Source organism: Ovis aries, chromosome 2, assembly GCF_016772045.2.
Source record: "Ovis aries strain OAR_USU_Benz2616 breed Rambouillet chromosome 2, ARS-UI_Ramb_v3.0, whole genome shotgun sequence".
In the NCBI taxonomy this organism is placed as follows: Eukaryota; Metazoa; Chordata; class Mammalia; order Artiodactyla; family Bovidae; genus Ovis; species Ovis aries.
The window spans coordinates 235,695,784-235,757,031 of NC_056055.1; the positions used below are offsets into that span (position 1 = coordinate 235,695,784).

Sequence of the window (61,248 nt, forward strand, 5' to 3'; positions counted from 1 at the left end):
CTACCCACTCCAGTATCCTGGCCTGGAGAACTCCATGGACTGTATAGTCCATGGGGTTGCAAAGAGTCGGACACAACTGAGCGACTCTCACTTTCACTGTCCAGGGGCTAATTGCGACAAGAAGTTACAAATAGCCGGCACAGTGTCAGGCCCACAGAGGATGAGCGGGTCCCTCTAGGTCACCCCCACCCTGCCTGCTATGCTCGTTGTGTCTGGCTTGGCAGGAGCCCAGTTCAGCAGGATCCAGGTGGCATAGAGCCCACCTTGGGGTGGGGTAGGGTCGAGAGAAAATCCAGTATCCCAGATGGTGGGAACACACTTATCCCCTGACTGCCAGTGTGCCCCATGCCTGCCAATTATCCCAGGCCCTCCCCAAGGGACTTTCCCCCACACTCTGGAGTGGCTGCCAGGGCTCTTAGCCCCTAAGGCCTGCAGCATTGGGGGGTGTGTGGGATTAAACCTCAGAGAGAATTTACCAAGGGAGTGCCTGGGCTGCCTCCTGTCAACCTGGGGGGACTGTGTCTGAACGCAGCCTTGATCAGGAGGTGACAGGACTGATAGGTAAGCCAGACAGGTCTCTAATGCACCAGAGAAGTGGAGGAGGTCGCGTCCTGGGGTTGGGTGTGTGTGGTTAATTATATACCTGCGTGCCCTGGGCAAGTGTGTATGTCTGTGTGTCAGTGACTGTGTGTGGATGTAGTTTTTTCTGTATGTGCGTCTGTGTGTGTGTGTATGTTTACAGGGACAAGGATGGCAGAAAAGGAACCTGGTCTTCCAAATAAGGAGAGGAGGTGCTACGGAGAAGTGGATCCGGACTGTTTCTTTACCGGAATCACATGTGCACACTGTCTTGGTCACATGCTGGCTCCAGCCGCCTCCTTTGCTGCAATGATTTTAGCAGATAAGAACTCCGGTTGATATGGGGAAGGTGAGGGGGGCACTGGGAAGGCTTCAAGGCCAGGGCCCCATTTTGTGTCATCTCCATGACCCAGAACTAGAACAGCCCACACCCCAGAGTAAGTCTGAAAGGGGCTCATATTCACACAGATGACACCTCCCCGCATCTGGCACTTTGTCTTTATTGTCTCACGTGACTCACATCAGCTGTCTTAGGTTGAGATCATTATTTCCATTTTACAGAAAAGAAAACTGAGGCTCAGAGAGCATAAGTGACTTGGCCAAGGTCGCACAACCAGTGAGGAACAGAGGCAGGAGTCTAGATCTGTGTGATCCCAGGGTCTGAACTCCTTCTGGTTCATCACATGGGGAACTATTAAACACTTGTTTTACTGGGCAAGCATTGATTGAAGATCTCAGAGTGGAAGCTCTTTGAGGGTGGGGTCTATGCTTGTCCTTTCACCATTCATTGCCTCAACATTTATTATCTCCTATGTATCGTGCCCTGCTTATTTAACTTCTATGCAGAGTACATCATGAGAAACATGGGGCTGGAAGAAGCACAAGCTGGAATCAAGATTGCCGGGAGAAATATCAATAACCTCAGATGTGCAGATGACACCACCTTTATGGCAGAAAGTGAAGAGGAACTAAAAGCCTCTTGATGAAAGTGAAAGAGGAGAGTGAAAAAGTTGGCTTAAACCTCAACATTCAGAAAACGAAGATCATGGCATCTGGTCCCATCACTTCATGGCAAATAGATGGGGAAACAGTGGCTGACTTTATTTTGGGGGGCTCCAAAATCACTGCAGATGGTGACTGCAGCCATGAAATTAAAAGACTCTTACTCCTTGGAAGGAAAGTTATGACCAACCTAGATAGCATATTAAAAAGCAGAGACATTACTTTGCCAACAAAGGTCTGTCTAGTCAAGGCTATGGTTTTTCCAGTGGTCATGTATGGATGTGAGAGCTGGACTGTGAAGAAAGCTGAGCACCAAAGAACTGATGCTTCTGAACTGTGGTGTTGCAGAAGACTCTTGAGAGTCCCTTGGACTGCAAGGAGATCCAACCAGTCCATTCTGAAGGAGATCAATCCTGGGTGTTCTTTGGAAGGACTGATGCTAAAGCTGAAACTCCAGTACTTTGGCCACCTCATGTGAAGAGTTGACTCATTGGAAAAGACTCTGATGCTGGGAGGGATTGGGGGCAGGAGGAGAAGGGGGCGACAGAGGATGAGATGGCTGGATGGCATCACCGACTCGATGGACATGAGTTTGAGTGAGCTCTGGGAGTTGGTGATGGACAGGGAGGCGTGGCGAGCTGCAATTCATGGGGTCGCAAAGAGTCAGACACAACTGAGCGACTGAACTGAACTGATTTGTGCCAGGATATCCAATGGTGAATGGATGGACAAGGTCCCTGCCTTTATAGGACTCATAATCCAGTGGGGAAAACAGATGACATGTGGGGAAACAGACAACATATTTTCAGAGTAATGAGTGCTAGGAAGGAAATGCAGCAAGGCAATGGTATCAAGCGAATGGAGTAGGGTAGATGGGCCAGGAGGTGGGGGGTGGGGGTTAGGGGAGGGGACCTGCTTTAGAAGTGTCATCACGGAGGCCTCCAGGAGGAGGTGATAATAGAACTGTGATCTTCCTGATGAGGAGTCAGCGTGGGAAGTGCTGGGAAGAGGAGAGTTTGGAGTTTTCCAAGAGCAGCAAGGAGACCTGTGTCACCTGAGCTTTCTGTGGGGGTGAGGTAGTGGCTGTGGAGAGGCTTAAGGGCCAGGTCATGCAGGGCCTGGAAGGTCATGGTGCTCAGGGATGTGGGAAGCCACTGGAGGCTTTAAGAAGGGGTCCCTTGATTTACATGTTAAGAAGATGGCTCAAGGACTTCCTTGGAGGCCCAGTGGTTAAAACGCCATGCTTCCAAAGGATGCATGGGTTTAATCCCTGGTTGGGGAACATGGCCAAAAAAAAAAAAAAAAAATGGTGGTTCGGTGAGCTCCAGAAGAATGAGGAGTAGAAGTGGAAATCTGGAAATTAAATAAGAGAGAGTTCAGGTATCAGATATTGGCAACTTGGACCCTGGTGTTGGCAGTGGGGATGTGAAGAGTGAATAAATAGATCTGAGATGTTCTGGGAGGTAGAAGCAATAGGACTTGCTGATGGTCTGTATCTTGATATCTGAAGTGAAAGTCTTAGTTGTTCAGTTGTCTCTGACTCTGCAGCCCCGTGGACTGTATGTAGCCCGCCAGGCTCCTCTGTCCATGGATTCCCTAGGCAAGAATACTAGAGTGTGTAGCCATTCCCTTCTCCAGGGGATCTTCCTAACCCAGGGATCGAAGCTGGGTCTCCTGCACTGCAAGCAGATTCTTTACCATCGCCACCAGGGAATAATCCCATCTTGGTACCTACTACATAGTAAACATGCAGTAAATATTTGTTGAATGAGTGAAGGCATCTTCTTCATGCCAGGCTCTTGTCCACATCCTCCAGTATAAGACATGTGTGAAGATCCCCCAGGACCCTAACATTCTTCTCCATCCTCTGCCCCAGGGGCTAGAGGCCAGAGAATGCAACCCCAAGGATTGTACACAAACCAGACACTGACCTTCTGGAAAGATTTAGTTGTGCTGAATAAGTTGCTTCAGTTGTGTCTGACTCTTTGTGTCCCCATGGACTGTAGCCTGCCACGCTCCTCTGTCCATAGGATTCTCCAGGCAAGAATACTGGGGTGGATTGCCATTTCCTCCTCCAGGGGGTCTTCCCAACCCAGGGATCGAACCTGCATGTCTTCTATCTCCTGCATTGGCAGATGAGTTCTTTACCACTAGCACCACCTGGGATTTAGCTAGACAGCAACTAATCCTCCCTTTTCTCCCTAACTTATAGCACCAAGAAAATGACAAACATTCAGCTTGGGTTGCCCCAGGATCCTAACTCTTTTGGCATCTGCAGCAGGAGAGATGGGAGCTAGATATGCAGGACATCTTGCAGGCAGAGAGGGTTGGCCCGTCCCATCTTTTCCAGGATACCCCGCCAGGATCCGTAACAGCCAGAACACTGAGGTATTTGTCACGTGACCTCTGGGACAGATCCTGGTAGAAGACTGTCATATAGAAGTGGGTGTCTTTGGGGACATGTTATGAGCTCCTGATAGGTGTCTGAGGTGGGCGTGGGTGTCTGGAAAGAGACTTTGGTATCCAGAATTCTGGATTGCTGTAGGTGCCTGGCTGGGTGGCAGTGAAGGGCAGAGGCTGAGGGAGGGTTGCTCCTAGGTCCCACCAGCTAGAAGGAAACCTGGCCAGGCTCTGGGCCAAATAAATCATTGGGAAGGGAAGAAGAACATTTTCTCATCTGTTTAAAGGGCAACGAAGCATAGCGGTGGTGGGCCCAGAGGGAGGCAGGGCTGAGACCAAGCACACAAGGCTGGGGTTGTTCCCCCCTCTACCCTCTGTCCCCTCCTGTGCTGTCCCACTAAGGACTGTGCTGTCTTTTGCCTGGGCCACTGGTGATGTTTACTGTTAACAAGGATACAAATTAATTGGTAATCAAAACTATTTTAAAAAGGCCCTCTTCAGGGGCAAAGCTCTTGCTAATCCATGTGTTTAATCCGAGCTCATTTATACCATTTCACAGATAAGGAAACAGAGGCTCAGAAAGCTGAAGGATTTTCTCAAGGGCCTCCAGCGTGGCACTATTAGAGCAGGCAGACTGCTAGATGCCCTTGTGGGATCAGCCCCCTCTATCCCATCAGAGGTCCCAGAAGGGGCCCCCATAGGGCTGAAGGGCTGTAGTCATGGTCCTTGTCAAGTCTGTGGGGTGGGCACCCATGGGAGATGTCTCTTCACCCTCCACAAACCCTCTGTGCTCAAGCTCTGGCCGATACCCCTTACCTGGCCCAGGTTCTGAGCCAGGTTCCCTGCAGGCCCTCCTGGGGCTAAGACTTGTTGTTCCCACCCCTGCCAGGGCTATTAGAGAAGTAATTTCTCTTCAACCAGCTGGATTTGAATATGGAAACGATTTGTAATTACTCCAAGTCCTCCTGGGTGGCATTATCACCAGCGTGAGTGTAGAAGGGCAGGGGCTCCCGGAAAAGGAGGTGGAAGCCCCAGTGCAGAGAGGCACCTTGAGAGAGCCTTCTGGAGGTTCCACCTAACTCAGCCTGCTTCTGCACAACACCTGGGAGGTCCTGCTCTCTCCACCCTGCTCTCAAAGGCCCTCCTGCCTTGCTGGTTTCCCCACCCTGCCCCAGTGAACCCCCCAAGTATAGGGTACCATCTCTGTCAGTCCCTCTCTCTGTCTGACCACCTGTCTCTCCTACGGCATATGTTTTGGTGGCTGTAAGAATGGGGTCAAGAACTCTGAGGGCTACGAAGGCACAGAGAAATAGACAAAAGCCTGCTGTCTCTCAGGAGCCAGGCCTCCCAATCCCCTGCACCCAGCTGCATCCTAGGGGAAGGGGGAGGGCCTCAGGGATCCAGCTGCATCACATCTGCAAGAGCCCTTCCCTGGGTTTCTCTGGGCTCTGGGGCTTTAGTATACTAATACTGTGAATATTCATAGAGAGGAAGGCAGGCTCTGGGTAGGAGTGAAGGGGCTGGAGCTGTGAAGGACAGGGGCCTTACCTCGTCGTGGGCATCCCGTGTCCTGAGCACTCTCCTTACCTTTGCCCATCTCCTTAGGACCTCAACTCCAGCCACCCCACTGCCCCTCTCAGTGCCCAAGTAAGGAGGCCCAGGATCACCCACTGCCCTTGGGATGGCTCTCAACACACCGTGCAGATGGCAAGGCCCGCTTGGGCATAGCTTTCCTCTCTGCAGCTGAACCTCCAAACCTAGAGACCTGGGGTGTGCTTGAGGGTGCCCAGTAAGAACCCAGGAGCCCTGCCTGCTGGTGCTAGGCCCAAGGCACAGGCCTCCTTGGGCTCTCGCTGGGAAAGGAAAGGTGCCAGCCCTCCTGCCGGCTTCATCCAACCTCATAAATTCCTTTAAGGTGACAGGTGAGATTCCTTCATCACCCCTTATTACCTCCTTCTATTAAAGTTGATAATCTCTCACAAACACTCATAACAAATGTCACGGAGACTGCTGGAGAGGCGAGAGACGGGGGGAGGGAACAGGGGGCTTTTTCTCTGGTACTGTCCCCTGGGAAGAAGTGGTCTTATCCTGCCCCATATCCAGGAGACACAAATTCAAGGTGCTCCCGCAGAGAAGTGGAGTTGGGATTGGGTGGACTGGGGACTTCCTTGCTCTCCAGGTTTGGCCTCCTCCTGGTCAGACAATCTTCAAAAAGTAGAGTTCCTGAAACCATCCCACCCTCACTGCAAAGCTGCCCCCTGCTGGCTACTCCTCTGACCAGAGCCCTCCGATTAACCTACTTGTCTTTGGCGGAAGTGGTGTGTCCCTGGTCTGCCCACCTTCCTGATGGCAACAAGCGCAGGCCACAAACTGCCCCACCAGGGCCCCAAGTGATGGGCATCTCCCTGAGTGCCATCTTTACCGTGTGGGCTCTGGCCCCACCCAACTGTTCCTGGGTGCATTGCCAGGATGGGGAGGGGGCGGGCCTGTAGGTTTCTGCTGCTTTTACACAAACAGATGCAACATGGGGGCGCCCCTGGCACAGGGAAAGGCACTTGAGGGAATAGACAGGCACTCAGGAAAACATGTAGCACACCGCACACGTGTAGCATCCCCGTGCCTAGGGACATGCAACACGGCCCAGTTTACACAAGAGTATGCACCAAACCGAGCACACTGCAGTGAACATGTGTGGCTCCTACATACAAGTGATGCGCAGCATTCAGCACATACGTGGCACTTGGAAGCTTGCACATATATAGCATCCTTACCCACAGGAACAAGCAACATGCATGCAGGACCTGAGCACACGTTAACGCACCGTGCCTGTGTGTGGCGGTTGCATGCAGAGTCAGGCAACATTGCAGGGCACACATAGGGCACCTGTATGCATAAGCATATGCAAAGTTCAGCGCACACGAGTGGCACCTGCATGCACAGGGATATGCAATTTGCAGTGCACACGGGGAAATGGGGGTGGTAACGCTTCAGCCCTCAGGGTCCCAGAGACTCTGGTTGCGCGAGATGCCTCGGGCCCGGGGTATCTCCGGAGTGGTGTCGCGGATCGCCTCATCCTGCGATCCAGGAGGCCGAGGGAGGGGCGGGGGCTTACCCGGGGCTTCTCCCGCGCCGGCGCCTGGGGCCCAGGGCGGGGAGGGGGAGGGTGCGCTTGGCTCGGCTGGCGCTGCTCCCCCTTTAACAGGAGGCGGCGCGCGTCGCCCCCACCCCCCTCACCCCCCTCCCGCCCCTTCTCCCGCGGCTCCTCGCGCCCAGCCCGGCGCGCGCCCCCTCCCGGGCCCGGCCCGCGCAGGCGCCGCGTCCCGCCTCGGCCGTCACTCGGCCCGGCGCGCGCTGCGGGCAGCGGCCGGAGCGGCCGGAGGAACCTGGTTTGGCCGCGGCGGCGCTCGGAGACCGAGGAGGATGCGGCGCCGGTTTTTAGAGCCCTGGGCTGCGGCCGCCGCCCGCGAATAGGAGGCGGCGCGCGGCGCGGGCGGTGCTCAGGGCGGGGGAGCGGGGAGCCGGGGGGTGGGGGGCGGCGTGGCGAGGAGGCGGCGGCAGGAGCCCGCGCCCGGCCCGGCGCCCGCCCGCCCCGCGCGGCTCCGCGGCGCCTTTTCTGCACCCGCCGCTCCGCGGAGCGGGAGCCTCGGCCCTCCGCGCGGCTGCAGCGAGCTGCCCCGCGCCCGGCCAAGCCCCCGCCTTAGGGATGGCAAACTTGCGCCCCGTGGCCGCCTCCGCCAGCGCCGGCCCCCGCTCCTGCTGCTGACGGCGCCCAGGTGAGTGCTCGGCCCCAGACCGCGACCGGGCCCGCACCGAGCCCTCCCGGCGCGGTCCCGATTTCCTCACCGGCCCGGACTAGGGGCGCTCCCCCAACCCACCTCTGCTGAATTCTCCCCCTCCCGAACTGAGTTCGTTCAGCATCTATTTACCCGCTCGCATCTCTTTGGGAACTTACAAGCCTGGGGCCGAGGTCCCCTTCATCTCTGGTGAGTCCCTTTTCTGTCCCCCTCCTCCTTACCCATCTCTGCCAAAGCCCCTCGCCCTCGTCCCCCAGCTCTGACCCAGACCTCCCCCATCGTTGCCTGGAGTCTTTTCCCAATCTGAGCCTCGATCCGGGGTTGCGCCCCCACCCTTCAATAGAATCCCTCTCTCCAACCTGCAACTCGACTGTGTCTCCCCCGTTAATCTCCCCTCCTCGTCTGGGGCTGAAGCCTGCTCCTCCTCTCCACTTCATCTCTGCACAGAGTCCTTCCCGTCCCCCGTCCATGTCTGCCCAGAGTTACTGCCTTTCCCGGCGCCGGTAACCCGACCATGCTTCCCCCTCTTATTTCTGCCCTGATTGCCCCCTCCCCCATATCTGCCCGGGCGTCCCGCTATCCCTCACCAATCTCTGCTGCAAGTCCCCTCCCCCTCAGCCTGGACTTGGGGCCGTGTCCCCCATGTCCCCCTCTGAGCCCCCTCCTCTCCAGCCTGGGATCTCGACTGGCCCCGCATCCCTGCCTCCCTTGTCCATCTTTGGTCAGAGTCTCTCTGTCCATCCCCCATTCCTCTCCTTCCACCCCCAGGGCATAGAGCTGGGCACCAAACGCACCCTCCCGCAGCCCCGGGGTCTGGCACAATGGCGGGGGTGGGGGTGCGGGTTGTAGGCTCTGAAGTTGGCGGCCACTCCCGCAGTCAGCTGGGTCCGAGGGAAGTCCTCCGCGCCACGGCCAGTGCGGAGCGGGCGAAGGGTCTGGTGCCCGTGGGGGGAGGGGCTCCCGGGCCAAGAGATGCTGCCCGCTTGCCCGCCTCGCCAGCTGCCGGCCGGGCCCCTGGGCGTCCTCTGGCGCCCCCTGCCCGCAGTCCTGGCCCCGCCGCCCCTTTTCCTCCCGCGGGCAACCCTAGGTTTCCGCAGCCCGAGCATCAGCGGTGGCTGCGGGACTGGCACTGGGAAGTCCCTGAGGAGAGGAGGTTGGTGGGCGAGGCCGGGTGCTCCCTCGTGCTAGCAGTGCGGGAACAGTCCTAGCTGTCTGGCCATATGCTCTAGGGATGGGGTGTGGGGTGGGCAGGAGGGCTTATCCCAGGAGCCCTGTGAGCCCCCAGGTACAGACCAGCAGGACTGGACCCTGGATTTGAGGTGGTCTGGTTGGGATTGTTTGGGCTTGGGCAGGTGTCCCCGGGGAGCCTCTGTCTGTCTACCCCATGGCAGTACCCACTAGGTGGCAGGGGAGGTGTGCCAAAGGTGGGCTCTGTCTTGGGCCTGAGGTAGGCAGTGGGGGGAATCCACTTGGCCTTGCCTGGGACAGAGAGGGACCTAGGGAGCATCCCTGGAGCTGCCACAGGGGTGAGGGTCAGTGTGGACCCTGCAGGGTGTGCCCTAGTTGGGGGAGAGGGGCTTGAGGGAGGGTCTTCCCTGGACCAAGATTGACAGATTTCTCCCCTCTTCTTCTCTTGTCTGTCTTCCCCTCCCCTTTTCTTTCCCCCTCCCCCATCACTCTTCAGAAGGAGCTAGGTCCAGTCTAGGGTGGGTGTGTGTGGCAGGCATTTCTCTAATCCACAGTGAGGTCCCAGCTAGTCCCTGCCCTCTTCTCTCTCTCCCAACCTCCAGGAAATGGAGCTGAGTAAGTAATTAGAAACTCAGCTTTTGGTTGGGTGGGTGACCTGGGTAAGCTATGTAACCTTTTTGAGTCTCAGTTGGCCCTCCATAAAATGGGTCAGTGATAACTGCCTCATATATCTAATGGTATCTAATGGTATTAGGTAGATTTGTATAGAGTCTAGCACCTAATAATGCTTGACAATGATAGGTGTGTTGGGCTATTTCCTCTTCAAGGCCAAGGTCAAGCCCCTCTCCACTCCGCACCACTCCTAATCCCAGAGGAGAAAGGCAGGACAAGTTCTGTGACACTGTTCCAGCCTCCAGGATAATAAAGCCAGAAAACAGCTCCAGGGCCCACCATGATGGGTCCAGGGAGTCAGTGACCATTAGTCTCTCCTACTCCTCACCCATCCTTCAACATCCCTGCTAGACTCCTGTGTGATCAGAGGGGCATCGGTGAAAAGCCAAGGCCTCCGAAATACTGGCTCAAGTGCAGAGGCTAGGGAGGTGGAGGAACCCCAGCCAAGGTCCCCCAAGGTAGGCTGCCTCTTAGTGGGGGCCCACACGGGGAATCAGTCCCAGAGGAGCAAATGGGGGCACAGAAGAGCCACTACCTCCCCCAGAGGGAGGAGAGATGAAATCAGGAACTTTCCAGGGCAGATAGTGCTCCAGGTCAGAGTTAGGGGGCAGCTTGGCTAGAGGGCCCCCAAGAGCTGGAAGAGACCTGGCTTTGGCGGGCAAGGCGCAGAGAGAAGGCTCGAACCCATGACGTTCTGCTGGGCCGGAAGCCCTCTGGGCAGCGTGGCTGGGTCTGGGGCCCACCGGGGAATCGTAGCTTCCCGCCTGCCGGGGCAACCCTGACATTGGGGAACAAAAGCTTTCGGTTCCTGTAGCAACGGCGGCTCCAGCTGCTGCAAAGTTCCGGGAGGCGGGCGGAGGGCGGCTGAGTCACCGACCCCTCCCCCGCCGCCTCCACGGCACCGCCACCCCCCGCCCGGGGGGCTAGGGGACCTCATCCTAGAGGTGTGCGGGAGGGCCCTGGAGCCCCCGCGTTCTCACACTCTGCCCGCCGAAGAGGGAGGGGCGGCACCGGGGAGGGTCGCCCCTCCCCTGAGTCTGGCCCGTCGGCTCTCGAGGCTGGATGGAGGGTGTGTGCCCTTCCGGGTGCCAGAGCTCCGCGAGAGGGGTCCTTGAAGACCCAGCCCCCGGCCGGGGCCAGGGCGGGGTACCTCGAGGCGCTGCGTGGGGGTCCCCGCCCGCGTGTCGGCCTGGGCTTGGCCGCGCAGCGAGCGCCGGGGAGGCGGAGGGTGAGTGACAGGCAGGCGAATTGGAGCTGCCAGGTGGATAAACGCGACGGATGTGCGCGCGGACGCGCCCCCTCCCCCATCCGCCGCCCCTCCCCCGCCCGCGGCCCGGGGCAGCCGGCTCCCACCACCCAGCGCCCCTGCTTCCAGCCATCGGGAGGCTAGGGGTCGATCCCAGGGATCCCGAAGACCCAGCTCTTTGCCCTGAGGTGCCCCTCCCCGCCGCGCTACCCACCATGCCCCCTCCCGCTCCAGTCTGGTCTTGGTCCTTCCAGCTGCTGGAAAAGCCTCAGATTCCCTCGCTGGTGCAGAAGGGACGCCCAGGCCTGTGGGGTCAGGGAGGAAGCGGGCCTGAGTGTGCTTGGAGAGAGGATGGGATTCTCACGTTTAGGGTGGCAGCAGGGAGCTGGTGGCTGGAGGAGGGGGTCCCTGAAAATGAGATGACTCCAACCAGCTCCTCACCCCTCTCAGCCCAGAGAGGTCTTGAGGGAGGTCTTGAGGGTCTTTAGCTTATCCCCTTGGTCAACCTCCGGACCCGGGAAGTTCTTCCTCAGAGCTGACCTCCATACTCCTCCTGTCCGCCTCTGTGCTTGGAAGGTTTGGTGGTCTTCCTGGACTTGCAGGTGGCAAAGCTACCCTGAGATTTAACCCAAAGAGCCTTCAGAGGCAGCAACTCTACTCTCAGCAGGAAAGAGGAGAGACTGAGGTTCTGAGAAGGGGGGTAAAGGGGAAAAAGATGGTGTGAAGGGTCTCCCCCACAGACTGGCTCCAAGTTGGGAACCCCAGGGCAGGGATTGGGTCTCTGCTCCACAGAGGGAGAAACTGAGGCTCAGGGAGGCTACTCACAGCTGGTGACCATCTGAGCTGCCTGTGAGACAGGGGTCCTTCTAGGTCCCTTCCCAGGGGAGGCAATCTCTGACCCAGCTTAGAACTGGGCTCCTGGCCTTGTTTTGTGGGTGGGGAGTGATATAAAGAGGGACCCCTAAAAGGTCTTACGTCACTGCAGGAACAACAGGAGTCGTACACACCCGGGGTGAAATACCAGAATTGATGTGAGGGGAGGTGTCTGAAGGAGACTGACTGGAGTAGGGGGCTTGGGCAGGGTTTAGAGGTGGCTCAGTTCTGGAGAAGCCGGGCTGTGGCTCTGAAGGATAAGAGACGTAGTGCTTTTTAGCAAGTTGGAGCTTATGGAGTCTGCGGGAGCCGGGGAGTCTCAGGAGGGGGGACTGGAGGCCTGAGCCGCTGTTGCAGGAACACCAAGGAAGGAGCAGCAGGTCAGATCCTGCGTGCTACTTAGCTGTCATAGGCTGAGCTTCAAAGAACCAAACACCTGTGTGTGTGTTCACAGTAGAGAGTACATTTGCATCTCTATGCATGTGTATGAGTGTCTGGCTCTTGACAGCCTTGTACATGTGAGTGTGTGCACCTCGTGTGCATTGAGTTCACTCATCTGGGGTTTACGCTGATTTCTGTGCATGTGTTATCTTTTCACATGCAGAATGCCTGGCTAGACATGTGTCTGTGCATCCATGCTTTTGTGTGTATGTCTGCAGGGCACAGGGATGTTGGTGAGTTTGTGCGTGGAGATTCCCTGATCTGCTCTCAGTGGGGGAGACAAGGCCAGTTATAATGAGCCCCCTCCTCCCCTCTACTGAACAGTAGCCATGGCCTGAATTTTGCAGCCTGCTTAAAAATAACTGGGGGCAGCGGGGGGATTGGATGTCACTCACCGTCAGTCGCTGGCTTTTGCTGGGGCCTGGTGCTGCAGCAGGCTGGCTGGGCTGGACGGTTGATTTGGGACAGGCACAATGTGGAGCAAGAAGGCCAGGGGCCTGGTCCCTTTTCTAGCTCTGGGGGCAGGTGGAGTAGAGGCGCAGCCTATCCTGGCTTCTGCTGAATAACTCCAGGAGGGTCTTTGGAGGAGGGTTGGGGTGATTCCTCCCCAATCAATGCTCCTGCCTGGAACCTGCTTCCCCTCCTGTCTGTGGCCCAGGATGGGCAAGTGTGTGTCTGTGGTCGGGGCCTGGGGTCTGGCTCAGAGTGGCAGCACATGGGATCTGGGTCAGTGAGGCGTTCCCTGGAGGCTGCACAGGGTTTGAAGTTCTGGGGTTCTAATTCCTGTCCATAGCCCCCCACCCCCTCACTGCCTCTGGCCACTATTTAGACCCCTGAACAGCCACAGCTCCCTGGGGGAGCAGCTGTGTCCTGGGACAACCTAGCCACACCCTGTGAGTTATCCTAGGTTTGTGTAGAGCTTGGGCCTGAAGCCTGAGTAGCAGGGAAGGGGACAGAGCAGAAGGTTATGGGTGGATGTAGGAGAATCCGGGCTGGGGCCTCAGTTCCTGGACTCCAGTCTCAGCCTGGCTTCTTTGGGGGTGATCTTGAACATACTGCCTCCCCTCTCGGAGCCTCATCTTTTCTCCTCTAATGTGGAACAAGCAGACTCTAGGGGCCTATCCAGTGCTGTGAGCTATGCTTTGGGCATGGAGGAGGGAGGCAGTGTGGATCCATTCTGGGGGCAGGGCTGGAAGTGGGTCTCAGGCAGCCCAGGTGAAGCCCTCTGCCATCTGGACAGCTGGGGTGGAGGCCGTGGGCAGTGGCTCTGCCTGACCTGGTAGGTGAGAGACACGTGCAGCGCCCCCACATCCCTTGTCCATAAGGGGGTGACTGCTTTGTGTGTCTGTCAACTCGGGTCCTAGTTACCGTCCCGTGCCTGGAGTCCATTCAGAGCTGCTGGGAGCTCAGCTTAGTGCTTTGGGGGGAGGTGGAAATCAACGAACTCTGGTCTCCCCACCTTGAGCTTGAAGTCTCATGAGATGAGCGAGCTAGCCCTAGGGAGACAGCAGGGGACAGTGGTCTCAACTGGATGACGCAGACTTTCAGGAAAGGGCTCTGGCAGCTAAGAGCAGGGAGACGGCTCGGTGGCCTCCCTGGGCCAGGCCCTAGCAGGCCAGAAGCCAGGCCTTGGAGGATAACCCTTGGAGGGGAAGAGGAGTTAGAGGGGAGCAAGGTACCCATTTTGCAGATGCCTCTCCCACTGGTTTCCAGCAGGAAGTCCACACAGCGGTACTCATGACTTTCATGCCTGCGATGCCCTCCCATGGGCACGGCTCAGGCGGTGCTCAGTCCCTGGCACATGGGCGGTAACTCCTCCCCTTTCTCTCCCACTCAGTAAAGCAGAGTGAGTGAGAATGACATTGTTCCGGGAATAACCTTGATTTGCTCTGATTTATAAAAAAGCAAATCGTTGTCAAACATCGCTACTTTGACAATTACTGCTGGATTGTGTGTGACACGCCTCACAGCCGATCACGACACATTGCGACTCTGAGCAGCGCCGTGCTGGAGAATAATACAAGCTGCGTGGTGGGGCTGGGGCTGGGGCTGGGTCTAAACATCAGCTAAAATGCTGGCGGTGGATGGGACTGATGGAGGAACGGTATAGTCATAGTCACAACTAATGTTTCTTAGGGATGTATGAGATTCCAGACCATCTCCTGTATGCCTTGGTTTAAGAAGTCAGGGAACTGGGGCTCAGAGAGGTCAAGTCTGTTGGCTTAAGATCACACAGGTGGACCTGGGTGACTCAAAAGAACCTAGTCTTTGCCACGAGGCTACAACCTGCAGCAGGCCACAGGGGAGTCAGAGCCCATGCTGGCTGTGCTTGGGGCCACTGACCACTGTCTCTCTCCACAGGGCAAGGGACATAGGATGACCCCAGCCTGTCCCCTCTTACTATCTGTGATTCTGTCCCTGCGCCTGGCCGCCGCCTTCGACCCCGCCCCCAGCGCCTGCTCCGCCCTGGCCTCAGGCGTGCTCTACGGGGCCTTCTCACTGCAGGACCTCTTTCCTACCATCGCCTCGGGCTGCTCCTGGACCCTGGAGAACCCAGACCCGACCAAGTACTCCCTCTACCTGCGCTTCAACCGCCAGGAGCAGGTGTGCACCCACTTCGCCCCTCGCCTGCTGCCCCTGGACCACTACCTGGTCAACTTTACCTGCCTGCGGCCCAGCCCCGAGGAGGCGGAGGCCCAGGCGGGGTCGGAGCTGGGGCGGCCCGAGGAGGAGGAGAAGGAGGAGGAGGAAGCCGCCGGGTTGGAGCTCTGTGGTGGCTCTGGCCCCTTCACCTTCCTGCACTTCGACAAGAACTTCGTGCAGCTGTGCCTGTCGGCCGAGCCCTCTGAGGCCCCGCGCCTGCTGGCGCCCGCGGCCCTGGCCTTCCGCTTCGTCGAGGTCTTGCTCATCAACAACAACAACTCCAGCCAGTTCACCTGTGGGGTCCTCTGCCGCTGGAGTGAAGAGTGCAGCCGCGCGGCCGGCAGGGCCTGTGGCTTCGCCCAGCCGGGCTGCAGCTGCCCCGGTGAGGCGGGGGCCGGCCCTGCCGCCACCACCACGCCTCCGGGTCCGCCTGCTGCCCACACCCTGTCCAATGCCCTGGTGCCCGGGGGCCCTGCCCCACCTGCCGAGGCTGATTTGCACTCGGGGAGCAGCAATGACCTGTTCACCACGGAGATGAGATATGGTGAGTCTGAGCAGGGCCCAGGTGAGGCGGGGGTGTCTGGAGGACTGATGATTCCCATCTCAGCAGATCCTGGGGTGTTCATGTGGTTGTCCACCAGTGTGCCCTCTGGGTTCTGCCTTATCCAAATGTGGGAGTCACCAAAGTGGATTGGGGTGAGGGTCAGACCTCCCTCTGGAGGAGTTTGCAGTCTGGGTGGATGAATGGGGGCACAGATCAAGCAAAGGAGCATGATAAACCCAGGGAGGGGAGCCCCTAGCTGGGCAGTCAGGGAAGGCTTCCTGAAGGAAGGGATACGGGAGCAGAGATGAAAAGGACAAGTGGAAACAAGCCAAGCCAAAGCAGCGGTGAGGGCATTCCAGGCAGAGAGAGGAGCGTGTACAGAGGCTCAAAGCTGGGAATGACCGCAGCAGGCCTTGGCATTGCAGGCGGACAAGGTTGCCTGGAGGCTGGAGTAGGCAGGGTGCAGGGACATCTTCCTGCCCACACGGGTCAGTGAGTTTTGCCTGTGGCCCCAGGGTCAGGGCAGAGGAAGGAGCAGAAGAATGTGAAGAGGCCTAGCTTCTTCGAGGCTGCCTTGGAGGGCTGGCCTGGCTCAGCTCCCAGAATCCCCTGTCTTTCCCCTCTGGGCCCACGTCTTCTGGGACCAAGGCCGCCAGCTTCTGGAGCTTCCTGCTGAGTGGGCAAAAGCTCTCTGAGCCCTTGAGTCCTGCCTGCTGCCCCTCCCACCTCAGCTCCCGCAGCCATAGCCACCTTCTGCCGATTCTCCTTCCTGCAGCTTCAAGGCCCCAAGACCCTCAGCTGGGTCCTATATGTCTGCTGAATGGGTCAGGGACTGGCCAGGGGGCTCAGGACGTGGGGGTGGGAGGGAGGAAGATTTGGGATGTGGTTTCTAGCTCACTAACAAGGAGTTCCCCCACCCCCACCCCTTTCTGGGCCTCAGTTTCCCCATTTGGGATAACAAGTGCTGGTCAACCACTGGGAGGCTTCATGCATGGACAGAAGTCAGAAGGGACCTTCTGGATCAGGCTGAGAATATTGACAGGGAGACGAGGGGTCTTGCATGAGGGCTGCTGGGAGCATTGAAGGAGTAGGACTGTTCCCGTGCCTGCTTTGGAGACAGAGCCCGGAAGTTGGGAGCTGTCTTTGTTACATTGAGTAGATACTGTTTTACTTACATCAGTGTTTTTGGCTGTAAAATGGAAGATAGCCCTGGTTTAATTAGAGATGGTTTATCATGACAATGGCCTCTCCCAGGGCTCTGGGGGAGACGCTTCTCAGCCTCCCCCGTGAGACTTCTGGCATCGTGCCCATCCGTGGCAAGTGCCCAGTGGCCTTGCTCTGGCCTCTCCCCTAGGCCACCTTGGCCTCTCACAGCAGTCGATGAAGCCATCGGAGTGACAGCCAGTCCGTGGGCAGGCTACGAGCCCTGGAGGCTGGCCTGGGATTTAGTGCCTGCAGGAAGAAATTGAATTTCGCTTCTTTGTCGAACATCAGCAGAGAGCGCCAGGCGTATATCAGGAGGCTTATGGCTCCTCCTGCCTGGCCGCCACTGCCTGTCACGGTGTGGGGGCCTCCCCCATTGTGCTCGGCAGAGGGCAGGTTCTTTTGTCTGGCTTTCCCTGTGGTCCATAGGCCCAGTGGTCCGCAGTGGATGGAGAGAGGCTCTGCTCTCCTGGGCGGGCACCATCCGGGCAGGCTGCCATGTGGAGCACAGAGCCAGAAGCAGCCAGCTGGGCTTGGCTGAAGCCGGAAGCAGGAGTTGGTTGGTAGCTGGGGTGTCTTTAGGGGTCAGAGGGGGCCGGTGACGGGAAGGGCACCATTGTTCCCATCATTCTCTGAGCCTCTGCAGGGTCCTCTGGGACTGAGGATGGGTGGAGATTGGATGCTGGTTGTCTCTGGGCATGAAGCCTGATATTTTCTCTGAGTAGGCAACCCTGGGCTTCCAGCTCATGCCCCTTGCCCTGCTTGGCGTGTTGCCAGGCTGCTCCATGGGATGGTCTGCAGGCAGGGCTCTCATAGGGAGTTGTATGGGGGAGGGGTGGTGATGTGGCATCAGCTCTAAGTGGACTCACAGGGCACACTGGTGCCCAGAGCTGGGGTGGCACAGCCCCTTTGTCTCTCTTGGTAGGCAAGATATTCTTCCTCTTCACCACCTCTTCCTTTGGGCTTACCCTCTCTGGGTCAAGAGATGATGGGCACTTGATTCAATTGGTTCCATGGGGCGGGGGGCATCTGAGTTGCCCAGCGGCAACATCAGGACCCAGAGCACTCTGTGCCCAGTGGTGGCATCACCTCGGCCAAACCCTTGGCCTCACCTCCATGCTTCCCCTCACCTCCTCCCCACTGGGCCAGGTGGATACTTGGACCAGCTGCAGGAGAACTGGCTGGCACACATGGGGCTCCCGGCTTGAGGACAAGATCAGTGGGATGGTGGTGAACAGAAAGCATGAGATCCCTGTCCCAGCCCCTCCGCCAGGCACCAGGGCAAGGTGAGCAGTGCTCATTTTCTCTGGGGCCTCCCAGGTAGTTTCAACGCAAGGCCAAGCAGGGTGGAGCTGGGTTGGTACTGGGAGAGTGATGAGGCTGGGAGTGGCATGGCTGGGCCCGCCTCAGAACCGAGTGCATTTGACAAGAGGGTACAGACGCCTGTTAATTTCACGCAAACTGCCTTTGATAGATCTCTTGTTATTTTTGGTGAGTTGAGCCATAAATTTGTGCCATCTTGCTGCCGCAATCTGTTGGGGGGGGCGGGGGGAGGAAGAAAGGGAAGGCAGGCAGGAAGGAGCTCCGCGGAGGACGGGCACGGAGGCTGGCTGAGGCCAGGGCTGGAAGACGGAGGGTAGAGGTGGTACCCACTGCAGAGCCCAGCTTCCGGGAGCTGGGCATCAACCTGCAGTTCTGCCCACTGATCCTCAACTTGAGGTGTGGCTGCTCCAGGAGACATCTGGGAGGAAGTGTCCTTGCACCCCCTTCCCTCCTCTGCCACACAGCCTGCCTCCCTCCAGGGGCGCTGTCCCACCCTTGGCCGCATGCTGCGGGCAGGCCGTTCCCATCATCCAGGCTCCATTCCAGAGGCATGGCCACCAGGTGAGCCTGAAGTCCCCTGAGTGTTGGGCCTGGGGTGGGCAAGAATGGTTTCAGATCCTGCTCTGCCACTGCTGCTGGGTGACTTGGACAAGGCGTGCCCCACTGGAGCCTCAGGACCCCCAGTTCTCTGTGTGTGTCCCTTCCCTGATTCAGCCCCGGTTAGGGCCTAGACTCCTCGTCCTGGCATTCCAGCCTCGCCCCTGATCCAGCTGACACCCGCTTCCTCTCTAGTTCTCTCTCAGCCTTTCAACCCAGGCTCCTACTGGCCCTGGAACCCTCTGCTTTCTGGCTTCTCTGCCTTCGCTTGGGCTGTTTCCCTCACCTGGAATGCCCTTTACCCTGGGTTATCCTTTGCCCCATCCTTCCAAGCACAGCTCAAGCCCTGTCTGCTCCAGGAAGCTGCCCCTCACCTGCCTAACCCAGTCCTAGATTGGCTTTCTCCTCGACAGTCAGGCCCTGCTGTCTTCCTTTGACAAGCCTGGTCTAGTGTCAGGAAGAGGGACCCTACCTGCCTTTTGGGGTATAGACATGGAGGAGGCAGGGCCTCTCTCAGAGAGAGTAAGGGCGAGGCCCAGCACACATGGTACATTTCCTGGAAGATCCTTCCAGCCAGATCTGTGCTGCTAGAAAGCTGTGTGCTCCCTCATGGGATGGGGAGTGGGACTCAGTCCCTCCACCCCCACCCCAGACATCTCAGAGGGGACCGAGCCCCAGTCCATCCATCACACACGTCTTTGAGTCTTCATCAGAATGCAGTTTGTGCCAGGCCTTGGAGTGGCTCTGAGTGAATGAGATCCAAGGTGAACTGGACAAAACTGCCCTCTGGTGGGGGAGAGTGACCACTAGTTCAGTGGGGGTCAAGGCCACCGGCTGAAGTTGCCAAGCCCTAGGTTCAATCCCCGACAGCACCACTGACCAGCTGTGTGATCACGGGCATATTTCCCCATCCCTGTACCATCACCTATAAAATGAGGAGAGTGGAGCTATTGTAAAGAGTGGTGGTGACGATTAAGCAAGAGAATGTGGGTTAATGCTTAGCACAGTGCCTGGCGCATGGTAAACCCCTAATAAATAGGTGTGTGTTGTCAGAACTTAGTGCGATAGGTATAAATATATGTGCTGGATGTCAAGGGAGGAGGAAGAGTGAATGATTAAACCACAAAGGGGTGGGAAGGCTGTCTAAAGAAGGTGATTCTGAGTTGGGTTTTGAGGAGTGAATAGGAATTCACTGGCCTGTGAATTTTTTTCTTTAAATCAAATGGCTTTTTAAATTTAATATAGTAAAAAGAAATATCATCAGGGGAAAAGAAGTATCACTTATCTGAAATAGGAGATAACCAAAGAAAATAAGAGATTCTAGCTTGACGCTCATCCTTTCTCTCGATTTGTTAGAAAAAGAAACCATCAGATACTGGAGATGGTGGTAACGTCTCAGAGTGCACAGACACCTTCTTTCTCATACGTTTGGAAGAATTAAAAGTGACATGAGTCATATAGTTTACCATCTAAACCAGGACATTTTCGAGGTTATAAATGGGGGGAGGGGTACGGTCACTTCCATCAGGGCGGCAGGCCCAAACTGGACTCTCCCCAGCAGATTGGCAAATCATCACTCTGCGGGAAGGAGGCCTGGAAAGGGGCCCAGTGTTATTTTGTGGCACATTTATGCACTTCCCCAAGTCATTGCCCCGGGCAAGGGGAAGGGCTTTCAAGGTAGAGGAAACTGCCCTTGCTGGGGCACGGTGTGTGAACATGCAGGGGACTGGGGGCTATAGTAGACCAGCCTTTACTAGACAGTAGCCCCAGTGGTGGGAGATGGGGGCCGAGGCTCTGACCACTGCCCCCAAACACTGGACCTCATCCTGTTGGTGGAGGGCCTTAAGGAAGCGAGAAGTTAGGCAGCGTGGGGGAAGAGGGATGAGTCAGACGTAGTCCCTGCTCTCCGGGAGCTCCTGACCACGTAGGGGACGTGGCAGAGACCCAGCTAGCTCTGTTGGGAGGCTGGGCAGATAGGCCAACAGCCTGGGGAGGAAGTTGTTGGAGGGGGAACTGGCATTCTGGTGGGGTGTATGTACCCAGTTGCCTTGTACTGCAGAGGTAGGGCCTGGAATTTGTAAGAGCCACCTTCCTCTGCCCTGGCCTTTCCCCCACACCCCCCACCCCCAGATCCTGATACACTGATGAAATGGGGAGCCATGGAGGGACATGACAGAACTGTGTTTCAGGGGGTCAGTTGGTGCCTACTTGGGGCTCTAGGGCCAGTCTCAGGGAGGATGTAGAGAGCCCTGGGAAGGGAGGACTGCTTTGTAGATTGCACTGCTGTCTTGCTGTGGAAGAGATGATTATCGTGGTTATTTTTAACATGTTCATGACAAAGGAGGCTGAGGGGGCTGCACTGTGTAGTTTGGGGGCAGGGTCTGTGGAGCGTGGAGTAGCAGGTGTGTGTGGTCCTCCTCAGATGGCAGAGCACCCGTGCTTACCCCGCCTGCCAGTACTTGGGGTGAGACTAGAGTGGCCCTGTGTGGCTGGGGTGGAGGAGCCCTCAGGAATATCTGGTGCTTGCTGGATGCCTGTCCTGTGTCTGGCCGTTCAGAGCTGGGCCGTTTGTGTGAGAAAGTCAAGGGAGATTGAGATCCTTCCTCAGGGCCTGGGAGAGAGAGGAGCCCAGGATACTCACAGCTACAGCTGGGGAGAAGGGACCTACACGCCCAAACCTCTGTGTAGTCAGTCTAGGGAGGCTTCCTGGAGGAGGTGGCATTTGGAATCTAGAAACTTTCAACAGATTGAGGTAGAGGAAGGGCATTCCAAGAGGTGAGAACACCATTAACAGATGAGTGGAGGGAGGAACATATTTGCATGTTCAAGGGATACCAAGAAGGGGGTGGCAGCTCCTTTTCTTTAAGAGCTTATTATGCTCTAGGTGGCCCATATCTCTCATCATTTAATTCTCACGATGAATTAGGAAGTGTCATCTCTCTGTTCGGTGGGAAATTCAGAGAGGTGAGGCGACTTGCCCAACGGCACTCAGCAAGACTAGGCATGCTTGGGAATCAGCCCTGTGTCTGTCTGGCTCCCAGATCTGTGTCCTTCCCACCGGCCCACTTGGCCTCACAGTGAGTTTGGCTGCCTGGGGGGAGGGGAAAGCAGGCCCTGACAGGTCAGCAGGGCCAGAGCATGCCAGGCTCAGAGGTTTGTGGTGGCTGTAGCAGTGGGAGGCACTGAAGTTTCCTCAGCAGGGGAGTGTGTGTGGCTGGGCTTCCAGAGGGCCGCTTTGGAGGCTACAGACAAGACTCAAAATTGATGCTTTTGAACTGTGCTGTTGGAGAAGACTCTTGAGAGTCCCTTGGACTGCAAGGAGATCTAACCAGGCCATCCTAAAGGAAATCAGTCCTGAATATTCATTGGAAGGAGCTGAAGCTCCAATCCTTTGGCCACCTGATGCCAAGAACTGACTCACTGGAAAAGACCCAGATGCTGGGAAAGATTGAAGGCAGGAGGAGAAGGGGACGACAGAGGATGAGATGGTTGGATGGCATCACTGACTCAATGGACATGAGTTTGAGCAAGCTCCAGAAATTGGTGATGGACAGGGAGGCCTGGTGTGCTGCAGTCCATGGGGCTGCAAAGAGTCGAACACGACTGAGCAACTGAACAGAGGAGACTCAGGCTCGCCTGGGGGAGGGAGGGGTCGATGAGCAAAGGAATGATTAGGAAGAGGTGTAGAAAAAAAGAGAGCGGAGGCAGTGGTGGGTGAGGGAGTGAATGGGGTCCCACGGGAATTAGGAAAGGTGTCTCTGGGGAGGCCCGAGTTGACCTGTATTTTGTCAGAGCCAGCACAGTTCAGTGGAACGTGGCTGTGGGATGAGGCGGGCCGGAGTTCGAATCCCACACGGGCCTCTGCAGAATGAGACCTTGGAGCCTCATTAGTATCTCATTAGTAAAATGGGCAAACGCGCCCTAATGAGGATTAAATGAGCTGGTGCAGAGCGCACAGTGACTGGCACATAGCAGTGGTGTGGTGAATTACCTACTGCGAAGTTATTCAAAACCAATAGGACAGTGGCGAGATTGTTCAGGATTGAGCTGGGAGGTGGGTCTGGCACCTGGGCAGCCAGGTGGGAAAGCTGATCAGTTGTAGGGCGAGGGGCACCCTAGCCCCTGGTCCAGCCAGCTCACGGCACTCACAGTCTGGGGGTGTTCACACCCCTCCCTGGACTGCTCTGTGTCCTCTTGGCCCCGGGTCCTCTCACACCCCGCCCTGGCCTGGGCCCAGAGCCTGCTGGGACCTGCATGTGGCATATGTACAATAAACGTGTGTTTCAGTGGCTGACACCCCTGGTCTTAGCTGCCTTCTTTCCTGGCAGGGAGAACTGGCTTTCTTTGGGGGGGGGGGGCTGTGGTAGGGATGGGGAAGAGAGAGCAGTCAGTGCAGGCCCCGCTGTGTGGCCTTAGGCTTGTCACCTACCCTCTCTGGCCCAACCCAGGAGGCTAGAAGAGGGGCTCAAAAGATGGACCTGGGACATGTTCTGATTTTAAAATGGGGTGGATTCTAGAACCACCAACACCACCTCTGGTTATATGGTGAGGCTGTCCAGCAAATAGGCGGTAAGTGGTTAGTAGAGGATGCAGGCACCATAGGAAGCAGTGTGAGTCCCTGACAAATAAGTCAGGCTGGTCTATCATGTGGCTACGTTTGATGGGCTTGGTGGATGCCAGGTCAGGGATGGGAGGGGGTCACACACAACAGTAATGGCCAAGGCGCTAAAAACAAGCTGGATGAGAGGACTCTCAGCTGGGTTCGCAACAGGTCAAATGGCATTTCCAGAACATTTATTAACAGATGGATGTCAGGCTTGGGGGTGGGCTTGGTGGTGGGGTGCAGGGCAGAGCTGATACTCAGGATTACAAATGACCATTTCCAGTGACCCCCACGGAGTGGGAGGATCTAGGAGCAGTGTGTCCGTTGGTGTTTACTGCTGTCTCTCTGGGCTGGATTCTGTGCTCATGTTCACTGGTGGTCAGGAGGATGGCTCACCCAGCCTTCCTTCAAAGGGCTCACGGGTCGGGGGAAATTCAGTTACCAGATGGAATCATCTGTGATGGGAGCCCATGTACAAGACAGGGCAGCCAGCTCTGCTAGGGGAGTGAGGAATATGACTTCAAAAACAGGAGGTCATTGGATCTGGGTTTTGAAGGTCAAGTAGGAGTTTTCCAGTTGAAGAAGGTAGGAAACAAACAGGTTTGAGAGGAGATGATGATCCTATTTTGGACATATTGAGTTTGGGAACTCCCCCCCATGCCACCCCCCCCCCCATGGGGGACCTGTTCAGGAGGCAGGAAGCTATACAGGAGTGAAGCACAGAGGGCTTCACTCTGTCTTAGGGGAGACAGTGATGTGGGAGCAACCATTTTGAGGGGGTTAATGAAGCCTGGGGGAGCAGGGAAACAGGACAAAGTGTGGACACCTGATGTGGGAAGCAGCAGGAAGACCAACCCGGTCAAGGAGGCAGGGCAGGGTGAGGAGAAAGCCAGATGAGTCAGGGAGGGAGTGTTTCACGGCTGCAGAGTCTGCGGGGCCAAATGTTGCCGAGGAGTCACGTGAGTTGAGGCCTGCAAAGTGTCCTTAGGATTTAGCAACAAGGAGGGCGCTGATGACTCTGTCAAGAACGGTTTCAGCAGAAGAATGTGGTCCGAAGTCAGACTGCAGCAGATTTAAGGTGACATTTGAGGCAGGATGTAAGTGGCAGGTGAGAAACTGGAGTGCCAGCTGCAGACCACTCACTGATGGTGATGAGAAGCCCAGGGCAGTAGCCAGAGAAGCCTGGAGGGTCAAAGGAGGGCTGCCCTCGGAATGGAAGAGGCATAGATCTGCTCCCCGGCTACCACGAGGAGAATGCTGACGAGATGCTGATGGGAGAGACGGCAGGCGGGAGGGATGATAGGCAGCGCGTGGCTGGGGGGCTGGCCTCTGAGAGGACAAGGACTGCAGGAAAGTGGGGAGCTGGAGGGGGGTGGTAAGAAGTCAGGAGGTGTGTGTTGGTTGGGGGACTTCCATGTCAAAGCTTCTGCAGTTTCTCAGTAAAGCAGCTTGCTGCAGAGAGGGAGTAGGTGGAGGTGGGCTTGAGGAGAGAGGTTGAGGTCTGGCTCAGCTGCCGAGGTTGGGGACGGGGGAGGCAGGGAGCCCTGCATGCCCAGTGGATGTGCGGCCCTGAATCTGTCGTGGTGCCAGTTGGCACAACTGTGGATTTCTTCAGCAGCCTGGGGGTGGGCGTGGAGAAGGCGGGTTGTCACAGGCTCCAGGGCCGGGGAATGGCTGAGCGGGTGTGGTGGAAGGGCTGGGTGAGGGGATTCAAGAACTTGCCAGACATGGCTCCAGCATCTTCCTGGTGGCCTTGACAGAGACAGGGCCCAAAGTGAGGCCAGGAGGGATGGCAGATGCTGTTCAAAGGGAGGAAGCCCAGGGGGCTGAGGGGTTGGTGAGGGGAGATGGTGAAAATAAGCCAGATAGTAGTGCCTTCTGAGGATTCTCCACGTCCAAGCAGGGTGCTGAGGGCTTCACTGGCCTCCAGTCGGGAAGTCCTCAAGTCAGCCCTCGAAGTAGGGCGTATACTGAGTATTGTTCTCTGGAAGTCAGAAAACAGGATCAGAGAGCCAAAGACAGTTGCCCAAGGTCATGCAGCTGGTCAGTGTCCACACCCCAGTTAGGACCAGAGTTGCCTGACTCTGAAGCTGTCCTGGGGACAGAGGGCCCACAGGTTTCTGAGATGGTGGAGAAGTTTGAGGGATGAGGAAGATCAGCTGCTAGGACTGGTGGCTGAATCGGAGGGAAGGGTCCAGGAGTGGATGAGACCAGAGGCTGGGCTGAGTGGCAGCTCAGGGCTCCTTGGACCTGCAGGTTTGCTCAGAGTGGCCACTTCCGTACCTGGTCAGGAGGAGCTTTCTCTTAGGCTTGGCGGCAGGGGGCAGGAAGAGTATACAACCTTCTTGAATTCCTTCCAACACGGAGTGCCTGTGCTGTGCTGACCTGGCTTTCAGAAATAGGAGGTGGGGGTGGGGGAGAAGAGTACCTTCTAGTTTGGGGACAGCGTGGGCTGAGCCCTGTCCCAGAATTATGTTCGGGTCCCACCTGCCCCAGCAGCCTCTACACGGGCTGGGTCTTTCTCCCCTGTGTTCATGTCTGCCGCCATGCCCGCTACCCAGCCTATGGGAGGGGGCCTGATGAGCTCATGTCTGAGCAGGAGGGCCTGGCTTTGGAGAAAGGGAGCTCCCAGCCCCTCCTCCAGGGCTGGTGGTGCTTCCCAGGCCTAGACCAGACACATAAATCAGGGCAACCCAGAGCCCAGTGAGGCGGGGCCGGGGAGCAGCCGCAGACCCCAGAGCGCCCGCTGCTCTCCAGCCACAGAGCAGTGGGGCGTTGGGTCTGCTGGATGGAGGCACCTGCCCTAGGCCCTTAGGTCTTGGAGGAGCAGTGTTCTGACCTGTGTCTCCAGATCACAGTCCAGTGCCGCTTGGGCCCCAGGCCCATCGGCAGGACTGGGGGGTGGTCATGACTGCTCACCTTGGCTGTTTGTCCGCCTTCGGGTCAGCCCTTCAGGTCAGGGGCAAGAGGCTGGACTTCCGGCTTAGCAAGCTGTGTCATCTTGGATGAGGCACTTCCCTTCTCTCCGGTCCTCAGTTTTCTCATCTTTAAACGGTGGTGATGGTCCCTACTTCCCAGGCGAGGAGGGTTTAAGGAGATAGGTAAGGATAGCACTTGGCAGAGAAGCCTCCCAGAGCTCATTAATATGAGCAGCCACTCCCCTGCAGTCTCCCCTAGTCTGGCTGAGGCAAGAGGCAGATAGTTGTGAGGCTATGCGTGAACCCGGTGTGGCCTTCTGAGCCTCAGCTTCCTTATCTGTGAAATGGTGGTGGTGGTGGGGCAGGGGGCAGGACGTGATGCGCTCAGCGTCGCCTGCAGTTGGTTCCAGGCCCTCCGGCTGAAGGCAGGCAGACCCGCTCTGTGCCACTCTGGCAGGACAGAGCTGGCCTCTGCTGAGCCCCTGCCACCACCTCCGTGTTCCAGGTGAGGAGCCGGAAGAGGAACCGAAGGTGAAAACCCAGTGGCCAAGGTCTGCAGATGAGCCTGGGCTGTACATGGCGCAGACAGGTAACTCGGGCCCGCCTCCTTTCCTCTGTGGCGGGGGCCCGACTGTGTGGCGTCTGGTGGCATGTGTGCTTGGCGTGTGCCCGTCTGTGTCTGTGTCCTGGCACTCAAGTCATGTCTTTCTGCCATGTCTCTCTGCCATGTGACGCCTGTTGGGGCAGGGCGGGGTCGCCTCTTGAAGAGCCTGTCGCTCTGGGGTCAGGGTAAGAGGATTCCTAGGAGACAGTGCTTGGGAGATACCCCCTGCCGCCGACGCTGTCCCTCTCTCGTAGGCGACCCGGCAGCTGAGGAGTGGTCCCCGTGGAGCGTGTGTTCCCTGACGTGTGGGCAGGGTCTGCAGGTGCGGACCCGCTCCTGCGTGTCCTCCCCCTATGGGACCCTGTGCAGCGGGCCCCTGCGGGAGACCCGGCCCTGCAACAATTCAGCCACCTGCCCAGGTATGCCCATCCTCCCCGCCTGGAATGCCTGCAGGGTCAGGTCCTGCCTAGGACTTGGGCAAGTTCATCTTCCAAAGATGGTTGGTTGCCTCCTTTCATTCAGCAAAACTGACTGTCTGCCCCTGCCACCCCACCACCATGCGTGCCCAGCCCCCACCCAGGGCACTGGGGACACAGATGAATCAGACCAGGGCCTGCAGTAGCGGGCTTGGTTCTGGGCACATCACTCCCCTGATACCTGCATCCTGGTAATCAAGGCGTGTCTTGTTACCCTCACTGTCCTCCTTGTTCCCTGTGCTCTGGCCACACTGGCACCTCTTGCACTTTTCCCACCTCCCTGCACTGGCTTATTCTCATCCTATCTCCTCCACCTCCCCCTGGGCTATTAAAATTCAGCTTGTCCTTCAAGATCTGGGAGAAATGCCACTTTGAAAAAAAAAAAGAAAAGAAACTTTCTCTGACCATCCCCTCTCTCCTCTGACTGCCTGTCCTACTCCCCAGGGAGTCCCCTCTAGACCCTGAAGCCTTCCTTGGTTCAGCATGGAGTTGTTGGGAATGCGCATGCGCCTGAGGGGCCTGGCGGCTTTAGCGGGTCCTGCCCCTTGTGCCTGAGGGAGTGAAGTGGTGCCTAGGCCAGACCGACTCTTGGCTGGGAACTTAGAGTAGGGCTATCCGGGGGAAGGGCGTCTTGGCAACTGGGGGTGTGCAGGAGCTTGCAAAGGGCTGGGGCAAAGCTGTGTTCCGATGTGAGCTCTTTGTGTCAGTGTCCATGTAGAGGGTCATGTCTATTTGTGTGTCCACGTGCTTGGGATTGGGAGGGGCATTCTCTTGCCCCTGCCAGCCTTGTTGGATTCTCGTTCTGGGTCTGGGATGGGGAGGGGTAGGGATGGGGTAAGGCGGGGTAGATCTTGAGCCCTTTCCTGGGCTTTCCTGTGCCCCCAGGAGAGGAGGACCCCTGGCTCCCCTCCTGGGTTGATTCTAGTCTCCCAGGTCGGGTGTCCACAGGCAGTGTGGCCTGTGTGAGTTGGGACTAGAAGTCTGTGTTTTCTACAGTCACCCTCAAAGGGCGGTGTCCTGGGGCCCAGGACAGAACCAATGAGGAGCGGGGGCAGAGCCGCCGGAGCTCCTGATTGGTGGGCGGATGGCAGTGGGCGGGGCCAAGGTGCCGCCCAGCCACCGGCCACATGCTTCCTTGCAGTGCACGGCGTGTGGGAGGAGTGGGGGTCCTGGAGCCTGTGCTCCCGCAGCTGCGGGCGGGGGTCCCGGAGCCGGATGCGGACCTGCGTGCCCCCCCAGCACGGCGGCAAGGCCTGCGAGGGTCCCGAGCTGCAGACTAAGCTCTGCAGTATGGCCGCCTGCCCGGGTCAGTAGCACCCGTGGGCTTCCAGGCGGGCATTGCCCAGCCAGGGTGGGGGGTCGGGAAAGGGGAGGAAGTCAGGTCCAGTACCCTGCCCCTGGGGGACCCCAGGAACTTTGACCAAGCATGGGGAGACCGGCAAAGTCTACCTGCCAGTGTGGGAAGTGACCTGGCCCAGCACGTACTTGGAGTTGGCGCCCCAGGGACCCCCATCCGAGGGGGCTGCTTGCCCGTGCCCCTTCCCCTGAGCTATGCCTTGTTGTTCACAGCAGTTTGGAGCTCATGGCCAGCTGGGCTCTGAGAGGACCCAAAGCTGGGCTTATATGTGGGCAAAGATCAGAAGGTGGTGGCCCAGGGCCCATTTCCCTAGCCAGAAGAGAGTGTGCGTGCCTCAGTGTTGAGTGGAGAGGGTCCTGTGTTCCTGGAGCTGGTGGCAGGCAGGCCCAGGCCCAGGCACCACCAGCTCCCTCTAGCCCCCCTTCATCCACCCCTCTCCAGTGGGTCTGGCCTCGTTCAAATCTGAATACCATCTCCCTTCAGGGCTTTGCCCCCACCCATCCCTACACCTCTTGCTCAACAGCCACCCCTGCTTGTGTCTCCCCATGCAGTGGAAGGCCAGTGGCTAGAATGGGGTCCCTGGGGCCCATGTTCCACGTCTTGTGCCAACGGGACCCAGCAGCGCAGCCGGAAGTGCAGTGTGGCAGGCCCAGCCTGGGCCACGTGTGCCGGGGCCCTCACTGACACCCGGGAGTGCGGCAACCTTGAGTGCCCGGGTGAGTGTGCGGTGCAGAGGCAGCAGGTGGCAGCCCTGGACCAGGGGGCGCCTGGGGCCACTCACGCCCCCCGTCTCTGCAGCCACAGATGGCAAGTGGGGGCCATGGAATGCGTGGAGCCTGTGTTCCAAGACATGTGACACAGGCTGGCAGCGTCGTTTCCGCATGTGCCAGGCCACGGGTGCGCAGGGTTACCCCTGCGAGGGCACCGGCGAGGAGGTGAAGCCCTGCAGCGAGAAGAGGTGTCCAGGTATTGCCCACCGGGCCCTGGGGCTTGGGGGGCAAGTGCCTGGGCCTGGCTGAGCCCCGCCGCTGTACCTGCAGCCTTCCATGAGATGTGCAGGGACGAGTACGTGATGCTGATGACATGGAAGAAGGCGGCTGCTGGCGAGATCATCTACAACAAGTGCCCCCCCAATGCCTCAGGTCAGGGGCAGGTGGCTCTCCCTGCAGGCCCCCCACTCTCCCCTCCACCGACACCCACCATCCCTGCTGTTTCCTTCCAAGCCTCCGGCCTCTTTGAGCCTCCATCCTGAAGTGTGGAGTGAAGTGGGTGAGAGCTGAGCCTCCACATCCAGCCCTCTGTCCTGTTCCCCTGCAGGCTCTGCCAGCCGCCGCTGTCTCCTCAGTGCCCAGGGTGTGGCCTACTGGGGGCTGCCCAGCTTTGCCCGCTGCATCTCCCATGAGTACCGCTACCTGTATCTGTCAGTGAGTGCACCCTGCTGGGCTGGGGCGACATAGGGTCTGTCCCAGACTCTGGTGGCGGGTGGAGGAGCTTGATTCTTGCTCATGCCCATGTGCCTTAGGCTATAGATGCGTGCCCACTTCTGCCCAGCTCTGCCTCTCCTTCTCTGGCAAACTCCTATTCGTCCCTCAATGCCGGACTCTGTTCCCTTAGCCCTAGTGCCTACCTCTGCACCTACAAGCCGCTGAGCTTCTCTGTCATTAGGTGTTGAGTGCTCATCACAGTGTCTGTGTCCTGTGAGTCTGTGAGCTCCTTCAAGACAGGAACAAAGCTGAAATTATTTTTATGTCCCCAGTGCCCAACCCAGGGCTCCCCGTGGGGTAAAAATGGTGTTCGCGAACCTGGCCTGTGTGTACTTATCTGACTGGAGCTGGTATTGTGTTTGTGCTTGGAACTTGTGTTTGAGAGGGAGAGAGCACAGCGCGCTTCAGCATGGATGGACTCCTTTCCATTGGGGAGGTCCCTGGACTGTGTTTATCATCTTTTCTATGTGCATCTGAGCTCCTTCCTTCTCTTGCTACTTCTGTTTCAGTCTTTTTTTTTTTTTTAAGTGTCTTTAGGGATTCTCTCTCTGTATGTCTCTTTCTGAGATTCTCTCTCCCCACAGTCCCTTTGACCGTCTCTATCTGACCTTCTCCCTCTGGATGCGCGTGGTGGCTGAACTGCAGTGGGATGGGCCAGGGGCTGGTCCCAGCTCCTGACGCTTCTGTTACAGTGGTCCCCCTGTCACCTGCAGCTTCGGGAGCACCTGGCCAAGGGGCAGCGCATGCTGGCAGGCGAGGGCATGTCTCAGGTGGTGCGCAGCCTGCAGGAGCTCCTGGCCCGGCGCTCCTACTACAGTGGGGACCTGCTTTTCTCCGTGGACATTCTGAGGAACGTCACTGACACCTTCAAGAGAGCCACCTACGTGCCCTCAGCTGATGATGTGCAGGTACCACTCTGCTCTGTCAAGAGGAAGCGGGGCTGAAGGTTCAGAAGCCCTCTTTTGAAGTGGAGGAGGCCAAGCCGCTATAGCTGAGTCTGCAGGCGGTGTTGCAGGTGTGGCTGTGGCAGGGAAGCTACTGTCCCTGGGGTCGTGACCTCCTGACGCCCACTGCTCTCTCCCCAGCGCTTCTTCCAGGTGGTGAGCTTCATGATAGATGCAGAGAACAAGGACAAGTGGGATGATGCTCAGCAGGTGAGGGGCTGGGCTACCAGGCTTCTTGCCCTGTGGCTCACTCCTACCTCGGCCCCTTACACCCTTTCTGTCCCCAGGTGTCCCCAGGCTCTGTGCACCTGCTCCGGGTTGTGGAAGACTTCATTCACCTGGTGGGCGATGCTCTGAAGGCCTTCCAGAGCTCTCTGATTGTCACAGATAACCTGGGTACAAAGAGGCAGGCTGGGGAGGGGCTGCTGGATGGGGCCAAACGCAGGACGCCATAGGGGAGGGGATTGTTTCCAAGGGCTCTTCCTGTTTTCCTCTCCTGTTCTCCGGGTCCTGTCTTCCCTCATTTAACTCCTTAATTGCGTCTGTCTCTCCATGTTTTCTTCCCATTCCCCCATTTCTTTGTTGTTTCTCTGTGTGTCCGCCCCACCTCTGCATCTGTACCAACCTTGACGTCTCCATCTGCAATCCTGCTCTGTCTCCCCCGCATCTGTCTCTTCCCCGTGACGGTTCTCTCTGTCTCTTATCTCTCTCGGTCCATGGCAGTGATCAGCATTCAGCGAGAGCCTGTCTCCGCTGTTTCCAGCGACATCACGTTCCCCATGCGGGGCCGCCGGGGCATGAAGGACTGGGTGCGGTATTCAGACGACCGCCTCTTCCTACCCAAGGAGGTGCTCAGCCTCTCCTCCCCAGGGAAGCCGGCCACATCTGGGGCAGCAGGCAACCTGGGCAGAGGGAGAGGCCCAGGAACCGTGGCCCCTGGCCCCGGCCACTCCCACCAGCGCCTCCTCCCGGCAGACCCCGAGGATTCCTCCTCCTACTTTGTGATTGGTGCTGTGCTCTACCGCACCCTGGGCCTCATCCTGCCACCGCCCAGGTGAGTCCCTGGGAGGAGGGACGTGGATGGGGCTGCTGTAGATCCCGGCAGGCCCAGGTGAGGCAGGAGGGCTGAGCCTACGCTGGCCACAGAGAGATCCGTCCAGAGCCTCCCGCAGCCTCTTGGACCTTTTGCCAGGCTCTGGACACAGGTGCTTCTCAGAGATGTCCACTGCAGCTCCCAGAGGCTGCAGAGGGGTCTAGGGGGTGTTGGACTGGGTTCTAGACCTCACTCAAAGTCCTCGGCCCCGCTGAACCCTAGGCCTTCCTCTAGCCTTGGCCCCATGGTAGCCTCCTGCCTTTGGTCCAAAGCACCTTCCAGGTTCCCAGCTAGGTGTGCGTGCCTGCTGGCAGGAGCTGACCTCAGCATCTGTCCCCCAGGCCCCCTCTGGCTGTCACATCCAGGGTGATGACAGTGACCGTGAGGCCTCCCACCCAGCCACTAGCGGAGCCCCTCATCACAGTGGAGCTCTCCTACATCATCAATGTGAGTAGGCACCTGGGCAGGGGACCCTGGGGTAATGCAGCAAGGGCAGCCAAGGGCCTGTCTGATGGGGAGGTGGTGTCCCCCTGACAGTGGACTGAACCTCTGACCGGTGGGGCCCTGCCATGGCAGGGTGGGTGGTGATCGGGGTGGTGAGCGCCTCACTCCGTGCTGGACTCAGCTCTTTTGCTCCCCAGGGCACCACGGATCCCCACTGTGCCAGCTGGGACTACTCCAGAGCGTGAGTTGGGCAAGGGCTCAGTGCAGGGAAGGCTGCAGCCACACTACTCCCCCTTGGGTGGGGGTGTCCCACCTGGAAGGCTGGAGGGCAGGTTCCTGGGCACCATCCTTGGCCTAAGGGATCAAGGGCAGACCCCGGGGCTCCGGCTGCCTGCCTCTTGGACGTGGCCTTGCCCTGGGTCTCACCTCTTCTTGGGCAGTGGCCGGCACTGGGGGTGGGACTGCCGAGCCAGCCTGGGGCTCATTCCCCCTCTCCCCGGACCCAAGAGACGCCAGCTCAGGGGACTGGGACACCGAGAGCTGCCAGACGCTGGAGACGCAGGCAGCCCACACCCGCTGCCAGTGCCAGCGCCTGTCCACCTTTGCCGTGCTGGCCCAGCCGCCCAAGGACCTGGTGAGTTGGGAGGGAAGTGCCCAGGCTGGACAGGAGAAGAGGCTCCTGGGTGCCAGGGGCCATCTGTGGCGGTTGGTGGAGGGGGGAACCTGGGTGATCCCACATGGCGTCTGAGTAGGTATATTTGTGGGAGGGCACAAGGAAGTCTGTGCCCCTGGGATGGTGCCCGCAACGATGACACACGCCTGGGGGTGTGTGGCAGTGGGTGATTTGCCTGCATGTACACACACGTGTGCATCTGGTTGTGAGCGGAAGAGTGTGGGCGACATAAATACGCGTGTACGTATGTGACTGAGTCTGCTCCGTGCACGTGTGAAGGCAGCAGTGAGCCCCCTCTGTGTGTACGCGTGACCCAGATGGAGGTGCCAGTCTGTCCTAGACAGGAAGCGGGGGAGGGCAAGGGCTCCCCTGCAGCTGCCCCCCACCCCCGTGACGCATCAGACTGTCTGCCCCTCTACCCTAGACCCTGGAGCTGGCGGGGTCCCCCTCGGTCCCCCTTGTGATCGGCTGTGCTGTGTCCTGCATGGCACTGCTCACCCTGCTTGCCATCTACGCCGCCTTCTGGAGGTAGGTGGGATGGTGGTGGGTAGGGGTGAGGAAGGAGGTGTCCGGCCACCCCAGGTTGGGCACGGCAGCTAGCTTTTCTGTCTGTTCCCACTGTGTCCCCCCACGCCACCCCCAGGTTCATAAAATCCGAACGCTCCATCATCTTGCTGAACTTCTGCCTGTCCATCCTGGCATCCAACATCCTGATCCTTGTGGGCCAGTCGCGGGTGCTGAGCAAGGCAGGTGCAGGCTCACAGGGGTGCCGGGGTGTGAGAGTGGGGTGAAGGGGGGGACGGCACACGCGTGTGTGTGTATGAAACCGAAGTGTGTAGACTCTCAAGCGGGGGTTGTGTGAGAGTGTGAGTGGGAGCTGGTGTGTGTGAGCATCCATGCGGATGTTGGAGACGAGGGTGTGCGTGTTCCAGGGAGAGATGTCTGTGTACATCTGCAAACGTGGAGGTGAGCTGAGCGAGTGTGTGCACGTGTGTTGGACGTGCCTGCAGGCATGAGGGAGCTCAAGTGAAGCCTCTTGCACCCCTTGCCCACGTCTGATCTGTGCTGGCTGTCCCCCTTGTGCCCCCATGGCCCTCTCTACCTGTCTCCAGCCCTGCTGGTGCCAGACGTGTAGCCCGCCCGGCCGTGACGTCGCAGGCCCTCCTGTTTGTCCCCCTCCCTGGCAGCCCCGTCTGTGCGTGGGCAGCCCGCCTGCCACCCTCCCGCCCCTGGATGCCGAGCACTGTGTGCGTGTCACTGGGCCCGTGTCGTGCTGTGTGTGGGTGCAGGAAGACGGGGGTGCCTGGCAGGGCTCTGTGGGGGGTGGAGCTCAGGGGGGTGGCCGTGGCAGCGCCCAGCAGCAGCGGGCGTGGGAAGCCCAGCGCCTCCCAGCCTGGCGGCTGCTCGGGGCCACTCCTTGCCCTTGGTCTCCCCGCAGGGCGTGTGCACCATGACCGCCGCCTTCCTGCACTTCTTCTTCCTGTCCTCCTTCTGCTGGGTGCTCACCGAGGCCTGGCAGTCCTACCTGGCTGTCATCGGGCGGATGCGCACCCGCCTCGTCCGCAAGCGCTTCCTCTGCCTGGGCTGGGGTGAGCAGGGCCCGTGCTGGACCCTGTCCCTGGGCCTCGGGGGCAAGGGCAGCTGGAGAGCTTTGGCCCCTGGTCTGCTCTCTGGTGCCACATGTGGCCCCAGCCCTGCTCTCTGGGCACAGGGGTCAGCTGGGCTGGGGGACTGGGAGGATCAAGGACCCTGGGGATGGGCGGCCGTCTCATTCTGGCTCCCCCGCTCTTCCAGGTCTGCCTGCTCTGGTGGTGGCCGTGTCCGTCGGCTTTACCCGCACGAAAGGATACGGTACATCCAGCTAGTACGTGGGCCTCCCGGGGTGGCCAGTGGGGGTCCATGGGCCTGATAGGGTTCCAGACTTCTTAGACCGCGATCCTGGCCCATGCCTGCTGTGGGCCTTCGGGCTAGTTGTCCCACGTCTGAGCCTCAGTTTCCCTGACTATAAAAGGCCGGGATTGGATGATCTCAGAACCGTTTACTTAGGGATCCGCCTTGTCTGACCCCCGCGGCAGCCCCAGAGCCTTTGTTGGGGGGGTGACCGAGGCTCTGTGAGAGCCAGTGGCTCACTCTCACCCCGTCTGGGTCCTAGCCCCATGTGTGATGTGACCTGGCAGCTCAGGGAGCCCTGAGGGATGGCGTTTGAGGGTGGCGGCAAGCCTCCCTGGGTATCTGATGCCTCCCTGGGTATCTGATGCCTCCCTGGGTATCTGATACCCCATTTCCCCCTTCCTCAGCTGCTGGCTCTCTCTGGAGGGTGGCCTGCTCTATGCCTTCGTGGGCCCAGCAGCTGTCATTGTCCTGGTATGTGCCCCTGCAGTGTCTCGGGACGGGCGTGTGGCCCCAGGGGGTCTGCCTCCTCCACCTGGGGGTGTCCCTGCCAGGAGGGCATCTGGTGATCCTGTCTTCCCCCACTCCCACTCCACTGGGCCCCCAGGTGAATATGCTCATCGGAATCATCGTCTTCAACAAGCTCATGGCTCGCGATGGCATCTCAGACAAGTCCAAGAAGCAGAGGGCCGGGTAAGGGGAGGGGGGTTGTCTGTGCCATGGCCTCGTGGGCAGTGCTGTAGGCAGGGTGGGCCGCAGCCACCCTTGGAGACTCAGGGCTTGATGATGCGACTGGGGCTCCCTGGCCTTGGGGCATCAAGGGTGCAGGCAAGGTGGGCACCTGGTGTGCTCAGCTGCAGCCCCTCGCCCACCCTAACCCACCTCTCTCTCTCTCATCTGCCCTCCCCCTCCCACCCTACTCGGGGCTCACACTGCCCCATCTCCTCCCATTTCCTGTGTGTCTCCCCTCCTTCTCCCATGTCTGTGCCGCCCCCGAGGTCGGAGCGGTGCCCCTGGGCCAGCCTGCTCCTCCCCTGCTCAGCGTGTGGAGCGGTCCCCAGCCCCCTGCTCAGCTCAGCCTCGGCCAGGAACGCCATGTTAGTTGTGCCCCCGTGGGAAAGGGGGGTGGGCGGGGGCAAAAGAGTGGGGGGCAGTGCTCGTGGTGGGGGAGGGAGGAGGGATTCAGCCCAGTGCCCTGGAACTCCTCCCACTCTCAAGGGTGATAGCAAAGGGGCACAGGGAATGAATGTCTGTGCCTTCCAGAATATGCTGGAGTCCTGTGCCCCCCCCACGTTGCTCCCCGCCCCTGCCCCCTACCCCCGGCTTACATTTTATTCAGGCACAGCCACACCCTCCTCCTTACACCCCCACCCTACAGAGGCTCATAGAATCTTCTGCTCTCAGAATTTTTGAGGCCAAAGAACCTTAGAATTAGAATGATAGAATCTTAGAATAAGACAATCAGAAGCTAAGAATGTTCGAATGAGTGAATCAGAGAGTCTTATCATCTGTCATAGAATCTGAGACTTAGAATTTCAGAGGCATTGAATCTCGCAATCAGTTGGAGGACAGAGAAGCTTGGAGGTAGGGAATTATTAGGCTGAGATGTCCCCTGGCAGCTGAGACCCTTAAAATCCCAGCCACACGAGAGCAGAATGAATGAATGAACTCACAAGGGCTTCAGGCCCAACCTTCCACTGAGGCCAGAAGGGCAGCTAACCCTCCCTCGACCAGTGGGGGCCCAGCTCTGGCTTGCTCACCTCCAGGGTCAGGGAGCTCACTGCTGTGGAGGTGGCAGGGACCATCTCCAGGAGCTCCATGTAGTGGAAAGCTCCCTCTCACTTGGGCTGCCATCTGCTTCTCTGATCCAGTCTCTCAGAACTAAGTCAGAAGCCTGGGCTTCAGAGGCAGCCAAGCTGGGTTTGCATCCTGGCTCTGGCTCTGTCTCTGCCCAGCTGGGCACACTCCAGTTTTCTCATCTGTAAATTGGGATAATAATCCCTGTGCCTGTTTATTAGAGTTGTTTTGGTCACAGTGTGACTCATGTATGTAAAGTATTCAGTGTAGGGCCTGGCGGAGCATTGGTGGTTAATCAATGGCAGCTCTCATGGCTGTGATTAGGCCCTCTCTTTAGCCTTGGCTCTGCCCCCCGGGAGTTGTGGAGGCCACTGTGCCCGCTCCCTGCCAGGGTGAACAACCCTGGACCACTCTTCCTAGGACAGGTTTTGGCCCCCTGCCCATGTTTCTGCCTTGTCCAGAGCCATGCCCACTCCTGCCTGCCTCTCCCACCCCAGTGTTCATGAGGCAGAGTGGGCAGGGTGGCACGGAGGGCAAGACTGCCCCTACTGTGCCCTCATCAACTATTGCTGGTTGGGGCAGGCTGACACTGGTGCCTGGATGCCAGGGACCCTCTGCCTTTTTTCTCTGCCCTCCTTTGTCAAGGAGGCTGGGGACATGTGGGTTTGGCCCTGACCCCCGCCCTCCCCCTCCCACCCCCCCACACCCCCACCCCACCCCCTTCACCCCTGCCAGCTATGGTCTTTCTGCCCAGCTCTGAGCAGGCACCCTAGAGCCTGGCACCTCCTCCTTGGGAAACTGAGGCGGAGGAGCCTTTGCCACCCTGGCCCCCTCATCTCCCCTGAATATCTGTGCTTTGTGATGTCCTCCGTCCTCTCCGCCCGTTTAATCTTCCAGTGTCTCTGCCCATCTCATCCCCGCTCTCACCGTGTCTCGCTTTGTCCCTCTCCCTCTCCTCTCCCTCTCCTCCCCTCCCAGAGTCTCTGGGGATGCGGCCCAGGCCTGTGATTTTGTGCAAATTGGGGCTGAAACTCACAGCATCTGTATCTGTCTCCCTCCTCCTCTTCTGTCCCACTGGTCCTCTCCAGTTTCTCCATCTGCCCCCTGATGCTGCCTCCGGCTCCATCCCCTGTGTCAGTGTGTCTGTCCCTTCCTCCTTCCTGGTCCCCCAGTTTTCTGCTCTTTGTCTTTGTTCCGTTTCTCTGCCCCCAGCTGCTCAGCCCCTCTCTGCCTGGGGACGTGACTGGGGTCGTATCGTTGGGGGCCCCGCCAGTCTCGGGCAGCTCAAGGGCCCCAGGCTGAGTGCAGGCCCAGGCTCAGTCCAGCCTGGCCCCCAGGAGGGTCCCCAACGGACCGTCTGCCTCGTCCTCAGGGCCTCGCTCTGGAGCTCCTGCGTGGTGCTGCCCCTGCTGGCACTCACCTGGATGTCTGCCGTCCTGGCCATGACAGACCGCCGCTCCGTCCTCTTCCAGGCCCTGTTCGCGGTCTTCAACTCTGCGCAGGGCTTTGTCATCACGGCCGTCCATTGCTTCCTGCGCCGAGAGGTGGGCTGGGCCTCTCCCGGCCCCGTCCACCCCCGCCCGCGATCATGCCGGTCCCTTGCCGCTCCCCATGGTGCAGACGAGCGCAGCTGGGGAGGATTAAGGCCCAGACCAGGCCCCCATTTGGGCAGCTCTTGGTGTGGAAGCTGATAACCTGGGCAGCCTTGGCCCCCCCTGGGGCTCCTTCTACCCACCCCCCTAGGCTGGATACACTGCTTTCCTTCCATGCCCATCTGGGTGCCTGGGGTGGAAGGCACAGCTCGCCGTAGCCAAGGGGCCCTGTGATGGCCTCAGGCCCAGCAGACACCTGCTGTCCCCAGGTCCAGGACGTGGTGAAGTGCCAGATGGGCGTGTGCCGGGCTGATGAGAGTGAAGACTCCCCCGACTCGTGTAAGAATGGGCAGCTGCAGATCCTGGTGAGTGAGGAGGCCCGGGCAGGGCACAGGTCAGTTCTGAGTGCCCCCTGCCCTAGACCCCTCACCTTCCCCTTCCCTCTTCTCTGTTCCCATCTTTCTGGGAACAGAGATCAGGTTTGATTCTGGCTCAGCCGCTGACAGCTGAGTGGCCTTGGGCAAGTCCCCCCTTCAGACATCCCCCCCTCTTGGATGGGGCTGGAGGAGACCACACCGGGGAGCCCCTCTGCTCTGTTGGGCAATGTGCCACGGGCAGACCTTCTGGCTGGGTAGGGAGGGGCCTGAGTTCCCTCCCGCCCTGATACATGGATCCTCTCTCTGCCTGTCTGCTCTCTCCCTCTCTGCCTATAGTCAGACTTTGAAAAAGATGTGGATCTGGCTTGTCAGACTGGTGAGTGTGCCAGGGCAGTGCTGAGAATGGCCCCAGAGAGGGGGATGAACAGGAGGCCCCCAGCCCTACCGTGGGATGCTCCGATGGATTCTGGCTGTGGGGCCCAGCTTTTGAGTCAGGCAGCCCTGAGCTGGAGTCAAGGCTGTGAATACCACCCACTATATGACTTTGCGTGGACAGCTTACTCCTGGAGCCTCACTTATAAAGGAGAGAAATCTGTTCTCCTAAGGTGGATAGGAGCCTTAAATCAATTAGGGGACACCAAATGCCTAGCAGGGTGCTCAGCACAAAGTGGCTGTTATGTTATTGTGTCATTTCCATGATTCTTATCAGAATCTCCAAGTTCTGTCACCTAGGGCGGAGCTGCCCAGGGAGCAGGGAGGAACAAGGCCCTTTTGACACCCTTGGGGCTGTGGGGTCAGAGGTCAGGACCTGCACCTGGGCACCGTGGGGGCTGGGGCCTTGGCTTCGTTCCTTGCTCTGCCTGGCTGTGGACCTCGGGGATAGTCACTGTCTTAACCCCCGTGTTTACCACCCAGCCGTCACTCCGGGACTCAGTTGCCTGCACCGTCCAAGCTCAGGGCCTTGGTACCTGCCCAGCCTAGGCAAGGGGACATCTGGGGGCTCATGCTCCCCCGGACTGACTTCCCTCTACTCCTGCCCCCAGTGCTGTTCAAGGAGGTCAACACTTGCAACCCATCCACCATCACGGGCACGCTGTCCCGCTTGTCTCTGGACGAGGATGAGGAGCCCAAGTCCTGCCTTGTGGGCCCCGAGGGCAGCCTCAGCTTCTCACCGCTGCCTGGCAACATCCTGGTGCCCATGGCAGCCTCGCCAGGGCTGGGGGAGCCACCACCCCCCCAGGAGGCCAACCCCGTGTACATGTGTGGAGAGGGTGGCCTGCGGCAGCTGGACCTCACGTGGCTGCGGCCGGCCGAGCCGGGCTCCGAGGGGGACTACATGGTGCTGCCCCGGAGGACTCTGAGTCTGCAGCCTGGCGGCGGGGCTGGAGGTGGCGAGGATCCCCCGAGGGCCCGGCCTGAGGGCACCCCCCGGCGGGCCTCCAAGTCCCTGGGCCATGCCGAAGCCTACCCCAGCTTCCTGTCTGTGGAACACTCGGGCCTGGGGCTGGGCCCTGCCTATGGCTCTCTACAGAACCCCTATGGGATGACCTTCCAACCGCCACCGCCAACACCCAGCGCCCGCCAGGTGCCAGAGCCGGGGGAGCGCAGCCGGACCATGCCCCGAACCGTGCCTGGCTCCACCATGAAGCTGGGCTCCCTGGAGGTGAGGAGCTGCTGGGCCTGGGGCTGGGGGTCAGAGGCCTGCCCCAGGGCGCCCGTGACTTTGGCAGCAGCCGGGAAGGGACAGCTGGCAGCCTCCCCATACAAAGTCCCAGGAAGTGTGCGTGCTGTGGGTTTCTCCTCCGTTGATGCCCGCGGTGGCTCCAAGGGGATCCTGGCTCCTCTGAGCTCCTCAGATGGGCGTGGTCTCCACACACTGAGGGTGCCCTTCTTGAAGGTGCTCGCATTTGCTTGTGTGCCTGTTTTGGGGTGAACCGGTCAGGGTGGGCCCTCCTTAAAGGGGCCCGTGGCTCAGGCCTGGGGCCTTATTGCTAGGGAAGCCGTATCTAAGAGCTGAGAACCTGGGCCTCCAAGTCCCTGAGTTGAGATCTGAGTGCTGCTGGATCAGCAATGAGATCTGGGGCCCAGTCTCCCCTCCCCGAGACTCACGTAACCTCTTTTCGCCCTAATCTCTCTGAGCCTCAGTCTCCTCATTTGTAAAGTGGGGATAACGTAGCAGCCTCTTGGTAGAGTTGTTGTGAGGACTAATTGACAGATATAAAACATTTATCTCTGTGTGGAGCAGGTAGAAAGTGCTAGATAATTGAGGAGTGCTACTGTTACCATTCCTGAGATCAGCCTCAGGCACTGCCCACAGGCCTATGGTAATTGCCTCGCTCTCCCCCCCCCTCCCCCGCCCGAGAAAACAGAAGCCCCTCTCTTTCCCTGCCTATGTGTTTTCTGTGGCTGCCCTGCCTTCTGTCTGGCTCCCTCAGGCCCACTCCCTGCAGGGAATCACTGGCAACAAACAGTTGATAGTGACCCACTGTAGAACTCTAGAACATTCTAGAACCTTCATTGGCAGGATGAGGAAGGTGTGAATGAGAGAAGGGGCAAGAGTCACCACTTGGGCACTGTTGGCTGCTCATGTTTGGGCCCCAGAAACCGGCTTCCCATCCTCCCTATGGAGAAAACTAAGTTAGCAGCTAGAAGGTTCGCAAGTTTAGTTTTTCCTCCCAAAATGTTTCTTGAACATTTGGTGCCTGCTCCTGCCGCAGATGGCAGAAACAGGAAGGCGTCACAAAGACAGAAAACTCTCGACATGGGCAGTGGGGAGGGGAGCGCTCAGCATCACGGCAGGTTTTGTTCTGTGGACACCTGCCCATGCTTGGGTCCCTGAGGAGGGGCCAGCGCTGGGCTCCTTGTGTGGGAGGTAGCTATAAACGTGGCAGAGTCTTAAGGGGTCAGGAATGACGTCCAGAATTCTGGTGTGGGCAACTGTGATGGGGCGGGGGAAGTTAGAGTTTATTCTGTTGGGCGCAGCTGTGTGCACGGTGTCTGTGGACATCAGGGAGCAAGGAGGAATCCCACAGCCTCTGAAAGTGCAGTGTGACCAGAAATGGGGAGGACACGCATGGGCACGTCCATGCACATGGACTGGGGAGAAGGGCCGGGGAGAGTCCAGGGCAGAGTATGGGGGCCTGGAGTTGGAGAAGTCAGGGTGGGGGTGGGTAGCTGAGAAAGAGTAGGCAGGGAGGTGGAAGGACCAGGAGAGGGTGTAAACCAACCCCAGTGGTGGTGAGTGTGTGCAGGCCTGGGACTGGGGAAATCTAGATGGTTTTAGCCATTTTAGCCACATCCTTGAGGACTTGTGGGCAAGTCCCTTCTCCCTGGACCTGTTTCCCTGGTACAACCTGGGAAGGTTGGTCTTGGTCTCATGAATGCTCCCATGCTGACATTCTGAGACGCTGAGGACTTCTTGAGTGGCACTGGATGTGGCATAGGCCACTGGGGCTTGAAGGTGGTCTTGGGCAAGTGAGAGCTGGGAGAGGCATGAGGGAGGGAGGCGGGGCCATTTGGCAGGAAAAGGGGACAAAGTGCAATCGAAGGAAGGCTTCTGTGATGCTAAGTCCTGTATCTCCAGCAGGGTGGAGGCTTCCAGGGAGAGGGGAGCCTGTTGGTGTCAGAGAGGATGGGGCGAGATGGGCCAGGACAGGGACTGCCTCCGGGGCACAGAGGAAGGAGGGTCTGCCCTGCGGTCTGGGGTGGGGATCCGTGTCCCTGCCTTGTTGGAAGTCTGCACTGTGGCATCTGGCCGCTGTGTAGGTGCACGTCTACACGTGCCCACCCGCGTGTACCCTCTTGGGGTGGGATCGCACTTCAGTGCTTCATCTCTCATGCCTCCACCCCATTTCCACAACCTCAAGGACTGCCCTTTAAAGGATTCCTAACTCCTGGGCCTAGGCAGGGGGACAGACCCCGAGGGAGCAGACTTCCTGTCTCTAAAGCTCCTGCACTTGGTTAAAAAGTTCTCTTCTCCTTCACTGCCTCCTGGTTGCTCCTTCTCAGCGGAAGAAGTTACGGTATTCAGACCTGGACTTTGAGGTAAGTGCTCAGTGCACGTGTGTTTGAATTGTGTGTGGGGGGATGGGGGGTGACTGGCCATAGAGGGTCCCCTCCTAAAATTAATCCAAGCGCCAGTGCACAGCCTAAGCCCATGACAGTCCCTCTGCTGACCAAGGCCAGAGCTCTGGGGTGAAGACCAAACCAGGCCTTGTCCCAGAGGGGGGCCAGCAGCAGGCAGGGATGTGGGGACCCAGGCGCTGAGTGCCCCGTGGGGAGCACCTCTGCTGACGCCCTGTGGCTCCCAGAAGGTGATGCACACCCGGAAACGGCACTCAGAACTCTACCACGAGCTCAACCAGAAGTTCCACACTTTCGACCGCTACCGCAGCCAGTCCACGGCCAAGGTGAGAGCTCCTCCCGCGGCTGCCCCTGCCCAGAGCTGGGGGCCCGACCCGGCACAGTGGCTCCTGCGGTCAGACCCTGAGCCATGGTCCCCTGTTGCAGAGGGAGAAGCCGGGTGGGGGTGGGGTGTGTGTGTGTGCGCGCGCGTGCGTGCGTGCGTGTGTGCGTCCCTGGGTGGGGCGGCCAAATGGAGCGTGTCCAGCATAAGTACCCCAGATTGGGTAGGGGTGAGGTGGCCCATAGGGCACTCATTTTCTCCCTGCCCTCCTCCCCAGCCTCAGCCTGCCTCACCAAGGGCCTGCCTGTGGCATAAGCAACAGTCTGGGGTTTTTCGGGAGGTGGCGGGTATCAGTGGGGTCTCCCCCAGGATCTTGAGGAGGATGGGCAGACAGGAGACATGGTCTCAGGGGCCCGCTCTGAGCACAGGAGTCAGGAACCCAGCTCCGGAGCCAGTGGGTCTGGATTTGAACCTCACTTGATTGGTGGTAACGTGAGACATCACCGGCCCTCTCCTTCGGCCTCCTCAGTTGGTTCTTCTGTACAATGGGTGAGAGGGTATTGGCCCATCTCCACTGGCCCTTTTTGCTCCACCCACAGGAGAAGCCCAGTCCAGGGGAGCGTCCCGGCGTGTCCCAACAGCGGCGACATCAGAGCTGGAGCACCTTCAAGTCTATGACGCTGGGCTCGCTGCCCCCCAAGCCCCGAGAGCGGCTGGCCCTGCACCGGGCAGCAGCCTGGGAACCCACAGAACCACCGGATGGCGACTTCCAGACAGAGGTGTGAGTGCCACGCCGGACTGCCCACTGCGTATAAATATTATATATCTCTCTATTTTCACACTCCACTTTGGAACTACCCAGGAGCCAGCGCCCCCTCCCCTCTCCCGAGGGCTGGGCAGGGAGGCACAGTGGACTTGGCCAGGCTGGGGGAGCCAGACATGGTTTTGCTGGGGGGCTGGGGCCCTTCCCTGTTTCTCAGAGGCCCCTCAGCTCCTGGAGCCCCATCTTCACCCCCAGCCTGTCTGTCCCTGTCCCGGGCTGGGGAGGGGGGAGGGGAACTTTGTTGGGAATAAACTTCACTCTGTGGATTTTGCTTCTGAGCTGCTTGTTTCCCCAGGAGAAGGCCCAGCCCTGGGACCCCCAGCTTTGTTCCTCTCTCTCTGTGATTCACCTCTCTTGGTCTTGACACATTGTGATGGGGTCCAGCTGGGAGGGGGGTGGCCTGGGCTATGACCCCATCTTTGCCCCTGACTCTCTGGGTGACCCTGGACACATCCCTTCCCCTGTTGGGGTATAAGCAGATTGGGAGTGTAGGGTGGGGCCCCTTGAAGCCAGACTTCCTCAGTGGCTGTAATGGGCATGGCTGCCTTTCACTGAGACCCAGAGGCCAGGCAGAGCTTAGTGACCTCAGTTTTCTCATCTGTGAAACGGGGATGGTGACAGTACCTACCTCATAGGGTTGTTATGAGAATGAAACAATGTAACAGATATAAAGAGCTTAGTAAGTGCCTGGCACATTAGCTGTTGTCCGAGATACTTGGTCTCCTGCTATGCTCCGTGTTAGAAGCTTCACGCCCTCGGCCTGGACCCCTCACCACAACTTTGCAGGAAGGTTTTAGGCGGCTCATTTTGTGGATAAGAAAATGAAGCCAGAGGTGGGAAATGACTTGCTCAAGGCCACAGTCAGAGGCAGGGCTGGGACTGCATCTTTATCAACACTCTCCTAGTAGGACTGGAAGCTTGAGCTCAACTTGTGGGGACCCAACCTTCATGGTTGCAGGAAACGTCAGGGAGCCGGGTGCTGGGGGAGCCTCAGGTTCCGGGGCTCAGGTGGATGTGGGGAGGAGCGGCCAGGGCGGCTCAGTGCCAGAGGGCAATTTCTGGGGCATAGTCTTTACAGGCCTGAGTGAGTGGACGCTGCTCAGTTCCCAGGAATCTAGAAGTGACCGGATAAAATCAGTGTGGAGATGTGTTGCTCTGGCTCTTCTGTGGTTAAGCAGCCTGGGCAGAGGCCACAGGTACATCTTCTGCTCAGTTAACGGCATGGGCACCTCTGAGACACAGGCGCAGCCCCTTGGGGAGCTGACCATCTCTGGGGTGGACATGTCAGAGGGAGGGATTAGGTGTGGCAGGGGACTGAATGGGAGAGAAGGAAGAAGGGACTGGCTACTGGGGTGGGGGTGGGTGCCACAGATAATGGCCTCCTGGAGCGGCTGGAGGACTAGGGGTCATGATGGTACAGGCTCCCCCAGGCTCCTCTGAATCCTGCCACCTGTGGGCCCAGTCAGAGGAGAGAGCAGACCACCTCCCCCCAGGTGATCGCTCAGCAGCTGGGCTTCCCTCCCCTCCGGCAGCACCAGCACTTCTGGGTGCAAAGCGTTCATTCAGGTACCACCTCACTTGAGTCTTCAAGGTGGGTATTGTGATTCCCCCATTTTACAGACGAGGAAATCAAGGCTCAGAGAGGGGCCAACCCCCCCATGGCTTGTAAGCGGCTATATTGGAACTTGTGGTTGGAAGGAGAAGAGCCCTGGTACCAGCCAGTTTGGGCAGAGGGGACTTTGGTTGAAGTTGCAGCACTGGGGGCAGGGGGTGGGTGGTTAGTCTTGGGCGATGAGAGCCAGGGTCAGGGTGTGGCCAGATCTGCCATCCCTTCCAGCTGCTCTATGTGTCAATGCCATTCTTTCAGGCAAATTCCCTCACTCCCCAGGGCCCCCAGGCTTCCTTCTCCCAGCTCAAATCACTCAACTCTGCCCCCAGAGGGAAAGAAACTTTCTCTTGAATTCCAATCAGAAAACCCTCAAGGCAGGACTCTGATTGGCCCCAGGCAGGGGGTGGGGCACTGTGATTGGCAGCCCCCTTGAGAACCTCAGGGGAGGGGGAGGGGCGTAAGTCTCCAGAAGGGAGCCCTAGTCCCAGTTGTGCTTAGTCACTCAGTCGTGTCTGACTCTGCAACCCCATGGACTGTAGCCCATCAGGCTGCTCTGTCCATGGGATTCTCCAGGCAGGAATACTGGAGTGGGTTGCCATGCCCTCCTCCAGGGGATCTTCCCAACCCAGGGATTGAACCCAAGTCTCCTGCATTGCAGGCAGATTCTTTACCAAAGGCTCACACAAACAAAGCCCCCTGTCTCTGACCTTGTGCCGGCAGACCCCACCCCTCATGACTGGGCTAGGCTTTCTCTGATGCATCACCTAAAACCCTCTGGGTGCCTTTCCGTTGTTCCTGCCTTCCTCCTTCCCAGTGCTGAGCTCCACTGGCTCCACTAGGATCTCTCCAGTTGAGATACAATGTGCATTCACCCCTGCCCACCCCCCTTGCAGTTTCTTAGTTTCTTGCTTTGTATCTGGTTTGAGGAGGAGGGTTAATATTCACCTGATTGATTCTGCTCCAACAGCAGAGCTGCTGCAGAGGCTCCTGGAGGGCTTTGAGACTCACCATGTCCACGGTCAGGGGCAGAGCTTTCCTGTGTGGAGGGCTGTGCTCCTCTCTGCTCCTGAGTCCCCACTCCCCAGGCACTGATGCACTGTGTCTCCTCAGACAGGGTGCCGGGCCCTGTCTGACTTGGGTTTCCTTATCTATAGTCCTGATTGTCCTTTCATTTGGACTAATATCTAATAACCATTGTGTCTTTCTCTTCTTTTTTTTTTTTAGTCTTTATTGAATTTTTGTTACGCATTGCTTCTATTTTATGTTTCAGTTTTTGGCCCCTAGGCATGTGGGATCTTAACTCCCTGACCAGGGATCAAACCTGCAGCCCCTACATTGAAAGGTGAAGTCTTAACCACTGGACCTCCAGGGATGTCCCCTGTCCTGTCTTTGATCTCACTGTCTTCCTTATTCTTTCTGCCTCCAGTCACTACCTAGCTCTAGTGTGATCTTTCCAAAATGCTGATCTGGCCAGGCCACTGCCGTCCCTACTAAGAAGCCTTCCATCGACCCTGGAATTAGCCTAGAATGCAAGGCCTTTGGTGATGTGGTTGTTGCCTACCTCTCCTGCCTGACCCACCTCTCTCACCTCTGTGCCTTTGCACATACCATTTCTTCTGCCTGGAACTTCTGCTGGATCCCATTGGCAACTTCCCCTTTAGCCTCCCAGATCCAGCCCCAGCGGCCCCCTCTGTGAAGCTGCCCCTGAACTCCCCGCTTCAGCCGTCAGCACTCACTGGGCTCCCACAGCCCTGGCACACATTGCCACTCTTGCACTGTCACTGGCTGTCATCTGTGTCAAGTGGCTTGCATTTGTGCACTCAGCTGAGGGCTCCATGTGGAACTATGGCTCTTTACTGGGAGACCAGAAAGTGAAAGGGTTAGTCACTCAGTCCTGTCCCACTCTGCGGTCCCATGGACTGTAGCCTGCCAGGTTCCTCTGTCTCTGGGATTCTCCAGGCAAGAATACTGCTGTGGTAGCCATTCCCTTCTCCAGGGGATCTTCCTGGCCCAAGGATCAAACCCAGGTCTCCCACACTGCAGGCAGATTCTTTACTAAACCACCAAGGAAGCCCTGAGAGATGGAATGCACAAATCTCTCTAAACAATGGTTTTCTCATCTGCAAAATGGGGATACTGATCATCCTTACCCAGCCTTCCTGTATCCAGAACATGGCTTGAGATTATTCCCAGGGAGAGTTTTGCAGGTGGTATCCATTCCTCCCTCCCCTAATTCCTTTCTAGGCCTCAGTGCTCTTAGGACCCCAGGTGGGAAGCAAGCCCAGATGCTGTCCAGGGTGCTGAAAGAGACTTGCCGCCCTCCCGGGCAATAAGGAGACAACAGCCTGAGCAGCTCACCCAAGCTCACCAGCAGCCTTTCCTTGCCTTTCAGACTGTGGCAAGGTCGTGGGTGAGCAGACCATCCCCACTTTCATAAGATCATACCCTGGGAATGTCCAACAAAAATATAACGCAAACTCTCTCTCACTCTCAAAGTCGCTCAGTCGTGTCCGACTCTTTGCAACCCCATGGACTGTAGCCCGCCGGGCTCCTCTGTCCATAGAATCCTCCTGGCAAGAATACTGGAGTGGGTAGCCATTCTCTTCTCCAGGGGATCTTCCTGACTCAGGGATCAAACCTCAGTCTCCCGCATTGCAGGCAGATTCTTAATCTGTCTGAGCTTAATACAAGCTACATATGTGATTTAAAGCTTTCTAGGAGCTATTATTTTAAAAGTAAAAGTTAGTGACATTCATTTAAATAATCTATTTAGCCCACTATATCAAGAATGTTATTATTTCAAAAACACATAATCAATATAGAAAATTACTGACGAGCTACTTTACATTCTTTTTCCATACCTAATTCTCTGAAAGTGTGTGCATTACATGTGCAGTACATCTCAGTTCAGAACTGAGGACTCAGTAGCCGCATGTGGTCAGTGGCTATCATATTAGACAGCACAGCTCTAGACAGAATAAAGGCAGTGACCTTGGGCAAATCAATTCAGTGACCTCTGAAAAGGAGGTAGGAATACTACCTGCCTCAAATGGTCATGGGAGGATTCATGGAGGTGATGTTAAAAGGGTTCCCAGCTCAGTGCCAGTACCGAGAAGGTCCGAAGTCGATATTCCTGGGATTTGGGTATTCGGGAGACACTAGTTGGCAGAGAGGGGGTGTTAGGGATGTAGGAGAAGGTCCGGAGGAGAACTGTGCACTGGCATCAGGCCTACTTATACTACACATCCCCTCCCCTCACCCTCTACAACCACTCTCAAAACCTGTCTTCCTTTTTTCCCGCCTGCAGCCCCAGATCCTGGGATAAGGGAGGCAGGTTAGGAAAGGCACTTGGATCAACATATTAAAACTCAATTGAGTTTAATTCACTTCCATTAGACACCAATTAAAAGAAAATTAGGTGGCCTAGGTGGCCAGAGGGGGAACCTGGGTGGAGGAGGCTGCCAACTCCTGTCTCTCTGGACTCGTTTCCCTTGAGGCTTCTTCTTACACCCCCTGGGCAGTTCATGGGGTCCAACAGTTGGGGCTTTTTAGAGCCGGTCCCCAGTCCCCCCTATTACTCCTCCTTGCACTCTTCCAAGGACACCAACCCCAGGAACCCCTGTACCTCTCAGGCCCTCGAAGCACTTGCTAAGTGTCCAGGGCAGGGGAGACTCTAATAAGGGTTTTGGTGTTTCAGACTAGTGGAAATCCAAGAAGGGTGTTGGGCAGGGGGTGGCAGGATCAGATTTAATAGGATTTCTCAGGATGGATGGGAAATGGATGGGGGCAGTTATTGAAGAGTGAGATGGATGCGGAGAGACCAATGAAGAGACCACCCATAACAAGGAAACTTAAATTAGGAGGATGCTACAGAGGGGGCATGGAATCTGAATGTATGCAGCAATGGGATTGTCAGCTCCTGGTATGGGTGTTATCAGAAGGAGCCAAGGGCGACTTGTGGGCTTCTGTCTTAACATGCCTGGATGGATGACCATGCCATTGAATTCGGGGACCAGGAAGAGAACCAGCTGTGCGGCAGACAATTACGACTTTCACCTTGAGCCTGTTAACACTGCAATACCTTGGAAATAGTCAAGGGGGAATTTCAAGTAGGAAGTAGGTGGTTAGACATACAGGACTAGAATTCAGGAGAAAGGCGGGACTAGAGTCACTGACATGGCAGGAAGCATACTGGAGCAGGCCGCAGGGTAAGGAAGAGGTGAAGAAATTAAGGCAGGATAGACAATTTCTGAAATGGAGCTAAGAAAATAAGGAAAGAAAGCTCAGGGGCCACTGTTGATTCTGAAGGTGAAGTTACCTGGAGAGGATGATGGAATGTTTCCAAGGATGGAGAGGCCGTCCTTACCCCCTCCCCAAGATCCTACATAATGATAGACCAAAAATAACCAGTCTTACTGTCCTGGGAGGCAGGGTCCTGAGCCCTGGTAATGGATATCATCACAGAGATTGATTCTGCTCATTTGCTGGGCGGCAGGCCAGCCACAGTTCCTGAAGGAGGATGGGGGAGGAGAGGGGTGGGCATTCAACAAAACCTTGGCTCTAAGGTCTTCTGGGAAGAGGGAACTCTGGACTCTACAGAGTAGGGAGCTCCCAGGCACAAGATGGACAGACAAACCCACTGCCTTGGGCTCTCTGCGGCCCTTGTCCCTGTTCCTTCTGACCAGGCAGGAACAGGGGCGAGCTCACCCCACAAGCATCAGCTGCCCACTGACCCTTCTCCAGGCTGGTATGTCCCCATCCCCAGCAGTGGCACAGCACAGCCCCAGCCATCAATCCAGGCATCCCCAGGGTCAACCAAGAAAGTCAATATTTAATTTGGGCACCATGTTAATGCCATCGATTGCTGACTCCCCTCCTCCACTTCCTCAGACTCATTTGTCACTTCCCACCCATGGGGGGCAGGGTGGGGTGATGCAGTACTGGAACCCAGGGGCGGTGGAGCTCCACCAGCGTCCGCTTGGGAAAACTGGCTGCATGTGGGGATGCTGCCCTTAGCCACCCAGCCTCCCATTCTCCCTGCAAATCACTGATCTGCTTTGAGTTTCCTGAGCTCTGTCTCCAGTGAGGAGCAGGTGGGGAGGTGTACATTCCTCCCAGGCAGGGACTGAGCCTAACCCCCTGTAGGGTCCGTATACAGAGCAGGTGTGGTTGCAGGTTGAGCAATGAAGGGAAGGACAGAAACCGTGAAGGACCCACCGTGGGACAAAAGTGAGGCCCAGTCCTGAGACCCGGAACCCGAGGGCCGTGTTGGCTCAGGCTTCTGGAGCCCCTCCCAGGCACCCGCCACTGTGCCCGTGTGATGCTGAGGAACCCACACAGGGACTTTATATGGAGTCCTTCTCTGGGCCCTGGAGGCGGGCTTCGGGGAGAGTTGAGCTTAGAGGCCTCGAGCCCCTCTGAGCAGTGAAAGAGGCTAAGGGGAGGGCAGAGCTCATCCCAAAACTAGGCTGGGACCAGCTCCACCATGTGTTCTTGTCAGCTGTGTGGATCCAGATATGGGCTGGGGGGCTGTGCCTCTGCACGCAGCCCAGCCCACTCACCCTCAGGAAGGGCATGGAGTCTGCTTTACAGGCCAGTTGTGCTCAAACCACAACTCCATCCCAAACTTCTGATCGACCTTGGGTAAATTAAATAACCTCTCTGAGCCTTAGATTCCTCTTCTGAGAAGTTTCTTAGGGCCTGGATCATTTTTTATAGTTTTAGAGGGTCAGGGATGGGCAGGGGCAAACCTTGGTGGCCCAAGGGGGTATTACGAGAGTTCTCACACCGAGCAGTTGCAGCCTTGAGAACCTGCTGGCAACGATGCTCTGAGGTTGCTCACTATCAGTTAGGCCTGGGCCACTGTGGCCCCCTTGGTGTTCCTCATCATGCAGAGCGCAAGAGCCAAGACTGTGTCACCAAGGGGACAGTCAGGTCAGGCCGGCCATGTGGCACTGGGTGTGACCCAACAGGCAGTCCAGCTTGGGGCACCAGCAAGGTGGCAACAACATAGGTACACACACACATACACACACACACACACACACACACACGCACGTGTGTGTGTGTGAAGAAATACTGCTTCGATGAACTTGCCCGGAGTTTTGTGATTGAAAAATCCACAAAGAAGTTGTTTTCATTTCAGCAGACATGTAAGTATTATGCCTTGTGGGTTACTGTTATTTCTGTTATGAATCATATGGGGAGTATGAGGATATCTAAATGTCTTAGTCTGGCCCAGATGACTCCCATTCTGAGCTGCCGAAACTTCACAGCAGCCCAGCTGGCCCACTCGGAGCCACTCAGTCAAGCCTAAAGCCAGAAGAGCCTGGCTTGGTCATTCATTTATTCAGTAAACACTGGCTGATGCCAAGTTGTGCCAGACCCTGAACTGGGCACTAACAATGTAAAGATGAGGAAGACATGCTTTTTAAGAAGGACATAGAAGAAGAGGGAAGCAGGACAAAGGGATGGATTTTGTTTCCTCTGCCCAAAACCTTCCAGGGGCCTCTTGTTTCTCTTAGAATAAAGTTACATTTCCTTCCTGTGGCCCCTGCCCACCTCTCTTGACAGAGCTCCAGTCACGTGGCCTCCTTTGTGCTCTTTGAACAGGTTTCTCCCACCCCAGGACCTTTGCATATGCTATACCCACCACTTGAAAGGTTCTTCCCTGGTTATCTGCTTTGCTGGCTTCTCATCTTTTGATTGAAGCTCTAATGCACCTCCTGCATACCCCTTGCCCTTCTGGACCATTTTTAATCACATCACCCTAATTCTTCCACAGTACCGCTCTCCTGGTGAAATTATGGCACCTATCTTCTGTTTGGGTTTCCCTGGTGGCTCAGATGGTGAAGAATCTGCCTGCAGTGTGGGAGACCTGGGTTCAGTCCCTGGGTTGGGAAGATTCCCTGGAGGAGGGTTGTCTCCTCCACCAGACTGTAAGCCTGTGAGAGGGCAAAACAGGGTGAGTCTCTGACATTCACACCATTGCCTGGCACATGATAGGAACTTCATAGCTAATATGGAATGAATGAGTGAATGGATGTGGAGTTGAAGGTTCCCATTGGGGATCAAGAGACAAGTATCCAGAAAGCTGGTAGAGCTAAGGCTCTGGCCCTTGTTTCCCTACCGCAGACCAACTGCGTCTGCGTCTAGACTTGGGAGTGGAGGGAGGGTGTTGCGTGTGCGGGCCTGGAAGGGGAGAGCCCCAGAGAACACCAGCCTTCGAGCATGCATATTGCATATTAACTTGCTGCTGGACTGGCAGCTCCAGCTGCTAATCAACTATTTAGTGTTAGGGCCAACAGTTGATTGGGGATGAAGGGCACGTCCACTTGTGTGTGAGAGGGTTATGTGCAGCTATTTAGGCAGGGGTTTGCTCCCAGGTGGTCCCTGGGTGCTAGCACGTGCAGCTACGTGTCTGAGTGGGCTCTGCCCTTAGCTGGCTGACAGCACGCATGGGTGATTGATGTTTTACATGCCATCACTTCCAGTCCCAACCCAGGGAAGGAAGAGTCCTTAGAAACCATGAGTTTCACTCCCCCCCTCTCCACATTGTGCAGGCCCACAGAGGGGAGAGATTGCTCAACATTACACCAGGAGTCCATGGAGGGGAGAGTCAGGACTAGAGCAGAGTGGACACTGAGCATTTATGGAGAACTATGGTGAACCTGGCGCTGCTCTGGGCACTGGGGACTCATCACACGAGGGAAGCTCACAATCTAGGAAAATGAGCCTGGGAAGAGGGAGTCAGAACTGGGCATGAGCAATAGGCCCAAGAGCAGGAGGCGTCTCCTTTGCCGTTAGGGGGAGGGTGTCAGGGGAGGCACTTAAAGAAGACCACACTTGTACAGAGCTTTGAAGACTGATTGAAAACTCAGCAGGCAAAGAAAAGGGAAAGGACGCTGCTGGTGGAGGGTGCCACGTAAGCAAATGCACGGAGGCATGAAACAACCTGGAAAGTTTGGAAAATTGCAAATCATGAGGTTTGGGTGGAGAGGAAAGTGTGAGGAGGATGGGCTGCAGAGATGAGGTGGCGAAGGGAGGCAGGTTCCGATGGCAGTGGGCCTTGTGGGCCACAGTAGGGGTTTGGATTTTATTCTGAGGACTCCTGGCAAATCACTGGAACAGACTTGGGCTTTAGAAAGATTTCTGTAGCTCCCAAGGGAAAATGAATTCAACAAATACATTTTGAATGCATCCTTACAGTGTGCCAGGCACCGCGCTGGGTCCTAAGAATTCAGTTCTGAATGAGGCACACCTAGTCTCAGTCCTGCAGTTGGAAGCACAGACAGGTGGAGCAGGTGGGACTGTTGGCACACGGACTCAAGAAACACCCTATTTTTGTATTCTCATTAAATCAGCTCCACTCTGACTCTCACTCTAAGCCTTTTCCTACATGTTGGCAGAAGATTCAATCTCAACCATCCTTGGGGCTGCCTGTCACTTTCCCTATAGGCTTGTGCGAGGACCTGCTGTCCCACCTGGGGTCTAAACATGGAGTCCTGATTCTGGGTACACTGGTTATACAGAGATAGATGCTCATTGTACTAGTCCATGGGGTCCCTTGAGCTTTGGCAACTCAGCTGTTCCTCTGCCACCCAGAGGCATTGAGGTTGGTACCCTAGTGCTTGGGCTCTGGCCTCCCCAGGTGTTCCACCCGTCCCCTCAGTTCCCATTATCTGTTGGGGGAGGGGCTACAGGACCCCAATCTCCACCATTCAGACGACCCCTGCTTCTGAATCCACTGCAGCTAGCTGCGTGCTCTCCTTTCTCTGCCCTCGTTGGCTGCCCTCTTCTCCCCATCCCTTGGGAACACCTAGCGCAGTCACTTCCAGAAGGTTAGCTTTTTCAAAAGTCAGGATGAGCCATCAGACTTCAAGCAGCTTTTGTGTTCAACCCCTCATAAGTTCCCCGAGGCTAGAAAAATCAAAGGGCTCATATACCAGCTTGGAACTGGGAAGGGAGCAAAATAATTAACATCTCAATAAAATATACTGCCACAAAAGTGGATAGGTGATGACAGACCCAGGTACTGGGTCCTGTGGGAGCTCAGACAAGAGGTACCTAACTCATGCCAGAAGGTCAGGAATAGCCTCCCAAGGAGGGGACTTTTTTTTTTTTTTTTTCCAGACAGAGTCCTGAAGACAGTAAGGAAAATCATTCTGGGAGGAGGGAACAGCAGGTATGAAGGCCTCGAGGTGACAGCCCCCAGGGGTGTGTGATGAACTGATAATTGCTCTGTGAGAATAGCTGGGATTGAAGGAGGTGAATCTGGGTGATGAAGAGCCTCCCAAGTCCCAAGCCAAGATTTGGAATTCATCTGACCACGAGAAGCCGCGGAAAAAAATTAATCAAGGAAGTGACCCAAGCAGAGGTCTGGTTCAGAAACATTTAGTTGACTAGTAGTAGAAGAATGAATGGGGAGAGGGTAAAATTGGAGGCAGGGAAGGTAGTTGCCAGGAACTGCAGGGATCCAGGCAAAGGATAGTGGCTGCCTGGACCCCTGATGGTGGCAGTGATAAACAGAAGAGGGCATTATCCATAAGTAATGAGGGAAGAGGGACAGGTTTTGGGGGTAGGGGGAGGGTGGATCTTCGAATGACTATCAGGGGTGAGTCCTTGAGACGGGGCAGAGCAGGATGTTGGTGTGAAGGTGTCAGCACAAAATCTAGGGAGAAGAAGGAAGGGTTTGGGGTGCAATGGACCCCTCCCCGCACCCCATCTCTGCATCCCGCGATTCTCAAACTTCCCACTAGATGGAGGGCTGGTGCTGGGAGACCGGCTCCGCCTCTCATCGTCTGCCCCTCACCCTCAGTGGGCTGGGCCTCCACTTGAGCTTCTCCAAACCCCGTGTGTCTCTGAACTCGACCCAGAGCGCATGTATCAATATTTGGGGTCATCAGCTGTCCCCACTCCCTAGGACTCTGTTCTCAGACTCGAGGGCCCAGTAGTAAGGGCCCTCTGCCCCAGGTTCCCTCGGTGTAGAGCTCTGTGTCCAGGTATACAGGAGTGTTTACGTGCTGGGGGCTGCCTCCACCCCTTCAGCCTCCAAAACTGCCTGGCTCCCACAGATAGGTCCCCAGCCTAGAGGCATCCCCATCAATGGCGCCATTGTTGCCGTCGATGCTCTCCTTCTCCCGACCTCACGCTGCGGGAGGAGGCCCCATCCCTCTCACTTTTGCCCCAGCCCCCAAAGACGGGCCCAGTTCCGGTGCCAGGCTGTTAAGGAGAATGGCATCTAAGCCTTCCTGGACTTTGGGAACAGGATACGCGCTTGGCTGTGGGCGGAGCTAGTTAGGAGGCGGGGCCCAAGGTGGAGTCAGGGATACCACCCGGGCCGTGGGTGTGGCCCAAGGCGGGCTAGGGGCGTGGCCTATGGCGGGGTGGGGTTGGGATCTCCCGAAACTGGAGGCTTCCTCCGCGCTCTCCCAGCACTCCCCACCTCCCAGCCCCTGCGGTCGCCCGGGAGTCCTGCCCGCTCTGGCTTTCAGTCCAATAGCCAGACAGACGGACGGTCGGGAGGCTCCTGGCCCCACTTAACAGAGGTCGTTTCTCAGGAGGCCGCGCCCAGCTCCCTGAAATTGCCAGGCCTTGAGAAGCCGAAGGGGAAAGGGGAGGTACATTTTCTGGGCGCGCACCTCCCCCACCCCCTACACCCCAAGTCTTTCCGTTCTTTGCTAGACAGACAGCTGGAGGTCCTGGGGCTTACGTCCTGAGCTGGAGAAGCTGGTCAGGCGCCTGCACTCCCATGAACCTCCCCCCGCCGCCCCTCGACGCTCGGGCCTGGAGCCGGCTCTAAAAATAGATCGAGGCCCGGGAGCGTGCCTACGCAGGAGGGGGTCTGGGAGGCCTGAGTCACCCTGCCGGCAGGGCCTTCCCGCGTCTCGGGAGCCGAGGCCGCCTTGACGGCTGGGCATCGCTCCGATCCTGTTGGCCCGACTCTGCACTTTTGGCTGTGCCATGTCCCCCTCCCAGGCCCGGGGAGCCAGCCAGGCGATGGCGGACCCGGCCGCGTGAGCAGTAGCAGCCACAGCCGGGAAGGATTAGGAGTCCCCCGGTCCTGATTTATTTAGTTGTTTTTGTGTGCCTGCCGGCAGCGCCCCCATCCCCCACCCGCCCGCGGGGCAGTCGTGTCTACACCTGCCCTTCTCTCCTGCCCAGGCCCACAGAGATGTTCTAGGCTTCTGGGTGGGGACCTGGCCTCCGGGCAGCAAGAAGTCCCAACTTGGATCTTCGAGGTTCCAGAGTTAGCATTCCCATTCAACAGATGAGAAAGCTGAGTCCAGGAGAGAGGAAGGGGCCTATCACACAGAAGATTGTGCTGTGATATTCCTGGGTTCAAATCCCAGCTCTGACTCCTAGCCAGCCACTTCTCCCTGCCTGTTTCCTTACAGTAAAGTGCTCGAGTTGAAGATGACACCCATTCACCTGTAAAATTGGAATAAGTATAGGTACTTAGGATTGTCCAGACCATTAAAATTATTCTTTAAAAAGCAGCAGTGACCTGCTGGGTGTTACATGTGGGTTTAGTTCCAGCTCAGCAAGTCAGTTATCTCTGTCACCTATTTTTCTAGCTTCTGGATGTACAGAGGAGGATTAATGAGTGTGGTGCGGTAAGCCCCACCTCCTACCCGCAGGGGCTCAGCCAAGATGACTGGGGCCTGGTCAGGGCGCTTAAGTGAATGTGGAACGCTTGGGTCAGAGTGGAGGGAGGAAGGGCAGCATCCTGGCTTTGCATGGGTCTGGTTCACCTGGCTCAGATGGTAAAGAATCCACCTGCAATGAGGGAGACCCGGGTTCAATCCCTGGGTTGGGAAGATCCCCTGGAGAAAGAAATGGCAACCCACTCCAGTATTCTTGCCTGGAAAATCCCATGGACGGAGGAGCCTGGTGGTTACAGTCCATGGGATCCCAAAGAATGGGACATGACTGAGCAACTAACGTTGGTTCCCGTTCTGAGGAGGGGGCATGTTTGGGTCATTACAGGTTTAAGAGCCTCAGGCTCAGGGAACAAAGGGGCTCAAGAGTCTCTAAGATCATCTTTTCCTTGTTGGCAAAGGGCGCAGGCCCTGAATCCAGGTCTCCTGTCCCAGGCTCTTTCTCCCTACCTTCCAACCACCTGTCCTCTGTCATCCAGACACCAATATCAAGCCTATTCTGAATGATCAAGTCTGACAATACCCCAGTTGGTTTTATTTCTTTATAATATATTATTTAGGCCACTTCATGGAAAAAAATTGTCTGATATCTGTTGGAAATATCATTGACCTTTCAAGGCTACATGAAATCAGCTTTGTAAATAGGAAGGCAGGTGGGGTGGGGAGGGACTGCCAGTGATGAACATGGGTGTAAGATGCAGAGCAAGAGTGCCTGGTGAATTAGCAGCCCTCCCCAGTACTAATGATGTTAATAATTAACATTGTTAGCATTTACTATGGACTTGGCTTAGCTTCATGTATTATCTCATTTAATCCTCCCAACAGTTCCGTGTGGTTAGGTGCTATCCTTATCACCCCATTTTACAGATATGGAAACTAAGGGCTTAGAGAGGTGAAGGAAGAGAACGAAGCCAGGAAGTAGCAGAGCCAGGAACAAACCTTCTCTGAGCTTAGATTTTATTTCCTGCCTTGATGAAAAAGTTGGATTTTCACCCTGAAAATCTACTCCCTCAGCCTCCCTTTCTAGCTAGGTTGTCAGGACTCCCCACCCCAGGCCCGGGCACTACTGGGAGGAGGTGGGGCTGGGCAGCAGCCAGTTTCTCTCCACCCAGAGTTCCAGGATTCAAAGAATTTATGAGTCCAACTGTCTGAGGCTCTTGCATGCAAAGACAGAATCTGGGAGTCCCCAAGTGCTCCTCTCCCCACCATGCCTCACCCAGGAGACTCCTTGGCTTGCTCTCCACCAAAGGGAGCTTGTCCTGGGCCCTGTTTCATTCCTGCTGCCAGTATTTATAAAGGGCCTAGTCTCTGTCACATGCTCTAGGGATAAATGGTAGCAAAAACAGGGCTTTCGGCATGGCTTACAGTCTAACAGGCTGATAATTAATTACACCCCTCCCTCTTCCAAGCTTCTGCTCAGATCTGCCCTTTCTGGGAGACTGTTCCCAATTGCCTTCCTCAGCCCCTTTGGGAAGGAAGGTGAAGATAGTCTCAAAGCTAAACATGGGAAGGGCAGGTGGGAAGGGAAGGCAGCCAACAGACTGTGTTTGTTGTGGTGGTAAGGTTACACTCTCTCATTGTGTGTATGGAATAGCTAGCATCTATTGAGTTTCAGGAGCTGTGCACAGCACTTGAAATGTCTCATCTCAGGGAACTCTCACAGCATCCCTGTGAGCTGTGGACAATTCCATTTTACCAACAAGGAAACTGAAGCTCTCTCCAGGAGATGAAGGGATTTGTCAAAAGTCACACAGCTCGTAAGTGGTAGGAGTGAGGTTTGAACCCGATTATTCTGAGGCTGTATCCCCCACCCTTAACACTATGCTGAGTTCTTGCTTGACTTTTAGGTAAAGAAACTAAGACCTAGGACTTCTTGGTGGTCCAGTGGTTAAGAATCTGCCTGCCAGTACAGGAGATACAGGTTCTATACCTGGTCTGGGATGATTCCACAGGCCGTGGGGCAACTAAGCCCGTGCACCTCAACTACTGAGCCCATGCGCTGCAACTACTGAGGTCTGTGCACCCTAACTAGAGCCTACGCTCAGCAACAAAAGAAGCCACTGCAATGAGAAGCCCGTGCACCAAAACTGAGCAGCCTCGGCTTACTGCAACTGGAGAAAGTCTGCGCGCAGCAACAAAGACCCAGCGCAGCCAAAATAAGTAAATTAAAAAATAAAAATTTAAAAGAAAGAAACTGAGACTTAGAAAGGCCTAGCAATTGGCTAAAGATCATACAGCAAAACAGGGCTGTGAGTTGAGTTGGCTGGTACCCAAAATGATGCTTGGGTGAAGGTATACAAGCTATCCTGCTAGGGCCTTGGGAAGCCAACTGTCACACCAGAAGGGATTACTGGGAATGGGGCAGGGCCTGGAGGAAGACTGGTTGGGGGCAGGTCTCTCTGAGGGTCTTCAGTGCTGCTTGGGCTGCACCCTCATCCCTGCCCCACAGGCTCTGTGCTATGGGGCAAAGGACCTTGGGATGTCCCGGCAGAGGCACTGTCCCTTCCATGTGTGTTCTGAGATGTCCTCTCTGTGTCCTGCTCTGTGCAGGCCTGGGGAGGTGGCTGGTAGACAGGAGAAAAGGATGTTTAAGTCCTTCACTGAGTCCTTCACCACCCTGGGGGCTTCCAGTCTGTCTGGAGAGGAGGGAGGTGCCCTTGTTGGGAACAGTGATGCTGGTGAGCCTTTATAAGCATATTTGATAGGTGCTGACACCAGGAGAGCACCTTCCCCTTCTCTCTCCCATAATCCTTTCAGCAAACCCTAAGTGACAGATACTGTATCTCTGTATACTGATTCTGCATACAGATGCTGTATTTCTGTTTATCCGAGGAAGAGGTGAAGTGATGCCACCAAATTACAGAGCCATGATTTGGACCCAGATATAAGTAATCTAACACTGTACTCTTCTGCAGGGCTTCTCACATGTGGTTCCTAGGCCCCAGCACCAGCATTGCTTGGGAAGTTATTTGAAAAGCAAACTGCTGAGTCAGAAACTCTGGGGGTGAGGGGCTGACAGTCTGTGTTTAACAAGTCCTCCAAGCTCCCAACTTCTGCTCTCCTGCCTTATAGGCCCTGGGTGAGAGTGGGGCAGGGTGCAGGTGACCCATCTAAGATCATGGGCCCTGGAGTCAGACAGAGCTGAGTTCAGGCAGAACTAAGTTCAAATCTCTGCTCCATCAATTTCCAGCCCTATGACTTTGAGACTTTAATCATGAATCCTTGCTTTCCTAGCCTGTGAAGTGAAGGTGATAACAGTGCCTCACCTCCTAGAATTGTTGCTGGTTAAAGATGGAAATGGCAGCCCACTCCAGTGTTCTTGCCTGGGGAATCCTGTGGACGGAGGAGCCTGGTGGGCTGCTGTCCATGGAGTCGCACAGAGTTGGACACAACTGAAGTGACTTAGCAGCAGCAAAGATCTCATTTGACAGATGAAAAAAATGGCAACTCTGGGATCTCCTTGGGGGTCCAGTGGTTAAGAATCTGCCTGGAAATGCAGAGGTTGCAGGTTCAATCCCTGGTTGGGGGACTAAGATACCATATGCCAAGCTGCAACTACTGAGCCTTCATGCCACAGCTAGAAAGTCTGTGTGCCACAATGAAAGATCCTGCATACCACAACTAAGACCCAACACAGCCAAATATTTTACAAAAAAGAAAAGAAAAAACGGTGACGCAGAGAGGGAAAGGGACTTCCCAGACCCCTGCTGTGTGAGCTTCTTTCCAGAGAGGACTCTGCCCTGTGGGTCTGTCCCAAAGTGACCGTTTCCCATCCAGCTCCATCCTGGCTAGCTGTGTAACCTTGAGCTGATTACTCATGTTCTTTCTGCCTGTCTCCTCAGGCTTAGAGTGGGGATCATAACAGTGCCTGGGCTTCCCGCCGTTGTGGCGAGACTAAAATGAGTTTCTCCGTGCGTGGTGCCGGCCAGCAACTTGAAAAGGGCTCAATAAATGTTAGCTGCTGTTATTGAAGGCAGAGGCAGGAGCAACCCCT

The 61,248-nt window shown here is 57.0% G+C and overlaps 1 protein-coding gene and 1 long non-coding RNA gene across 15 annotated transcripts; both read left to right on the forward strand.

The window, feature by feature from the left end:
- Window positions 1–467: 467 nt before the first annotated feature.
- On the forward strand, window positions 468–4,500 carry LOC132659239 (uncharacterized). Its single transcript, XR_009599444.1, has 2 exons — window positions 468–928; window positions 1,426–4,500. It is a non-coding gene; the product is annotated as an uncharacterized LOC132659239 (long non-coding RNA).
- Window positions 4,501–7,587: 3,087 nt separating this feature from the next.
- ADGRB2 (adhesion G protein-coupled receptor B2) lies at window positions 7,588–44,251 on the forward strand. Of its 14 annotated transcripts, none has more exons than XM_027965367.3 (30): window positions 7,588–7,754; window positions 14,557–15,382; window positions 26,532–26,615; window positions 26,885–27,049; window positions 28,248–28,412; window positions 29,015–29,179; window positions 29,262–29,429; window positions 29,504–29,605; window positions 29,781–29,887; window positions 30,661–30,855; window positions 31,033–31,101; window positions 31,179–31,287; window positions 31,615–31,945; window positions 32,326–32,431; window positions 32,626–32,669; window positions 32,936–33,062; window positions 33,526–33,629; window positions 33,745–33,847; window positions 34,540–34,690; window positions 34,896–34,965; window positions 35,399–35,465; window positions 35,599–35,684; window positions 35,990–36,088; window positions 38,161–38,332; window positions 38,650–38,745; window positions 39,094–39,133; window positions 39,801–40,420; window positions 42,766–42,801; window positions 43,068–43,166; window positions 43,762–44,251. In XM_027965367.3, exons 2-30 carry the CDS (start codon window positions 14,572–14,574, stop codon window positions 43,945–43,947), a joined length of 4,677 nt encoding a protein of 1,558 aa, XP_027821168.2. In that variant the 5' UTR covers window positions 7,588–7,754; window positions 14,557–14,571; the 3' UTR covers window positions 43,948–44,251. The 14 variants fall into 14 exon arrangements, with proteins under 14 accessions (XP_027821168.2, XP_027821169.2, XP_027821170.2 ...); XM_027965368.3 differs by having other exon boundaries at window positions 43,071–43,166; XM_042245006.2 differs by lacking the exon at window positions 7,588–7,754 and adding an exon at window positions 10,531–10,863.
- The last annotated feature ends 16,997 nt before the right edge of the window (window positions 44,252–61,248 follow it).

Coding starts and splice junctions, on each gene's coding strand:
- ADGRB2 (XM_027965367.3), top strand. CDS start 14,572: ATGACCCCAGCCTGTCCCCTCTTACTATCTGTGATTCTGTCCCTGCGC. Junction 26,616..26,884: donor GCTGTACATGGCGCAGACAG/GTAACTCGGGCC, acceptor CCTCTCTCGTAG/GCGACCCGGCAGCTGAGGAG. Junction 33,063..33,525: donor CCCAGCCGCCCAAGGACCTG/GTGAGTTGGGAG, acceptor CCTCTACCCTAG/ACCCTGGAGCTGGCGGGGTC.